The following is a 69961-nucleotide window of genomic DNA, read 5'->3' as shown; positions in this document are numbered from 1 at the left end:
TCTTTTCTATAAAGCTCTGACTTATATTATGAGTCTGTGGTCTGGGAGAGAGTCTGTAACTCTGTCTGCAAATACAGTAAATAATGACCAATGTTGGGCAGTTAATTATATAGTTACTTCTTCAAAAAAGTAACTGAGTTTTGCAAACAACAACATTTTTTGCAGCTGTTTACCTAAAAATGCAGCCAAGGCGGTTTTTAAATAAACATTTCAAACTATTTACAGAACAATCAGCTGTTCTGCATCACATCTGATGCCACACAAATTATTTGTGCCGCTCCAAAAATAATTTCTGTCCACTATGAGATGAAGGAGAACATCAGCCTGATACCTGCAGGCCTGACAGCAGCAGATGTGTCACTGCTGTAACACCTGTAACACTCAGCAGGCGCCTCATTGTTCTGACACACAACACTACTGACTACACACTGACCACACACTAACTACACACTAACTACACACTGACTACACACTAACTACACAGTAACTACACAGTAACTACACACTGACTACACACTAACTACACACTAACTACACACTAACTACACAGTAACTACACACTAACTACACACTGACTACACACTAACTACACACTGACCACACACTAACTACACACTAACTACACACTAACTACACACTGACCACACACTAACTACACACTAACTACACACTAACTACACACTGACCACACACTAACTACACACTAACTACACACTAACTACACACTGACTACACACTAACTACACACTGACCACACACTAACTACACACTGACTACACACTAACTACACACTGACTACACACTAACTACACAGTAACTACACAGTAACTACACACTGACTACACACTAACTACACACTAACTACACAGTAACTACACACTAACTACACACTGACTACACACTAACTACACACTGACCACACACTAACTACACACTAACTACACACTGACTACACACTAACTACACACTGACCACACACTAACTACACACTAACTACACACTAACTACACACTGACTACACACTAACTACACACTGACCACACACTAACTACACACTAACTACACACTAACTACACACTGACTACACACTAACTACACACTAACTACACACTAACTACACACTAACTACACACTAACTACACACTAACTACACAGTAACTACACAGTAACTACACACCAACTACACACCAACTACACACTAACTACACAGTAACTACACACTAACTACACACTAACTACACACTAACTACACACTAACTACACACCAACTACACACTAACTACACACTAACTACACACTAACTACACACTGACCACACACTAACTACACACTAACTACACACTAACTACACACTGACTACACACTAACTACACACTGACTACACACTAACTACACACTGACTACACACTAACTACACAGTAACTACACAGTAACTACACACTGACTACACACTAACTACACACTAACTACACAGTAACTACACACTAACTACACACTGACTACACACTAACTACACACTGACCACACACTAACTACACACTAACTACACACTGACTACACACTAACTACACACTGACCACACACTAACTACACACTAACTACACAGTAACTACACACTAACTACACACTGACTACACACTAACTACACACTGACCACACACTAACTACACACTAACTACACACTAACTACACACTGACTACACACTGACTACACACTAACTACACACTGACCACACACTAACTACACACTGACCACACACTAACTACACACTAACTACACACTAACTACACACTGACTACACACTAACTACACACTAACTACACACTAACTACACAGTAACTACACAGTAACTACACACCAACTACACACTAACTACACACTAACTACACACTAACTACACACTAACTACACACTAACTACACAAGATTTGCGCTAAACGTCTCAAATCTCTCACATCTCAAAACACGCCGTCACTCCTAAAACTTCCCCCGTTTCTTAACAACTAGATGCCATGTTGCCATATCATTTTTTGATTGGTCGACATTTTTCAACCAATAGGAAAGGATGGGGGGGGGGGGGGGGGGAGTTGGTGTTGCTTTTGCTCACAGGCTTTCGAGCGTTTTGCTTATAAAACGGCGTTTTTCCCGTTTCTTCCTGCAGTAAATATAAACAACGACAGTATTCAGGAAGAAAACCAAACATTGCAGATATTTTTATCATAACTCTGGTTTTACGCGGCCGATCAACACAATTTAAAAACTGGTATAAAGTCCACACTTTTCCCGTCAGTTGTTCGTCTGTGCTGCTCACATCTCCAATGGTTGTACACGATGTCATTAACGTGGCTTCACTCCACATCAGCCGCCTTGCTCGCTAAAACTCAGGTGTCAGCACATAAGGACGCTGTCATCAGCGACATTGATTAGCTGCGTTTATACAAATGTGGCATCGTTCCCATACGGGAGCAGCCAGTCACTGACTCACACTGCAGAACAGAATTGTTGAAATTTTAATTTTAATTTCAATTCAGGTTAGATTTTTTTTGTTAGCAATGCAGATTTTCTGTGTGCAGAGATGCCAGCAGTGCGCAGCTTAGAGGGAACATTGGGCGGAGGTGCCGTGTTTTCGTTGATTCTTTTATTTACAGCATGTTTTTAATGTCATTTAGATTTTCTGCTGCTGTATTTTATACGTGCAGCTTGTTAAGCTCAAACCTACTAAACCACTGACTGAAGCCGTAAAGTTACAGCAGCTAAAACTATGAACGAGGTCTTCATGTTTTACGAGGTGTCTTTTACACTGAAAACAGAAACTGGAACACAATCAAATTCATTTCACTTTGAGCTGCGACAAACTGAAGCGACGTGCACGTCTCCTTCAACACGCCCAACGTTATGAAGCCACAGGGGCTCTGATCAGTTTGTATTGTGTTTAGCTTTCAATATAAAGTTCCTCGATGTGACTGCTGTTGTGATTTGGTGCCTTACAAATAAAACTATACTGAACTGAAACGTCGTCATACTTCTTTGTTGGAGCACAGAAAGTAACCCGGGCAAGTGTGTGTAGGTGAATTCTTGTTATTATGTGAAGAGTGCACGAAATAGTGTCATTAACATCAACTAAAACATGAACGTGTGAGAAAGATCAAACTACAAAAAGACTTGTCAGGTTCACAGTTTACCACTGAGACCTTCGATGATAAATGAAACTAAATAAAATAAATAAAGGATTAGCTCGAATATTCACAGATTAGATAACTGGCCTGTGACACCTGAGGTGACCCAGTGTGTTAAAATGTGGTGACCTGTGCAAATGTCCACATGTGGTAGTTCGGCACAAGACCCGTCCCACCAAAACTGCAGTACTTGCTCTGGTGTCATCTGTCCTCAGGACCAGCAGCAATCAATAACAGATCAATCACAGATCAACAATGTAATTTAGAAACTATAACTACTAAAAACTATTGCAGCATACTGAAACAACCATACTGGTGTATGTCCTGAACAGAGACAAGAAGAAGAAATAATTCTGTAAATAGAAAGTACTTTAAGTAAAATGTAACTTCTCGGAACAAAAGCCGAGAAAACGTTCATCTTCCAGTGTAAATACTTTTAGGAGCACAGACTCAGTGTGCAGTAGATTAACGTTTCACTTTACATTCTTATAAATGGTAAAATGGCCTGTATTTATATAGCGCTTTACTAGTCCCTAAGGACCCCAAAGCGCTTTACATATCCAGTCATCCACCCATTCACACACATTCACACACTGGTGATGGCAGCTACGTTGTAGCCACAGCCACCCTGGGGCGCACTGACAGAGGCTTATCTGTCAGTGCGCCCATCCATTATCATCCATTAATCAGCCTGCTGTTCTTTGCTAAGTCGTAAAGGGGGAACAGTCCTGCTCACAGTTTTCTATGCAATGGAAGATCTTTGATTGTTGCAACATCTGTGCAATAATAAAAATGTCATAAGGTAATGTTAAACGTCTACATCATGCAGTCTCTGCACGTGTATGCAGTTCAACATGAAGTCATTTACACACTGCTAAAAATTACTTAGAGAAGGCAGGCAAGGCAAATTTATTTGTATAGCACAATTCAACAACAAGGTGATTCAAAGTGCTTTACAGAGACATTAGAAACAAAAACAAATAAAAAGCAGGATTTAAAATTGATTAAAACAAGCAAACAAACAAACTAACTAAACACACACATTTCACACCTGTTCGCGCGACCTGAACCCTTATCGTAAGGGGAGCTACCAGTCCTTCTGTGGACGAGCTACTTTCTATTTTAAATTCCCTGAATTTAAAATACTCTCTAGACCCAGTCTAGACCCAGCTGGGGAGCTACCCAGAGCTCTAACCCCACTTAACAAACAAACAAACAAACAAACAACAGTATATAAAATCAAAACAGATAAAATCAGAACAGTAGATAAAATCAGTAGTTAAATGTAAGTTTTGAAATTTAAGCTTAAAGTGTGGATTTGGTGCTTTATTCAAATGCAGCTGAGAACAGGTGAGTCTTCAACCTGGATTTAAATAAACTGAGTGTTTCAGCTGATCTGAGGCTTTCTGGGAGTTTGTTCCAGATATAAGGAGCATAAAAGCTGAATGCAGCTTCTCCGTGTCTGGTTCTGACTCTGGGAACTGATAAAAGACCGGATCCAGATGACCTGAGGGATCTGGAAGGTTCATACTGGGTCAGGAGGTCACTGATGTATTTTGGTCCTAAACCATTCAGAGCTTTATAGACCAGCATCAGAACTTTAAAGTCTATCCTCTGACGGACAGGCAGCCAGTGTAAGGACCTCAGAGCTGGACTGATGTGGTCCACTTTTTTGGTCTTAGTGAGGACTCGAGCAGCAGAGTTCTGAATGAGCTGTAGTTGTCTGACTGATTTTTTAGGTAGACCTGTAAAGATGCTGTTACAGTAATCAAGCCTACTAAAGATGAAAGCATGGACTAGTTTTTCCAGCTCCTGTTGAGACATCAGATCTTTTATCCTTGATATATTCTTGAGGTGATAGTAAGCTGACTTTGTTATTGTCTTAATGTGTTTTTCTAAGTTTAGGTCTGCATCCATCACTACACCCACATGTCTCGCCTGGTTTGTGGTTTTTAGATGTATAGATTGAAGTTCTCTGGTGACCTGTAATCGTTTTTCTTTGGCGCCAAAGACTATTACTTAGAGAAGAATAGAATAGAATACTCCTTTAATCCTTTAATTGTCCCACAAGGGGAAATTTGGTTGTATCAGCAGCAAAAAAGCACACATATACAGACAGAACAGGACAGAGAAACACAGTTTTTATGTATTTATATCATGGACAATAGTACTTAAAGAACTTGTTTTCTGCCCCCTTTCATGTAACTTATGCACTACTTAAAATGACATACACTCTACATAAAGTTATTCACTCTCTATGTATTATTACTTTAGTACTTCTTAAAATTATATCCAGTATAATTTGTGTCCCTTCTTTCATTACATGATTGGCATCAGGCTCTGATAGTGAAGGTGCTGCTCAGGTAAAGTCATCAAACAGACACATTCAAGAAGGAAGGCGGAGTTTTAGGTATCAACACTGTTTAATGAGGCGATCACAGCAGACCGAGGGTCAGGAGGGTCACCACCACTCACTCCTACACTGATACTTAACCAGAAATATTTAAGGTCACAAACTTACCTTCATGGTCAGATTTCTGTGGGAGTTAGTTTCTGCTGATGTAGATCTGAAAGGAAAGGATTACTGTGAGGATCACCTCATTCAATCATTTAAATCTAATCTGCGTTTAACGCATTTACAGCAATGTCTGCTTAAAATATCCTGAAAGTTTCACACACTCTATTTGGCAGTAATATTAAAGCACTGCTGCTACGTTACTACAGATACCTGTGTGAAGTCACCTGCAGTTGGAGCTGCTTCAGAGACACCACACGGCTGTTCTCCCTCAGTGTGTCAGAGTCTCCCAGAGTCCCTGCTTATATCTGCAGGAGGGCGGACACAACAGAGTCACGCCACTCTTTACACTGTCTAAAGTTACACGCTTCAAGTTTCCCAAAAAACACAACCAGGATGTTCTCAGGCTGAAGCACAAAGCACATCAGGTTTATTTGCATTTAATACATGTGCTGATCCACCCAGTAATTACATGAGTGTTTATCTTTCAGTGCAACGCCTCCGATACTTGCTGCTGTGATGCACATATCATGGGACAGTGCAGAGGAAAGCTCATTTACTTGACCCGCTTGAATTCAGTGAGACTTCAAAGATGAAGATGTGGGGCGCAGTGAGTGAAGCTTGAAGGTGTAAATTTAGAATTCAAAGCATTTCTGCCTAATTCTGGGGAACCTGCAGGCCATTCAGGTGGGGGCGGGGCTACCACTGAGTTGTGGTATAGTTTCGGCAGGATTGGGGCAGTGTGTCTTGCACTTTTTGTCTCTTGTTGATTGACTTGATGGCTGGTGTTCAGGGTCCAGAGCACTCCTTGTGGAGGGCATAGTTAGGAGGAAGCCAGACACACCAACTCCACATGGATGTGGAAATGTGGACCTGGCAACAACATCAGCACCCGCACTGGAAAACTTAAACAGAGGTCTAGAGTCCTAACAGCAGCATCCAAGTCAAGCAGCATACTTTTCCTTTCAGATTTATCTGATGGCAGAAGTTTGAGAACAGGTAGAAAAGTGACCCTTTATTTGGTCGATTACACCAGACGACATCATGGTGTTGATAATGTGCTAGTATATAAACTTCTGTGACTTCCGGTCGCTAGGGGGATGTAGTAGGAAGAGGAGAAGACTGCTCCGCTAACTTTTCTACCTTTTTCCACTCCTAAACCTGCCAATTCACAAAAAAACTTTTGAACTGCGTATATTTTATTTTACGGGTTCCGAAATTGGTTTTTGTTCGTTCTAACATGGCCTCAAAACACACTAAAGCGGCAGAAAAGGAGGACGACGCACCTAAGCGGAACATGGCGGCCATCTCCTCCCTTCTGGAGCAGCATAGGGAGGCATTGGCCAGCGATTTCAAAACATCTTTTGGCCTACTGGAGTCAAAGTTTGACGAAGTCCGCTCTGCGGTAGATGATCATGGTCAGCGGCTCGGATCTTTAGAGCTAGCAGCGGACGACTTAAGCCAGCGGGTTAGAGACCTTGAGAACGTTTGTTCCAACCTCAGCGAATCTAACACTAAACTTCTGGCTAAAGTTACGGACTTAGAAAGCCGAAGTAGGCGCCAAAACCTGCGTATCCTGGGACTCGAGGAAGGTGCTGAAGGTGGGCGTCCCACAGAATTTTTTGCAGATTTGCTCTGCGAGGTTTTCGGGAAGGAGAGGCTCCCGACCCACCCGGAGATCGACAGAGCTCACCGTATACCTGCCGCTAAGCTGGCCCCAGGACAGAGACCGCACCCCGTAATTATACACCTTCATCGGTACCAGGTAAAGGACCTTCTTATCCGAGAACCCCGGCGAGGAGGGAAACTAGAATACCATGGTTGGCAGATTCGCGTGGTGGAGGACTACTGCCCGGAAGTTCTGAGCAAGCGAGCGGAGTACCGTGAAGTGATGTCCGAGCTGTATAAACGAGGTCTCAAGCCTGCTCTGCTGTATCCTGCACGACTTCGCATCACGTCTCTTGACGGCGCAAGACGCTGGCTTCATTCGGCCGATGAAGCGAGATACTTGGACGACCTGCCCGCTACAGCCGAATCACCCTGAGAGCCTGCTTGTCTGGTCCCGACGTTTGTCCGCGGGACAGCCCTGTGAGTAGTCTGTTCTGACTACCTTCCTCTCCTGGGATATGCAAGGACTTTCATTCATACTCATAAGTTGCTGACACTTCTTTTTTTTCTTTTCTTCTTTTTCTTCTCCACCGCTATTTACTAGCAGGGAGGCTATTCATATCACATTGCTTCAAAGGCTTAACCACCCTGTGAAAAGAAGGAAGGTGCTCTCACACATAAAGCAGTTTAAGGCAGCTCTTGTCTTTCTACAAGAAACACACCTCCGTGATTCGGATAACTCTCGTCTTTTGTCCCGATGGGCAGGGCAGCATTTTCATTCCACCTTTCAGGCTAAGGCCAGAGGCGTTTCTATTTTAATTGACCAAAATATTCCCTTTGAAAAACATAATGTAATTTCTGATACGAGTGGCCGGTACGTTTTTGTTTCGGGTAAGCTTTACAATATGAAAGTAGTGTTGGCCAACATATATGCGCCCAATATTGATAATGTCGATTTCTTCCAGCGTGCTTTCTCATTGCTGCCTGATCTGAGCTCATACTCTCTCATACTTGGTGGTGACCTCAACTGCTGGCTGGACCCTGTGTTAGACCGATCCTCACCGAATCCCTGTGCTGTCAGTAAATCTGCTCTTTTCATTCAATCCTTTTTATCTAACTGTGGTGTCTCTGATGTTTGGCGCTGCTTACACCCCCACAGAAGAGGGTACTCTTTTTTTTTTCACAGGTACACCACACTTATTCTAGGATCGATTATTTTCTTATTCATAATCAGCTGACCCCATGGGTCCAATCCTGTGAATACCAGACCATAGTAATGTCAGACCACGCCCCTGTTGTGCTATCAATGAGTTTCCCAGACATCCCTCAACCCAGACAACACTGGCGTTTTAATTCGACTCTCCTGGCAGATGTAAACTTCCTGGAATTCATGAAAGAACAAATAACCTTGTTTCTTAAAACAAATACCACAGGAGAAACTTCTAGCTTAATAATTTGGGATACACTAAAAGCCTTTCTCAGGGGACCAGTTATTTCCTACACTGCTAATATGAAGAAAAAGGCCCGTATAGAACGACTCGATTTAGTCAACCGAATCAAAGAAGTAGACCTGCTCTATGCTAAGGTAAAAAGCCCAGATTTATACAATAAGCGTGTGGAGCTTCAGACTAAATTCAATCTCCTCTCAACACACTCAACTGAACGTCAGCTCCTGAAGAGTAAGAGTTTGTTTTATATTCATGGCGAGAAATCGGGCAGGATGCTTGCCAGCCAGTTAAGGGGCTTCCAGGCGAAACAACATATCACAAAGGTTAGAATGGCTAATGGTAATATCACTTCGGATCCTTCCAAAATTAACGATACGTTTAGGACTTTTTACTCCCAACTTTACACCTCTGAATCACCGCAGGAAAGCACCTTAATGGATAACTTTCTAAAGACTTTGAATGTACCTATGCTTTCCTCTGATAATAAAAAGAGGTTAGATGAACAACCCATCACGCCAGAGGAGCTGGGTGCAGCCATTTCTTCACTGCAGTCTGGAAAATCCCCTGGTCCTGACGGCTTTCCCGTAGAATTTTTCAAAGCATTTTCACCCTTGCTTTTACCCCAACTACATCTAACCCTCTCCGACTCATGGAAGTGTGGTAAACTTCCGGCATCCTTTTACGAGGCAAGTATTGCTCTTATCCCAAAGAAAGGTAAGGATCCTGTGGAATGCTCATCCTACAGGCCAATTTCTCTATTAAATGTCGATGCTAAAATTTTGGCCAAAGTTTTGGCACATAGACTGGAAAATATTTTGCCCTCAGTTATATCCGAAGATCAAACAGGCTTCACTAAGAATCATTACTCTTATTCCAACATCTGCCATCTATTGGATATATTATACACCCCTTCCGGTCAGAGTCCTGAGCAGTGTTGGTCAAGTTACTTGAAAAAAGTAATCAGTAAGTAATTACTGATTACTTCCCCAAAAAAGTAATCCCGTTACTTTACTGATTACTTATTTTCAAAAGTAATTAATTACTTAGTTACTTAGTAACTTTTTAAAAACACGATTTACAACCTGAAGAGGTGATAAAGTGATAGATCTTTCAGCCCAATTCTACTTTTTCTGCATAATCCATCATACAAAATGTAATCAAATGGAAAAGTCTCTTTTTAAAACTTGTTTTATTAGTTTTAATCTTTTAACTTTATGCATCAAGCAAACATTTAATTATCTGCAACATTCTCTGAGTTGAATAAATCAGTTTAACATTTAAACCTATTTTCTGCACATTCCAGCACATAAAATAAAATATTTTTGTGTGTTTACACTCAGTCTTTCAAATAGATGCAAGTAAAACACAGCAGAAAATAAATAAAGTCAAAGACTCAGCGGTCCTGTTGCTCTATTTCCACCTGTAAAGCAGGAGTGGGGCAGGCGGAGGTTTACCCTGGTGCAGGTGTGCAGCGGTCAGTGGAAGAATCCGCGAGTTTCTCTGTGAGTTTCCCATTACGTCGTAGCTACTCGGTGCTTGTTGGAAGTTTAGGGTTTTTTCGCTGTAAAAAGAAGTTTTCTTCCCACGCACAGCGGACACTAATGTTTTTGTCACTTTTTATGGAATCAAACTCAAAGTAAGGTCAGTACTTCCACGCTTTAAACGCTGCACGCTCATACTCTCTCTGCACTCGATATATGATCCACTGTTGATCTGCACACAGCTGTTGTCACTAACGGCGCACTCGCTTACGTCACTGTCATGAGACATTCTCGCAAAAAAATCACGGTTTTAGTAACGCAGTAATGCAGCGTTCCTACGGGAAGTAACGATAATCTAATTACCGGTTTTGCAATAGTAATCCCTTACTTTACTCGTTACTCGAAAAAAGTAATCAGATTACAGTAACACGTTACAAGTAACGTGTTACTGCCCATCTCTGGTCCTGAGTGCATTCTTTCCTTATATGCGGAGAACGCATTTGATCGGGTCGAAAGGAAATATTTATTCACAGTTCTAGATAAATTCAATTTTGGATCAAAATTTATTTCATGGATGAGGTTATTGTATATGTGTCCTAACGCTTCAGTTTTTACTAATTCCATACAGTCACAGCCTTTCAACCTCCAACAAGGAACCCGTTAGGGATGCCCCTTAAGTCCTCTCCTTTTCAACCTGGCTATAGAGCCACTTGCCATTGCACTTCGCAGCTGTGGGGAGATCGATGGGATATGGAGGAAGGGTGTTGAACACAAAGTATCCTTGTATGCAGATCATCTCTTAATCTTTATCTCAAATCCCAAAATATCTATACCTACGTTGCTATCCATACTTCGCCAATTTGGCCAGTTTTCAGGATACAAGCTCAACCTATACAAAAGTGAGTTGTTTCCTGTGGATGGAGATGCATCAGTGTATGACTATACTACCCTCCCCTTTAAAATGGCAGGAAATCAATTTACATATCTAGGTGTAATAATTACAAGGAAGCATAATTGTCTCTTCAAAGCGAGCCTTTTCCCTCTGTTAAATAATACAAAAAAACATCTGGCACAGTGGTCTCCTCTCTCCACCTCTGTGGTGGGAAGAATCAACTCAATCAAAATGAATATACTTCCTAAATTTTTGTATCTCTTCCAATTGCTACCAGTATTTATCCCCAAATCCTTCTTTGATTCATTGGACTCAATTATCTCCTCTTATATATGGAGAGGTAAACGACCTCGATTGAACAAGGCTCAACTCCAAAAACTCAAAAGTCGTGGAGGCTTGGCACTGCCTAACTTTCGATATTACTATTGGGCAACAAATATGCGCTACATTATTTCTTGGCTGTACTTCCAAAACAAAGGTAATTGCCCGTCCTGGGTGCTCATGGAGTTGAACTCAACTACAGGCTCTTCTGTCCTGGCCCTGATTGGTTCTTCACTCCCCCTTCCCCCAAAAAAGACAATTGATAATCCAGTTGTCTGGCACACGGTGAGGGTGTGGGCTCAGATGAGGAAGCATTTTCGATTTACAGGCTTCTCCCTTCTGAGTCCAATTTTTTCTAACCCTTTTTTTCAGCCATCATTATCTGATCCTATATTTCGAGATTGGCATGACAGGGGCATTACATGTTTCAATGATCTGTTTTCTGACAATATCTTTGCATCTTTTGCTCAGCTTTCTGAAAAGTTCAATCTCCCACGTACACATCTTTTCAGATATCTGCAGACCAGACATTTCCTCCAATCTCAGATTCCAAACTTCCCAGTTGCACCAGCTGCAAGCCCAGGGGATATGCTCCTTACCCTAGTTCCAACACGTAAAGGGTTTATCTCTCTTATCTATGACAGGCTGGCGAGCATGAATGGTTCTTCGATAGATCGGATTAAAACGGCCTGGGAACAAGATTTAAATCGCTCATTGTCTATGGATACTTGGGACTTAATACTCAACTTAACTCCACATCCCTATGTGTCCGCCACTCGAACACTCGAATGTTGACCCCACTTGTGATAAGTGTGGGAGTGCGGAGGCTTCCCTTATCCATATGTTCTGGACGTGCCCTAGCCTTGAAGGATTCTGGAGAGATGTATTTCGAACCTTGTCCCTAATTCTTGGACACCATATGGATCCTAACCCATTACTTGCACTTTTTGGCACCACTGGAGAGGCTGATGCACGGTTTACCTCATCACAGCGTTGCATGCTCTCCTTCGTCTCCCTTGTAGCTAGGCGTGCAATCCTACTAAGATGGAGGGCTGCCCCTTTGCCCACCCAGACGCAATGGCTGAGGGACCTTATGTGCTGCCTGAGGAAAGCGGGGAGGATCATCAAGGACTCCAGTCACCCCAGCCATAAACTGTTCAGACTGCTTCCATCAGGAAGGAGGTTCTGCAGCATCCGGTCCCGTACCAGCAGACTGAGAGACAGCTTCTTCCACCAGGCCATCAGACTGCTGAACACGTCATAGACACCTCAGCTTCACTACTGGAACTTTAACATTATGCACTCCATACTGTACAGTAACGCCACTGTTTTGCACATATTCAACTCTGTATATTTTATATATTTTATTTATTGTTGACTCTGTTTAATTTGTAAAATATGTGTACACACACACACACACGTAGAAAAATATTTAGTATACACATCCAGAATTTTTTTTATTTTTTTTGTTTTTGCATATACTATTATATATTGTACATATATTTATTAGTTTCAGATTTAGCCAGTCGTTTATTTTGCCTGTTTACATTCTTGTATTTTGCACAACTCTGTTGCTTGTGAAGCTCGCACACAAGAATTTCACTCACATGTGCTGTACCAGTGTACCTGCACATGTGATGTGACATTAAAAGTGATTTGATTTGATTTGATTTGACTATCTGAGCCTTGAAAAGATCCGATATGCGATTAGTAATAACAGCGGTAAGTTTTACAAGGTGTGGGGGCAATTCCTGAAATACTTTTCCAGCCTCCAGGTTGCGAACCTGACTTCCAGCATTACTCAGTAAGTCCTCCCCCCCTTCTTCTTCTTCTTTTTTTTTCTTAAATGTTGTTATTTTTATTTTATTTATTTTTTTCTAGTCATGTGTGTTTGTCTTATTTTTGTTGTTGTTGTATTTGCAATGTTTTTTTGTATTTTTTATTTTCATGTGTGTGTGGGTGTTTTTGTTTTGTCTTGCTTTGTTTATTTTTTCTTTTTGTTTTATTTATTTATTTATTTATTTATTTATTTATTTATTCCTACCTGGCCTGAGGGATAGGGGTTCTAAGTGGTATGGGTAGGGGGTAAACTGATGTAAGCAATTACAAGACATGTGAGTGTGTCATTATTTCAGTTCAAACAGTCACTGTGAAACTTACTTGTCTGTTGTTTAATGATTCTCTCTCTGTGTGTGTGTTTTTCTTTGTTGCTTTAAATCAATAAAAATATTTTTGAGAAAAAAAACAAACTTCTGTAACCACTACTCATGGACTAACGTTGCAGAGCAGGCTGGCTATTTACACACGCGCGCGCACACACACACACACACACACACACACACACACACACACACACACACACGCGCACGCACGCACGCACACACACACACACACACACACACAGTTTCAAACAAAGACTCTATCAGCTGTTTTTGAGCTGCTGTCTAATTTATTTCCTCGTACTCTTCACGACTGACTGATGGACTGTTAGTCCTTCGCTGCAGCACCTCCTCTACATCCTGTTCATCTGCAAACACGCATATTTATCTTCTTCACTGATGCGATGGAAAACTTTCAGAGTTTATTTAAACATGTTTCTTTAGCACAGGCTCCTGACTTCCACGTGGCCAGCTACCTGTAAACTTCATCACACCCAGGTCAGCGTTGTTGACATTCCATTCAATTCAATTTTATATACAGTACATATCGCTGCTGAGATACATAGTGTCAGGGGTGCAGATACAGGACCCAAACGCAGGACTCTTTGAATGAAGGCAGTGTGTTTATTTACAGTGCAGTAACTAAGAATGCAACAATTGATCCCCGTGCGTGCTCCCGATGTGTGTTTCCCAATGTCCGTGCTCTGTGTCTCCACTCGCCTTTATGTTTCTGTCCAACGTGCTTCCTGCCCTCTCATCTCCACAGTCCTCCGGGAGAAAACACATAGGCAGGCTTTAGAAAATCCACAATAGCGGCAGACTCACCCTTCAGGTGACTTGCTGGGAAACTAACGGGAAGTCTTGCAACGATCCACCGCTGACGGGTGCTCAGCCACTCTGCTAAGACTGCTCCCGAGATGAGTCTGATCAGCTGCAGGTGTGTGATTGCGTTCCAGGTGTGGCAAGTCCCATGACAGGGGGCACCACTCTCCGGGCCCAGACTTGCAGAGAGACCAGAACACACACACAAACACAAACCCAGGCCCATGACATATAGACACATAGAGATAGGTTGATCATATTAAAGATTGAAACATTGATTCATGGTAGGACTTTGAGCAGTCTTGTAGGAATGGGGTCTCAGGTGACGTTCAGGTATTCAGGACGTACAGCGTTGGGAAAATGACTGGTTGGGCCTCCCTTAGCAGCAATAAAGTATTTGTGATAACTGCCACCGAGTCTTTTATAGCTGTGGGGGAGTTTTGCTCCACTCATCTTTACAGTATTGTTGTAATTCAGCCACACTGGAGGTTTTTCCAGCATGAACCATCTTTTTAAGGTCGTGTCACAGCATCTCAATCGTATTCAGGTCAGGACTTTGACTGGGCCACTCCAAAGTCTTTATTTTGTGTTTTCTTGTATTGTCTTTGTTTAATACTTAGACATATGGGGAAGTTTTCTGTGAAGAAGTTAGATATGTGTGTTTGCAGATGAACAGGATGTAGAGGAGGTGCTGCAGCGAAGGACAAACAGTCCATCAGTCAGTCGTGAAGAGTACGAGGAAATAAATTAGACAGCAGCTCAAAAACAGCTTTGAAAGTAAATACATTGCAGCATCTCTTCCATATCCTGTTAGTCTTTAAACACGCATATTTACCTTCTTCACTGATGGGAATGAAAACTTCCAGAGTTTGTTTAAGACACGTTTCTTTAGCACAGGCTCCTGTAACCTCATAGAGCACGTGTCTGACAAGCTTCATCATGACATTCCACTTCCATATCTCTGGGGTCCAGGGTATAATTGGCCGTTTTTGACTACTTTTGATTTTACCTCTATATTTCACCTTTAAAATATGTTTTTCTTGCCTTGTTTGGTATCATTATTTTCAGCACAACCTCAAATATCTGAAATTTGAGTTATTTTTCATTTTGGTATACTATATTAGCACAGTTGATCTAAATTCAGACAAAAAATTCAAAATCGAGTAGAAAAAAGTTATATTTTTTACTGTAAAACCCACAAACATGTTCAACGAATCATTTTCATAACTTGAAATGCAAATAGAAATTGTACATTTCTAAAAATTATGCACAAGTTTTGCAAACAACAAAGTTATATGGTACTATTTACCTAAAAATGCAGCCAAGGCCTCAGGCGGTTTTTATATAACCATTTAAATCTATTTACAGAACAATCAGCTGTGCTGCATCAAATAAGAAGGCACACAAATTATTTGTGCCAGTCCAAAAAATAGTTTGTGTTCAGTATAACACAGAGGAGAACACCACAGGCCTAAACCCTGCAGGTCTGACAGCAGGAGGTGCATCAGTCCTGTTTTCCATGTGGGAACAGCGTTTACACTGGAATCTGCCTTTGACGGCTTTTTTAGAGCAAATATGAAATTCAGCAGTCTAACTGACACACAACACAAGACAATAACTACACAACACACTAACTACAGCCTCCAAACACGCTAAACGTCACTAATGCCTCACATATGAAAACTCGCGCTCTTTTTTTTGCTCGCCCGCTTTCCGTCGCGGGTGTAACTCCTGAAAACTTCACCTTCTCCCTAAAGAACCAAATGTCACATGTTGCCTTATCATTTTTTTGATTGGCTGACATGGTAAACTCTAACACCAATAGGGAAGGGGTGTTTTTTTCTTTTTCTTTTTTCACTCGCAAGCGGAGAGTGTTTGCTAGCACTGTCTGTAGAAAACGCCGTTTTTACCGTTCTTCCCGCTGTAAACGCCACTGTTTTGTTCAGAAAAAAAACATCGCATGTATTTTTTATCATAACTCTGGTTTTACGTGGCCCATCGACACAATTCAAAAACTGGTATATAGTTTTAAGTCCGCACTTTTGACCCAAGTTGGATTGGAGACTCTGACGTGCTGCATCTTGTAGCTGTGTCGTCTTAAATTGGTCATGTGATTTTGATGCGCCGGCGCGTCCGGCGACCCCAGAGGGTTAAAGACAAATCCTTCAGTGGAAGAGTTTCTCTCATGTGTGACCTTTCATGTGTCTCTTCAGATTTCCCTGTCGAGTGAATCTTTCTCCACAAACACCACAGCAAAATGGTTTCTTTCCTGTGTGAACAACAGTGTGTCTTTTGAGCGTAGTCTGCTCTCTAAACATTTTCCCACACACATCACAGCCATACGGTTTCTCTCCTGTGTGGACGTTTGTGTGTTTTTTCAATGTTTTCTCCTGTCTGAATCCTTTCCCACAGACATCACAACTAAATGGTTTCTCTCCAGTGTGAACTCTTATGTGTCTCTTCAGAACGCCCTGCTCTGCAAATCTTTCCCCACACACAGTGCAACCAAAGGGTCTCTCTCCAGTGTGCACTCTGGTGTGTCGTTTCAGAGCGCCCTGTTCTGTGAACCTTTCCCCACACACGCTACAACCGAACGGTCTCTCCCCTGTGTGAACTCTCATGTGTCGCTTCAGATGGGTTTTGCAACGAAATGTTTTCCCACAGTCATCACAGCCAAACTGTTTCTCTCCCGTGTGCACACGCATGTGTCTTTTAAAGCTGTACTGAAGCGTAAACCTTTTCCCACATGCATCACATCCGTAGGGTTTCTCCCCCGTGTGCACTCTCATGTGGGATTTAAAGAGCGTCTTGTGGCTAAACATCTTACCACAAACACCACAGCCAAATGGTTTCTGTCCTGTGTGAATTTTCATCTGTGACTCTACATTTAGCTTCAAGATGAAACAGTTTTCAGCAGCCAAACAGGTGGAGGACATTTTTTCTGTCTGACCTGTCCTCTGTGTTTGAAGAAAGTCCTCTTGTTCCAGAGTATTTACACTTAAATCAGGCGCCCTGCTGTCCTTCAAACTGCCGTCAGTGTCTTCGTTTGAAGGCCCAGAAACTGAGAAAGATTCCTCCCTGTCACCACCATCAAAGCTGTCCTCAATCTCACAGACACCTGGAGCCTCCTCAGCAGTATCTAGTTGTTTGTGGTGGTTTGGATCCAGGTTACTGGCTGGTTCTGGTTCTCCACAGTTACTTTCATCACTTTCTGTTTTTATCGGTTGAATAGAGCTGCTGTCTTCAGTTTGGCTGTGAGGACTCTCTTCTTCATCTTCCCTCTTCACCCGAACAGCGATGATTGGGAACCTCATCTCTTCCTCCTGCTCCCGCCCATCAGCTGGTGCTCCCTCCCCATTGGTCCAGAGCTCCTCGTGTTCCTCTTTTATATGGAAATGATCTGGATCCTGCTGCTCCAGACTCGGGCTCCAGGGAACCTCCTCTTTAATCACCACCACCTTCTGGATGACTGCAGGTAACACTGAAACACAAACACAACAAACACTGAGTTTATCTCATGCAGCAGCGCAGATAGAGGACATCAATGAACTTCAGCGTGTCACACAGACTCAGTTTTACTCTCGGACATGTCAGCTTTTCCCACCTGAAGCTAAAATAGAATTCCAGAATGAATCAGAACTTAAACCAGCTTCCAGTTTGGATTCAGGAGACAGACACTATCTCTACTTTCAAGATTAGGCTTCAAACTTTCCTTTTTGCTAAAGCATATAGTTAGGGCTGGACCAGGTGACCCTGAATCCTCCCTTAGTTATGCTGCAATAGACGTAGGCTGCCGGGGATTCCCATGATGCACTGGGTGTTTCTTCTTCGCTCACTATCTGTTAACAGACCTCTCTGTACATCTACTGTACAATATAAAGCGCCTTGAGGCGACTGTTGTTGTGATTTGGCGCATTATAAATAAAGCTGAACTGAATTGAATTTAACAACTTTAACATCTTTCCAAACTCTTCAACGCTTCATCCTTAACGATTCACAACGTGGCGTCCTGCTGATGTCATCGTTCTGTTGTTGCTCTGTGTAAATGTGTTTTTATCTGTGTCAGGAGGTTTTTGCATGCTGGTGTAAAACACATCCATCAGACTGAAAATCAGAATCAGAATCAGAATCAGAATACTTTATTGATCCCTGGGGAAATTATTTTTTGTTACAGTGCTCCATTTTAAACCAACATTAAGACAAGACAGACAATACACTAACTAAGAATAGTACAATATATACATATATATACATACATACATACATAAGTCACTCATAAATAAATAGTTGGAAAAGAAACATGTGTAGTTGTAGCAGCAAACAGTGTGTTAAGTGGATGCGTTGTACAGGGAGCCACAGGCAGGAATGATTTCCTGTGTCGTTCAGTGGTGCTTTTCGGTAATCTCAGTCTCTCACTGAACGAGCTCCTGTGACTGACCAACATGTCATGGAGTGGGTGGGAGGTGTTATCCAACATTGTCTTTATCTTGGACAGCATCCGCCTCTCCGACACCACCTTGAGGGAGTCCAGCTCCATCCCCACAACATTGCTGGCCTTACGGATCAGTTTATTAAGTCTGTTGGCATCTGCGACCCTCAGCCTGCTCCCCCAGCATGCAACAGCATAGAGGATCGCACTGGCCACCACAGACTCATAGAAAATCCTCAGCATTTTCTGGCAGATGTTGAAGGACCTCAGTCGCCTCAAAAAATAGAGACGACTCTGGCCCTTCCTGTAAAGTGCTGTGGTGTTTTTAGCCCAGTCCAGTTTATTGTCAATGTGTACTCCAAGGTATTTATAGTCCTCCACAATGTCAACACTGACCCCCTGGATTGAAACAGGGGTCAAGTGTTTCCTGGTCTTCCTGAAGTCCACGATCAGTTCCTTGGTCTTTGCCACGTTGAGCTGCAGATGATTCTGCTCACACCACGTGACAAAGGAGTCGACCACAGCCCAGTACTCTGTCTCATCATCCCTGCTGATGCATCCAACCACCAGTCATCAGGAAACTTCTGAAGATGGCAGGTCTCTGTGCAGTGGCTGAAGTCTGTGGTGTAGAGGGTGAAGAGGAAGGGGGAGAGGACAGTCCCCTGTGGTGCCCCTGTGTTGCTGATCACCTTGTCAGACACACACTGTGGGAGACGTACATATTGTGGTCTTCCTGTCAGGTAATCAACAATCCAGGACACCAGAGAAGCATCCACCTGCATCGCTGCTAACTTATCACCCAGGAGGGTCGGCCTGATGGTGTTGAAAGCACTGGAAAAGTCAAAAAACATGACCCTCACAGTGCTCGCCGGCTGGTCCAAATAACGAGTAAACAGGGACAGCATGTCTGTAAAAGCCCTGCACCCTCAGCCACGCTGTGGCGCTCCTGTAGTAGACTCAAAGCATGAAAATCTTACTGCTGACATGCACACACCTCATCTTTAAAGACAAATCCTGCATTGGAAGAGTTTCTCCCATGTGTGACCTTTCATGTGTCTCTTCAGATTTCCCTGTCAAGTGATTTTTTCTCCACAAACACTGCAGCAAAATGGTTTCTCTCCTGTGTGAACAACAGGTCAATGACTCTACAACCCGGGCAGCAGGAAGACGTTCTTCAGCCTCTTTAAATGACACTCGATGGCCATTGTTGTTGTCGTGATTAATTATTTAAATGACCTTTAACCTCTGAGGTTACCTTGTCCTAAAAACTGCTCGCACACAAAAATGTGATGAAAACCTTGTAAAAAGTTCGACTTTTCCAGAATAATAAACTTCATGCACCCGTGCTGGTCTGAGGAAGAGCAGGAAGTACATTTGGTGTGTGTTGGAAGCTTAACGTCCAATCAGCTTCCTGTACCTGAGGTCAGCTGTGCCAGCCACAGGCTCTGAGGAAGAGCTCACTCCTTCATCACCTCTACCTGATTTCAGGGTGGATACAAAGGTGGATGATTTCTAGGCTGTGCTCTCCTATTCCAATCAGAGGTCAGCTCAATATCCAGGATGCGCTCACAAAGCTACACTAAACTCAGCTGCTGACAAACAGACTTCACATTTTAACAGCTGAACAACATGAAGCAAGAACTCTGGTTTCCTTCATCATCATCAGCCTGCTAACCTGAGCTGCTCAGAGCCACGGCAGCATCTGACGGCCTGAGCTCTCGAAACAGGCCCACATTCATCCAGGCCATGGAGTCAGAGCAGCTCACAGGAGTGCACACTGACGGCAGTGAGGACGTGCTCTCACCTGTTCTCAGGTACATCTGGGATGTCCAGGTGGGAGTTATGTTTTTAAAGCTGACTGAAACGGCAGACTCACGTTGACAATCAAACAAAATCTTTTTCTGAGCACGAGCCCGACTCTCTGAGCTGAATCAGACGATTAACAGGTGGACTCATGTTGTTTTACTGATCTGTGTTCTAGTTATTATTTATTAATGTCGAGCAGGTCAGTGACTCTGAGCCTGAAGCCAAACACCACAGCAGAAAGTCTGACTAACGTGGATAAATGAATAAAGGCTCAGTAGGTCTTCATCTTTGGAGTTTTTATTCACTCGTGTAAATATCTTCAATTTAAACTTCGCCCTGGTTGTTTTTTTATCCGCTTCTATGGATACCGATTTCCTGCGTGGCTATACCATAAAAACACGCTCACTGCGCCGTGTGCGCGCCGTAAACTGTCCGGGTGCTACAAACACTTCCGCCTTCTTCAGCACAAAATGCTGAATTATGAGCCCGATGGAGCAGCGGGCTGCTGGTGGAGCTGATGGAGGGCTGGGGTGATTGGCTAACAGCTAGCTGCTCCTCCACTACCGCTCCGCTAGCTCCTCGGTTCTTACTGGAGCTCCGGTCTATGACGTCCTCCCGGGGCTCGCGGGCTTCGGCGCTTCGAGCGTTTGGTCCACCCGCCGAGCGCGCGCTCTTAGAGTCCCGCCGGCTCACATATTTGCCTCCGTTCACCGTGTCCTCGACGGACGCAGGAGAAAATATGAGCTGAAGATGAATAACAATAAAAAAAATACACGCTGGGGTCACACGTGAAAAAAACCCGCCGCGCGCGCGGAGTGAACCCCACCCCTGCTGCCTCACTGTGAACAAACAGCAGCACACCTGTTGATGTTGTTCTGAATGTAAATGTAAGAAAAGTAAGTGCGTCACTCACACTTATGATCATCACGTCATTACATACATCAACAGGCAGTGACCAATCAGCTCTCAGATATATATATACATATATACGTATATATACGTATATATACATATACGTATATATACAGTGGGGTAAAAAAGTATTTAGTCAGCCACCGATTGTGCAAGTTCCCCCACCTAAAATGATGACAGAGGTCAGTAATTTGCACCAGAGGTACACTTCAACTGTGAGAGACAGAATGTGAAAAAAAAATCCATGAATCCACATGGTAGGATTTGTAAAGAATTTATTGGTAAATCAGGGTGGAAAATAAGTATTTGGTCAATAACAAAAATACAACTCAATACTTTGTAACATAACCTTTGTTGGCAATAACAGAGGTCAAACGTTTACTATAGGTCTTTACCAGGTTTGCACACACAGTAGCTGGTATTTTGGCCCATTCCTCCATGCAGATCTTCTCGAGAGCAGTGATGTTTTGGGGCTGTCGCCGAGCAACACGGACTTTCAACTCCCGCCACAGATTTTCTATGGGGTTGAGGTCTGGAGACTGGCTAGGCCACTCCAGGACTTTCAAATGCTTCTTACGGAGCCACTCCTTTGTTGCCCGGGCGGTGTGTTTTGGATCATTGTCATGTTGGAAGACCCAGCCTCGTTTCATCTTCAAAGTTCTCACTGATGGAAGAAGGTTTTGGCTCAAAATCTCACGATACATGGCCCCATTCATTCTGTCCTTAACACGGATCAGTCGTCCTGTCCCCTTGGCAGAAAAACAGCCCCATAGCATGATGTTTCCACCCCCATGCTTCACAGTAGGTATGGTGTTCTTGGGATGCAACTCAGTATTCTTCTTCCTCCAAACACGACGAGTTGAGTTTATACCAAAAAGTTCTACTTTGGTTTCATCTGACCACATGACATTCTCCCAATCCTCTGCTGTATCATCCATGTGCTCTCTGGCAAACTTCAGACGGGCCTGGACATGCACTGGCTTCAGCAGCGGAACACGTCTGGCACTGCGGGATTTGATTCCCTGCCGTTGTAGTGTGTTACTGATGGTGACCTTTGTTACTTTGGTCCCAGCTCTCTGCAGGTCATTCACCAGGTCCCCCCGTGTGGTTCTGGGATCTTTGCTCACCGTTCTCATGATCATTTTGACCCCACGGGATGAGATCTTGCGTGGAGCCCCAGATCGAGGGAGATTATCAGTGGTCTTGTATGTCTTCCATTTTCTGATGATTGCTCCCACAGTTGATTTTTTCACACCAAGCTGCTTGCCTATTGTAGATTCACTCTTCCCAGTCTGGTGCAGGTCTACAATACTTTTCCTGGTGTCCTTCGAAAGCTCTTTGGTCTTGGCCATGGCGGAGTTTGGAGTCTGACTGTTTGAGGCTGTGGACAGGTGTCTTTTATACAGATGATGAGTTCAAACAGGTGCCATTCATACAGGTAACGAGTGGGGGACAGAAAAGCTTCTTACAGAAGACGTTACAGGTCTGTGAGAGCCAGAGATTTTCCTTGTTTGAGGTGACCAAATACTTATTTTCCACCCTAATTTACGAATAAATTCTTTACAAATCCTACCATGTGGATTCATGGATTTTTTTTTCACATTCTGTCTCTCACAGTTGAAGTGTACCTCTGGTGCAAATTACTGACCTCTGTCATCATTTTAGGTGGGGGAACTTGCACAATCGGTGGCTGACTAAATACTTTTTTGCCCCACTGTACATATATGTATATATAAAATATAAACTGCGTTTATTGCCTATTGTGCTTCATGATGCTGGCAGTCCTGCTCCTTCAGTTTCTGTACCACACGGTGGTGCCTGAGCCAGCCTGCACAGATGAACCCAGCCCAGTTCTGTGAGGTGAAGGTCAGGGGTGGAAGCCTGCAGGTGGAGCGTTTCCTGCCCCACGGCGGTGACGTCTCCATTTAAGGATTTAAACATGGCGGTGGGTCTGCAGGATTACAGACCGCACGGGCAACAGAATGAAATGAGTGCTTACATAAGAAGATTAACTCCAGTCCATCCACACACAGTCTCACACACACTCACACACACACACACATGTGCCAGCTCCTGTAATCTCACGAACACAACGTCACAGCGGTAAAGTCTCTGCTGCTTCCAGCTGTTTCTCCATTTTTTCAAACCTGCAGCCACTGTGACACAGACGGGGAGGTTTTCAGCTCACACAGGTGAGCTGGGGTCACTCAGCTACAGGTAAACTGTTTCTTATAAAATGCTGTTAAAGTTTCAGCAACCATACATGAAGGATGAGGGTCGTTCACATGTTCTTACAGGCTCTGGTATCCACTCACACAAGCTGAAGCTGGGCCAGATGTTCCTGCCTGGTTCAGGCGGCTTGTAATGATACCGTGATGAGCTCAGTGTAAGAGCAGTGCAGGCTGCGAGAGCTCACTTTAATCATAACAACAACAGTAAATGTCTGACTCTCTCTCTTCCTCCTTCATCGTCCCATGATGTCACTGAATGAGAGAGGGAGAGAGAGAGGGGTGGAGCGAGCTGCAGGCAGGCTGAAGCCTCTCTGAGCTCGTCTCTTTGTCTGAGCGGAGCCAACATGACGGAGCCTCCGAGTCCCAGCGTGGAGCTCCAGAGTCTGCAGCCGGGCCAAGGTCAGTGTGTGCGTCTGCTGTCGTCACATTGCGAGGACGCAGCAGGTAGAACAGTCCAGTTAACTTATACTTTTATTTCTAAACTTTATTTAAAGTGCAGAGTTCCTGCTGCACTCTGATTGGTGGGTTTGTCCGAACTTTGGCTGGTTTTAGACTCCAAAGCTTCAAACTGACTCAGTGTGCATGAATGTGAACTCGGAGAGGAGCCGGCTCTTAGCTCGGGGTTTAAAGTCTGCAGGTCAAAGGTAGTGATGGACTCACGGGAAGCAGGAAGACTGCACTGCTGTGGTCGAGGCGTTCAGGGGAACCGGAGCGAGCAGGAAAACGAGCTGCTCTGCTGCTTCTGTTGTTCTGATGAATCATTGCTGTCACATGACGGACTCCAAACACTCGACTGTAGAAGAAGAAAAGTTTGAACAGAGAGACTGGGCTTATTCACATTTTGTACTTTAAACAAGCCGAGACTGAAATTAAACGTTAATTCAAACATGGTGAGAGCAGCGGGGTCAGGAATGTCGTGACCTCTGCGTGGACATGTTACCTTTCCTGTGGCAGGCTTGATTTAATCCAACAGTCCAGATGGGATAACAGCATCTGCATTAAAGCTTGATAATCTCTGTGGTGGACAGCTGCATACTCACAGTCTGCACTCGAGCAGAAGCTTCCTGGTTTCCACCTGAAGTCAGAGCTCTTCTGACCAATCACAGCTTTGCTCAGACATCAGCTGATTACAGCAGAAGTACCAAATATTAATGATTACCCCAGTGAGGGTAAGTTTTCTAGGCTGAAGGCAAAACCTGAACTACTTCAACTCAAAGAGCACTTTATTAGGAACACTTGCACAGTCTGTTAAAAGAGCTATGAATATGCTTTTGGATGGATGGATGGATCGATGATGATGATGGATGGATGGATGGATGGATGGATGGATGGATGGATGGATGGATGGATGGATGGATGGATGGATGGATGGATGGATCGATGATGATGGATGGATGGATGGATGGATGGATGGATGGATGGATGGATGGATCGATGGATCGATCCTGTGTCACTGTTACCTTGGCTACCCGCACTGCCACGCTGTCATCATGGCTGACCTCAGGACAGTTTCACCACAGTAATCTGAAAGTGTGTACAACAACAACAAGGCATCTTTTGTTGTTTCCGTTTCTGACGCCAAGCCTCTAAGACGAGGAGTCACATGACCTCTGGTGACTTCATGTAAATGCAGGTGATTTGTGTGTCCTGCAGGCACATGAGGTCTGGCTGTTGCTTCGATTTGAATGAGGATGTAAATGTGGCCAACAGAGCAGAGTGAACCTGCAGCGTTCACAGGAAGTCCTGACAGCTCCTGTAAGAACGTCGGGAGTGCAGCTCCAGTACATAATCCATAATGGTTTCATGTGTTTCAACAGAAATAACCATAAAAATAAATGTAAGCACCAACAGCTGGTTCTATCCCTGTGCTGCACAGGTCATGGGAATAAAGGAAATCCCAGACTGTGACATCACGGACACCTGACAGTGCAGTCCCGGCACTCGGTCAGAGCTGTGATCTGTGTTTGGTGACGGGCTTCATCTGAACCTGCAGAGCGGCCTCTGTAGACTGAACTCTGGCAGCAGCTTCAGGCTGCTGGGTCTGCAGACCACTGTGGCTAATCACCTTCCCAGGAGCAATGAATAGATGCTTCACCTCCTCCATTCACTGGCAGGATGGAGGGATGAGGAGGAGGAGGGAACACTTTCTGCTCGTGCTCTCTTTTCTCAGCTGATGAACAAAAGTGAACATTTTCCGGTGTTGGGAGCAGAGAAAAGCTGCTGGTGTGGAGCTCGGAGTCCAAACTGGAGCGAGTGATTCAGTGATACGAGTTTAAAATCATCCTGGACAGGCTGAAATCAGATCACACCTCAGCGTCATCGCAATTTGGTCCTCACAGATCGATTATTTGATCATCTGCACCAGCACCAACCGCTCTGTACGTGAGTGAAGGGCAGGTGTGATACAGGCGTGATCCAGGTGTAATACAGGTGTGATACAGATGTGATCCAGGTGTGATCCAGGTGTGATACAGGTGTGATACAGGTGTGATCCAGGTGTGATCCAGGTGTGATCCAGGTGTAATACAGGTGTGATCCAGGTGTGATACAGGTGTGATACAGGTGTGATACAGGTGTGATCCAGGTGTGATCCAGGTGTGATCCAGGTGTGATACAGATGTGATACAAGTGTGATACAAATGTGATCCAGGTGTGATCCAGGTGTGATACAGGTGTGATACAAATGTGATCCAGGTGTGATCCAGGTGTGATACAGATGTGATCCAGGTGTGATCCAGGTGTGATCCAGGTGTGATACAAGTGTGATCCAGGTGTGATCCAGGTGTGATCCAGGTGTGATCCAGGTGTGATCCAGGTGTGATACAAGTGTGATACAAATGTGATACAGGTGTTTCTGTGCTCCGTTTGTAGGAAATGAAGCACATATCTGTTAGGGCTGCTCAATTAATCGAATTTTAATCACGATTACGATGTGGGCTTTCAACGATCATTAAAAATGACTGAGCCGATTATTAGCCCCTCCCTCGTGCTTTACTCTCGCGCTGCGCTGTGGCAAATAAAGTGCACCTCTCTGCATTTCCGACGCGTGTCACAACAATTAAGAGGACCCAAGGGAAGCTCGGAAAGCTAAGAAGTTATTTGGGGAGGAGAGTGACTGCCTTTGGTTGAAAAGAGAGGTAAAAAAAAAACTTCAGTGGTGCGGAAACATTATGGGTTCTACTTGACGTGGATCAAGTAGACATAGTGTGTAAACTTTACTACAGTGTCATAGCTGCGCCACAGAGCAACACTGCAAAGTTCACTAAAGGTAGATGTTTACATTTTTCATTTATTTTTTTATATCCAGTTGTTCAGTCTGACGTCACTAGCCGTGTCTGGGTCTAAACTCCGCTGCAGGTCCATATATCAAATGATCACTATGGCATTACTGAGAGTTGAAAAACTGTCTAAAGTCTTTCATCTTTAATAAAATGATCAGCGTTCTGCTCTACCAGGTGTAACAATTGAGTTTAACATCCAGGCATCCATGAAAACGGAATTTATGACATTTAACGGAGTTAGAAGTTAGCAGGGAGTTAGCTCGCTAGCTTCTATCTAAATACAATATAGCATGTCCTGACTGCGGGGTTTTGGAAACAAATTAAAACGTACAGCTCTGTTATCACTTCCAACATAAATGAAGACAGAAAACTAAACAGCAGTGACGTTTGTAGGGTTACTGAAGTTGGGCTAGCTGGTATATAATGATGTGCTACGTGACCGCTAGCGACACAGCTATGTTAGCATAATATAAACAAGCTAACTTTTTTTCCACTCGATAAAAGTTAACGTGAGTGTTCTCGGTGGTCAGGAACAAATGTAATCGCATGGCAGGATGCTGTAAAAGGACCAAACTTCAGCCAGGAGAACAACTGAGATAATCCATCCACAATACGAGGTTAGTCATTCATATACTGCTGCATGGGCTGGGCTGTAGTTACATCCTAAGGTTTTAAAAACTGAGCTTAAATAAATGATTAGCGGTAATAAAAGCCGAGGGAGGTCAACAGTGATCACTGACTGTTTTAGGAGCTTTTTGAGATCAAATAGAAGAAAATACAAAACATTAAACATGTTAACAACACAAAAGCCATATTAAACGCAGACTACTTTAGACCCGGAAGTAGGATTCGTCGCGTCATCACTGAACAACCGGATTGCAAACATTTGCACTGTTATCAGTATTTGCACACTATTTTATATTATTTTTTAAAGTCATTATTCAATACATTGTTATTGTTAACCCTTTAAATCCCTGTAGAACCGGAACAGCGTAAGCTAGCGCAATAATTTGTTTTGCATATGAAACCGGAGGAGTTGTACTTACATCTTATGCCATCAGCTTCCTTCCACATAAAGCTTTGCAAAAATTGCATAAAAAGCGCTTGCAGGAACAAAAACATAATATTCCAGAAACACGCTTTGCCAATCCAATCATTTTCATTTTCACGGAAAATGTAGTTGTTTTTTTTAACTTGTAGGCCTTAAAAGCCTATACTGGTGTTTTTATAAGTCATGTTTGACTTTTCTGAATAGTTTCTGGGATGCTTAGAACTCAAATTGCTCTGCTGGAAATAGTCTATTTTGATGCACGTGCTGTTTTCTTTGCAAATTTGCATCATAGGATTGTTTTTTGTTTTTCCTGCAGTATATAAAAATTGGTGTATCTCCAAAATAAAACTATGAAGACACTCAAAATAAATTTCCTGTTGTTGTAAACTATTTTTTGCAACTTTTTTGTATTTAAAGTTTTGAGGGATAAACCTCTTAAATTTCCCCAAGTAGAAATATATGTAAAAACAAAAACGATTTTCAATTTTTTTGTAGTTTATTGCACTTTTTTGTAATTAATGTAATTACTATGGACTTAATGCATACATATTATTAAAATATGGGCTATAACAGTTGTATTGATGTATAGCAACTTGAAATGCTCCCAAAAATGGCACTACAGCATGTAAAAAATATAATATAAGCTCTGGTGGACTTGGTTCTATGGTAGGTCTTAAAGGGTTAAATAAATATCGTCAAATAATCGAGATCTCAATTTCAGTGAAAATAATCGTGATTATCATTTTTGCCATAATCGCGCAGCCCTAATATCTGTACATGTCTGGAGCAGGTATGTCACTGCTGTCTGAGCTTTTCGCAGTTCAGGTCAACAGTGACTGTAGTGAAATACTCGGCCCATAATATGTGACTGACAGTGTTTCAGGCTAGTTCGATCTCTGCTCTCTTCCACACCGAGCGCTGCTGGACTCAGAATAAGAACCTGCCAAAGCTGTCGACCCTCAGCCATTACACCGACCTGCAGTAAAGGCAGCAATGAGCTTCCTGTGAATGAACGGCGACGCACTGAGTGTGTGCGGAGGAGAGATGTATACTCAGGAGGGGTCTGATGGAACTCGAATCTGAGCTCAGTGCACATGTTAGAGTCCAGAAGAAGCCGGCGTTCAGGTTTTACTGCTTTGAGTGAATCTGCGGCCGGCGTCCGTGAGCAGAGCGGTCAAATTAATATCACACCTGGAAGCTCCTGCAGACACTAACGTCCTCTAATCCTCACTCTAAGAACAAAAACTGATGAGTCCTGCACTTCAGAGCCACTCGATTGTCCTCACTCAGCGAGGCAGGAGTGACCTTTGACCTCGAGACTGTAGACTTCTGTTCTCTCCATGTGGCCCCTGCTGTGTTTGGACTGCCCTGATGGAGGGTTTTTATCTCTGGGGCTGCAGTCTGAGCTGTCCTCGCCTCTTCAACGGGCTCCTTGTTCAGCCTGAGCTCTCAGCGTCTCTGCTGACTGAAACCTTTTGTCCACCGAGGCTGAAAAGATGCAGAACACAAGGAGGGAGGGTAGGAAGGATGAATGCAGAGACGGAGCAGGCCGGCGTGGAATCAGCTTGAAGTGGTCCTGTGATCAGAACCTCCGGCTCGGGCAGTTTATGGACTCTGTCCTCTGATTTTTAGCCTTTTTTATTCAGCTCTTTGCTGTAGATGCACATCAGAGCTGATGGTGATGTCCTCAGAGTCACATCAAACGTGAACATCGGAGTTTCAGGTCTGAGTTCAGACTGATCGCCTCCTGGCGACCTGGAAAAGCTTTGAATGAATTCATATAAAACTCTGTAGCGTGGGCTCAGGTTGACTTCATGACCTAAAAAGCCTCACAGCTTAGAAACTGTGATTCATATAAGTGTGCTGTCTTCTCTGTGCTTGTGAATATAAAGAAAGTACCTCTGACCTCTCCTTCAAGGTCATCAGACTGATCTGAAGGTCAAGGTGTTAATGATGCTGTACAGAGAGATGAGGACATGTCAGGATACTTTCTTTGTTATTTGACAGGTTATAGCTACGTGTACAAAGCTCTCAGACCTCTGCAGCTGTGGTGCAGACAGGGTTAGGGATCGATCTGCTGATAGAAAAGCTCAGTGAGATGCAGCTGTGAGTGCTGATGTGGGTCACAGATTTCACAGGACTGCAACCTTTGATGGGTTAATCTGTCGCTGTGACTCTGTATAATCTGCTTACATCATGAGCCCCCCCTCGTGGTCTTTTTAATCTGTGACCAGCAGCTCAGCGACATACTTTAAGCTTCAGGATTCGGCCGCTCGTATCTGTGATGTCATCCTCTCAGTCGGTGCCCAGAGCAGCAGCTTCACCTCGCAGCAGCCCAGTACAACCACAGGGCAGCACTCACTGGTTTCTGGTTTCCACTCTCAGTGTTTTTCTCTCATATTGGTGTTTGGAAGTTAGCACATGCTAAACTCAGACAGCTGCCAAATAACGTCCCACAAAATCCTAAATTTCACTCAGCACATCTGGAGCTCCGCCTTACAGTGTTTATTTATCGGATAAAATAAGTTAAATGTTACTGTTATTATTGGCTGGCCGGAAACAGCGGGGGTGTCCGGAGGTTGCATCCACCAGCACAAACCGCTCTGTACGTGAGTGAAGGCCTTCGTGGTCTAAGTGGACCAGGTCCTCCGACCGGAAGTGAGCGACTGTGAAATGGGACGGTCTAGTCTTCAGAATTACGTCACGAGCTCTCGGTGGAGTGAAACTCAGCCGTCTGCTGCTTGCTTTCTAAAATATAACCGGATGCTGGCGTAAACTCTCGACCGTCTCACACTTTGTTTAATCAGTTTTCTGTTTGACGTTTTTTCAGCTGTGTGAAAACTCCGGGGGACCCCTCCCGAGGGATTAATGAAGTTAAATTTAATCTAATCGAATAACTTCAACCTCATCCAAACCGATTTACTCATGAATAAATAAAACACTGAAAAAAGCCAAACAAGAACATTTTTAAGTTATCAAAGTGACTCATATATCATGTTTAACCCGAGTAGCGAAAGACCGCGGGGTTTGAAGACGGCTCAGATATTTGAAGTTTACACAGCTTCATTCTCACCTGAAAATATGTTAAAAGTTTTTTTGCGACCCAGAAAGAGAAATAAGAGTAATATTAAAACTAAGCAGCTGCCGCCATTGTTGGAGACTGGAGTTGGCTGGGCTGCGCTATGAATTCTGCGATATGGTTTTTCAATTTTGTTGTCCGGGTGGAAAATCGGGAGAAATTCGGGAGAGTGGTGGCTCCGGGAGAGGAGGGGCACTGGAATTTGTGATTCTCCCAGAAAAATCGTGAGGGTTGGCATGTATGGACAGCAGAGGCGTTACAGCTGGAGTTTTGTTTTTTGTCTGTGTTTGTGCAGGCGCACAGTCTGCAGACAGCGACATCGGGGACGTGGACGACCTGCCGGTTCCTCAGCAGATCCGGATCACCAACATCACCTGCGATTCGTTCAAGATCAGCTGGGACATGGACAGCAGGGGCCGAGATAGGATCACACACTACTTCATCGACCTCAACAAGAAGGAGAACATGAGCTCCAACAAGTTCAAACACAAGGTGGGTCTGCAGAGCCGATCCTGGGCGCTCTGACTCTGCTTTAGACGATACAAAGCAAACGAACCGGTCGAGCCGAGTACTTTTTGTTTTCCAGGATGTGCCCACCAAGCTGGTGGCCAAAGCAGTTCCCCTGCCGATGACAGTGAGGGGCCACTGGTTCCTGAGTCCTCGCACAGAGTACACCGTGGCCGTTCAGACGGCCGCCAAACAGCCAGACGGAGAATACGCCGTTTCTCGGTGGAGCGAGATCATTGAGTTCTGCACTGCAGGTTAGACGGAAGCCTCTCAGTCCAAAAACCACACCTCTCCTCGCTACTCGTGCACACTGATCCCTTTGGATCGATTTGCAGGTTAAAGCATCACGAGGATCGTCTTTGAGCTAATTTACTATCACACTGTTTTTAGTCCCACTGATAAAATAGATCCATAATTTGAAAAATTCCTTTGCAGTCGCACTATGGACTAACATAACTCATCAGCCTAAACATAGGCTCAATGTTGAATGTCTGAGTCTGTGCATCTGCAGATTACTCCTCCATCCACCTGAACCAGCTGCTGCAGAAAGCAGAGGCGATCGCTGGCAGGATGCTGCCGTTCACCATCTTCTACAGAAACCAGCAGAGGGAGTACTTCCAACAAGACAGGTGCGCCCCGCTCAGTGACCAAAACCCCGAGAGGGTTCTCCGTACAGCTGTGCTTTAGCCCTGTGTGTCATTCCAGAGATGCTCAGTCCTGCTTCTTGCTGCCGACGGTGAAAGACAACAGCGGCAGCCACGGGTCCCCCATCAGCGGCAAACTGGAGGGGATCTTCTTCAGCTGCAACACAGAGTTCAACACAGGGAAACCTCCCCAGGACTCCCCCTACGGGCCATATCGCTTCCAGGTACCGTTTAGACCAGGGGTCGGCAACCTGCGGCTCTTTAGTCCTTATACTGCGGCTCCGCGTGGTTTGGGAAAATAAATTAGAAGTATTTAGCTGAAGTGTAATTTATTTATGTTAGTTCTTTTTTAACTTGTAGTTCTGAATTGGAAGATTATTGTGATATTGAAATATAAAAATAAAATTATATTTTATTATTTTTTCATCGCTCATAATAAGCGTCACACTCGCGCAGCTGGTGTACCCGCCTAAACGCCGTGCATTTATCGAGACTTTCAACCCCAGGTAGGCCAATTATGGACCTTCGGATCCACATTATGTCAGCAGCTGTTCTCCACCGTGAACTATGTTAAAAACAAACACGCTCACGCCTCACAGACGACAGCTTACAGTCCTGCGATGAAGATGAAAGCCCCGATTTACAGACGCTGTGCGCAGAGGTTCAGGAGCAGAAGTCCCGTTGTAAACATATCACGGCAGACCCGACGATGTTTGCATGAACAAGCTTTACAGCATCTCTTTATCGACCACTTTACACACACGGTTGCTGTGCGCACACAGCCGGCTGTAGCTTCTCAGCTCACAGCCCGACACACATCAACACAACAGCACAGATAGCACAGATGTAAAGGCAGCGAGGCGTGATTGCGGGTGCCGCTCAGGTGCGTCGCCTCCCCTGCAGCGACGCTGCAGACCACGCCCACCACACGCAGTAACCAGGGAAAATACATATTTACGCAGAATTTAACAAATATGTATTTTTCATTTTTTAGCAGCATAGTGCTTTTTTGCCAATTATTTTTTAAAAGTCAGGTCAAGGCTCCAAAAGCCCAAAGGAGATATAACAGTTTTTGTTTGCTGGATCATTGTAGTTCAGCTGGGTGTCTTTATTTTTGTTATATTTCTTTAAGAGTTCAAAATTTGTTAATTACATAAATAAAATGTAATTTTCTCTGTAGCACTTCAAGGATTTAATAAGCAACACACCTTAGTTGTTCACACAAAGCATAAAGGTAAAAACAAACAATATATACAGTGTTGTCTTTATTTTAGAAGTCAAAAAGTATTTGCGGCTCCCAGTGTTTGCTTTTGCGTGGAAACTGGGTCCAAATGGCTCTTTCGGTGTTAAAGGTTGCAGACCCCTGGTTTAGACCATCGGCCCCCAAGCCCTGGGCCATCGGCCAATACCGTTTTTTACCGGGCCGCGAGAGTTGAGGCTTGGGTGTGAAATGTATGGTTTTCAGGGTTTTTACCGTTTTTCTGATTCAGACCAACTCACGAAGCTTGGATGATGACATCTCCCCTCTTTTCCACTAAAGCGTGTTTGTTGAAGGGCGCTTCATGTCTTTGTGTTCCTCGAGCAGGAGCCGTCCTCATGGCCTGTTTCAGAAGACATGGCTCTACATCAATGTTACTGCTGTTGTAAAACAATGATATCTCAGCTGACATGTAGTAATGGGAACTAAAAGCTGGATTTAACAGCTATGAATTCCTGTAAACTGTCTGTTTGCTACTTACAAATACTTATATAAATAATAAATATGTTTACCCCCAAATCTGAGGCGTGATAGAATTTAAAGACAATAAAAGGCTGCCAGCCTGTTGTAAAACAGAATTTTTGATTAGATTAACTGTAAATTAAATTAAGATTTTAAGAAGTATTCAGTCCAAAGTTAATAGTGCTTCCTTTTTAAAACTCTGTTTTCTTGCCGTGTCTTTGCTGCTCTGGCTGTTGAACCTCACCGTGTCTGCCTTAAACCACTTTTTTAGGTTCAAAATTAAAATGTGAAAAAATTGAACGCTTTCACTTTTTACTGATATTTTATGTCACAGAAAAGTCAAAGATTACAAAAGTCTGATATTTTTATTGTTGCAAATTTGATTTAAAAAGTAGTCAAAATAAAATGAATTTAAACTGACTGTCACTGCTGTGATTAAACAGGAAATAAACATTTATTCTTCAAACTCAATAAATTTGTGGATATTTGAAAAAATATATACTTTTTAAATTATTATTATTATTATTACTATTTTCTTTAATTTTACCAAGTTGGGTAAATAAGTTTTAAAGGTGCACAAAAATATGAAACACACCATTTTTTGTTTCTGTACAGATCCGAGCAGATGTCCTCTTCAACAAGACCACCAACATGTACTTTGGGGATTTCTACTGCATGTACACGTCGTACCACTACGTGATCCTGGTCCTCGCTCCTGATGGCTCCAAAGGAGACGCTTTCTGTAAAGGGAGGCTGCCAGCCCTCGACAGGTCCGGCAACCGCTTCTTGGCCTGCACTGAGGAGGAGGACGGCTCGCTGTCTTTCCGTCACGCTCAGGATGTCAACCTGGAGGTGATGTACACGGAGCCGGTGGATCTGAGGCTGGGAGCGGTGTCACAGATCAGCGGGCACCAGCTAATGAGCCTGTCCACCGCGAATGCCAAGAAAGACCCCAGCTGTAAGGTCTGCAACATCAGCGTAGGACGTTAGCGACTCTTCAGACTGAAATAACCAGCTCGTTTGCATAGCAGCTAGCAGCTAAGCTACTAACTGAATTTACCTGCCACGCTCTGGCTCGTTACTGTGCCTCGCCTGTGCAGCGGCACACTACGAGCAACATTTGCTGTCTATTGTGACAGTGCCCTCTAGTGGCCACATCATTATGACGGAGGCAAAACAGAGGCAGGTGAAGAAGCAACAGAGCCAGAAGTTGAGATGAGCTCGGGGTGGATGGATGGGTGGAGAGGAGGAGCGAGCTGTTTGTTTTTTAGCTGCAGGTTTAGAATTGTAATCAAAATGGAAACGATATCAGAGCATTAACAAAATACTTGTTTTAACTCAAAGCTAATCGAGTTGGCGTTCCTCACTGCATGGATGACTGCACCTTTCACAGTCGGCTAAAACAGAGACTCTGATGTGGCTGAAAGCAGATGCATCCTCAGTCATGTTTCCTCTCCTTCTTCATGTCCTCGTCACCTTCACATGTTTTCTGTCCACCGTCTCTGACAGGAAGCTGCAGGCAGGAAGCTCGCAGCACTTTTATCATGTGACTGATGGCTGAAGTGGACTTTACAGATTAACTGCTTCAGAGGTTTTATACTTTGGTAATCTGATGAAGATTTTTCCTGTAATTAATTCGTTTTTTAACTGAATGCTTTACATTCCTGTTTTCCTCATTTGTAGACCCCAAACATCACCAAACTTAATCTACTAATTAAAAACATTGAAACTACAGCTCCCAGAATGCTTTGAGTGTGTTGTTCGTGTGTTATTGGGAAGGGTGAGTTAGCAGTCAGCCGGTGTCTTTGTGACATTGAAGCAAAGTCGTGTCAGCTGTAAGCGGTGTGATGCTATTTTTAGAGGAAACAAGAACATGCTGCTGATTCTGAAAGGCTCCAGAAACCAGGAATGTGACATTAAAGGGTTAACGACGCACTCACAGTCCAATATCTATGTGATCTTTATTATTTTATCTTTGGGGTGGGACTCAGTTTCTGAGAAGTTACTTATTGGTTGGCTGATTATGCCGAGGAAAGAAAACAGCTTATTTATGACAGGAGACGTGTGGACAGAGCTCCTGATGGTGCACCTGATGGTGTGGCTGTGGAGCTCAGGTAGGACTCGCTCTAAAAACACTGAATTTGAAGCCTCACATCAAAAAAAAAATCATCATTGGCCTGACTTTGGCACAAAATAGTGTTTTAACTTTTTATCTGGAGTCTTGGAATAAATGACATCACTGAGAAAAGCAGATAGCGGTTATTTAAAATGCAAAACTGCAAATATAATATAAATATAATATAATATAAAAATGACTTTGTGCTGGATAACAGTTGAGAAAATCTGAATCTGAAATCCTGGTTTCATGTACAGTTCAGTGAGCTCAAGATGCTTTTCAGTGTAAATCAGGGGTCGGCAACCTGTCTGATGATGAGTGCATCTAAACGTTCCTCAGAAGCCAGTGTGCCGTATGATGCATTAGCATTAAATGTAATAACGCTCTATATGAACAGTTACACACGTTATAGGATCATATTTGTTCACAGATGTTTGCAGCTGTCAGCGAATAGTTATCAGATAGTTTGAAACAAAAAAGACTTTTTATCCACAACAGCAAATGCAAATGCAATTTATGGTCTCCTCACAACAATGATAGGAAAAATAAACGGGGCCAATATGGCATGTTTGTTAACACAGAGACACACATGTTACTGTGATCTCTGGGCTCCCAGTGTCCAGCATTCAGAGGCTGCCTGAGGACTCATGTGGGAGAAAACCTGCTCACACAGACATGTGGAGCCAAACACTGTCAGTAAGGCCTCTGCAATGTCCTGAAGAGTTAAACTTGTCAGGTAGTGACGTCCAGCAGGTGAACATGCAGCTCCATGAACACGCACAGCTGTGGGTTCCAGCTGCCCCCCTCTCCCTGCTAAATGATTGCACGGTATCAAAATGTCTCTGGTGGTTCTCCGTCATCCAGATCATCCAGGACGCAGGCGGGCCCTGTGGCGTACAGGTGAGAATAGGAACCAGAGAAGCTGCAGAAGCAGCATGATGTTAGGAAACAGTGATGAGTGAATGTCTGCAGGATAACTGAGCGTCACCTGATGTTTGTGTTTGATGCCAGCTGTTGTTCTCCTAACATCTAATGTGACGGCTGAGTGTGTCTCTTCAGATCCAACAGTGTTTGTCATCAGACTGCTGCTCCTGCTGCTCTTCATCTCTGCCGTCTGTTTCAGCCATAAGGTACCGTGCACACGTCTGCTGATCAGAAGACGCTCTGGAACGAAGCTCTCGGCCCGTTTGAAGAGAGCGGCGACTCGCTGACTCACACCTGTGTGCTGCTGTGTCTCTGCAGGTCACCGGGAGGCAGGAGCCCCGCCCACAGGAGGACCCGGAGCTGGATGGTTAAAGCTGGCAGTGTCCAGAAAAGCAGGCAGCTCAGCAGCGCCTCCACATGGTGGAGGAAGTGTTTGCATCCTTCACCACCGTGTGAACATGAACTGCAACCACAGTAAACTGTAATTACATCATCAGCTCATATATTGTTTTGTTTTTTTTGTTTTTTACACGCTGGAAACATGAAATGCGTCCCTGCTCTGATCCTGGCGACACCTTTCCTGCATCCCAGCGTTCCCTGCGAGTAATCCACGGCCACATGCTGAAAGGCTGAGATATTACAGCCTGCGACTCAGACACAGTCGATATTATCGCACATCTGTTTGATCAGAACACAAAACTGAATGATGTCAAAGAAATTTTACCACTAAAACTTTTTTCATCACATATAAATATTTGTAAATATCCTAAATGTTCTTTTTAAACTGTTCATTAAAGGTGTCCAAGTGTTTCACACAAACTCTAACGTGACTCACAGGAGAAGTGTCCTCTCTCATGTTTCCTCTCCTTTATCTCCTCATCACCTTCGTGTGTTTCCTCTCTGACAGGAAGTTCTGAGCAGCTTTGTCATCTGACAGCTGACGTGGATCATGTTATGCGCTGAGCAGCATTAACTTAAAATCAGAGGATGAAACAGGAGAACCTGAAAGAGATTTTTCAGCCAAACTCACCTGAGTTTGTTTTAATCTGCTGCGTGAAAAACCGACCAATCAGATTACAGATGCTAGAACTTCAGATAGCCGACTGACCGCAGCTAAACTCAGCATCTGTGTGATCAGATAAATGCGTCAGATCTTTCCTGCAGCTGTCACACACTTTATGAAGGTTAACCCTTTATAATCTGCTCTGGATCTTAAACCTGTGATTTTAGGCTAAAAGAACTTTCACTGAAATATTTAAATGTGCTCTTGTGTGTGTCTGAGCCCACAACACTCACCAATATAATATTAGTAATTCATGTTTTGGTGAGATTTTCAAGAACAGGTTTAAAGGTGATTTGACAGAGAAACTCTGAACCGTAGTTCTAACACGTAAGCTGGACCCAAAAGCAAACAATACGCAGACACGCACACAAAACAAACGCTATTCTTTTAACTAAAGGTGACCAACCAAAGGGAACGCGCTGCTTTATCGCTGAACAGAAGAGACCGGGAAATAAACGACACGGGGACGCCGTGATCAGGACCGTGGGAGGCTGCAACAGAAAGGGGAGAGAGTTACTGGAGAGCAGGGAGATAACGGCATACACCAGGGCTAGGACTATTTATCTTACGATCGGGGCCGGACCGTGGAAACCGGAGGGAGGGCTGAGTGTCCGCGGGAGAGGATGATAGGCGGTTTCTCTGAAATCCAGGCGGGCAGGAGGACAGGCAGGTGAAGGCACAAACACGCCGGACAATAACCCGATCACAGTGACAGCATTAACACAGTTCATAAAATCCAGGAATTCCACATCAACCTTCGCGAGGAGCCAAGCTACCGCTGAATGGCGACTGATGGACTGGCGTGGAGCAGCCGGCCGCGAGGGGTTAAATCGTCCTCCTGATGATCGCCTGGAATGGGATGCAGGTGTGGCGACGACAGCCCCACCCGAAGGTGTGGCCATCTGGGCATTCCAAACACTCCTCAGACGCCAAGCCGCAGACCATGGCCCCTGGAGAGCTGGGGCCTGTTCTTCGTACCTCGCTAAGTAGGTTAGCCGGATTAGATTGTTGACGATTTCGCGTGATCCTGGATCAGTCGGTTCCCCGAAGCTCATCCGGGACTTGCTGTCATAGCAACAGAGCCGTAAGCGTAAACCTGCTCGGGAGCAGGTTCACTTTATGTAAACAGGATTAGATCGCGGCCACGCAGGTATGTCCGCGTCATTCATACGAAAGCAACAGCGATATTTTTCCACTGTTTCACCATAAATAAATATTATCAATGTAACTAAAGATAATGCAGCACTTGATCCTTTTATTGATGTCACACAGATACATACAGGTCATTTCCTAAAAAAGGGAAATGTACTATTAACATTCTATTACATGTATGTGATTATTACAGATGTAATTCATATTTCAGAGTAGTAATTGTAAATTACTTCGTGTAATCAAGATGAGAGACCACGGCTATAAAAGCGAAGGTGGATTTGGGAAGCCTGTCGCAGCCATGTCCTGTCCGTATACGCGACCAACCCATTGCGGAAGGTGCAAGATTGATAAGGAGAGTCCTCAGAATCCAGCGTATATTGCGGGACAGACAGGATCCTTTAGCTCAGCGCGACAGTGTGCTCATAGAGAGATATCGATATTCCCGTGAGGGTATTATTTACTTAACCAACTTGTTGACGAAGGGGTGCAGGACCACCACCTGTCTTTTTTTCCTCTGCCCTTTTCTTGGTTGCTGTTATGAACAAACTAACAGAGTATTACAGGCCAGTATTACCTTGCCAAGAGACGCAAAGCAATCTAAGAGATAAATATTACCATTCTGTAGAATACTCCTGTATTCCACTTTTACTTGTTCCCATGTTCTTGTGGGTCCTGTTGTGGCTCTAATGTGAAAGGGGATATAATATAACATATTATAATATAATATAATGCCATATGATATTGGACAATATAGTGTCATATGATAGATCTACCCTACCGCCTACTGGTGTTGGCCAGAGGGGCCGATGGCGCGATATGGCAGCCTGGCTACAACCGTAGCTGCCTCCACCAGTGTGTGAATGTGGGAGTGAATGAATAGTGGTATCGTAAAGCGCTTTGGGTGCCTTGAAAAGCGCTATATCAATCCAATCCATTATTATTATTATTATTATTATTATTATTAAATTACCTACGAGTTTGATTTGTCAGCAACTTTCTGCCAGCCCTCTCTCCTTGCTTTTGCAGCCTTTGCAGTGTTCTCTTGCGTTTTAATTAAACTCTGAAACTCCTGAAATCCCTCACTCAAGAGTTCTTGCTCTGCTGCCGGAAAATACCGAGCACGCCCCTTCGACATTTTCGCCGACCAATCAGCGGGTTGCCGATCAATGTTTCTACTATCGATGCGTAGCCCCTTTTACGACACCCAGTGATGTCACATTCCTGCGTCCAGCTGTAGTAATCGTCAACAGCAAGTGTGTTCGGGGAACCGGATTAGCGAGCTCACGGTTAGCGCGATGATTTGATCTTGGATGTGTCATTTGATCTTGGATGTAGTAAGCGACGTACGAAGAACGGGCCCCATGACAAACTCAAACAGGAAGAAAACTCAAGTTCAGACAGAAGAAAACAGAAATACACAAACACAGAAATTCATCAGCAGAGTTAATAAAAACTATTAAAACACCTGCATGTAGGTGTGCATAGACTGCAGAGTCCTGGCCTGGTGAGGTGGCTCTTCTGTGTTGTGCCGTCCTCTTAGCCAGAGGTTGTTTGGTTTCCCCGATGTATAAATCCTGCCAACTCCTGCACTTACCAGCGTACACTCTGTTACTCTGTTTGTGTCGGGGGACCCGATCCTTGGGGTGGACCAGTTTTTGGTGCAGCGTGTTTTGGGGTTTAAAAGCCACAGAGACCTGGTGTTTAGAAAAAGTGCGTCTCAGCTGCTCCAATACTCCTGACACGTACGGGATCACTACAGGTTTTCACTTGGGCAGCGGTTGTCCTTCTCTCCTGGATCGGCTGGAGCTTTCTTTAGGAGCCTTCCCAGCTTTGACAAAAGTCCAGCTGGGATAACCACACTTACTCAGGGCCTTCTTGATGTTCTTCTGCCTCCCTGTCCGCTGTGTCAGTGGGGATGGTGTTCGCTCTGTGTTGTAGCGTCCTGGTGACGCCCAGTTTGTGCTCCAGTGGATGATGAGAGTCAAACCTTAGATACTGATCCGTATGTGTAGGTTTACGGTACACGTCAGCTTTTAGATGTCCCCCATTACTGATGGAAATCTCACAGTCTAAGAAGGCTAAGCTGCCACTGTTCATATCCTTTTCATATTTAGTTTCTGCCTGTAGAACTGACCCTTGTATGTGAAGTAGGTGGAATGAAGACACAGTTCAAACACACTTGGTCGATGCTGAGAGTGGTCCTGTTGCTGAGGTTGGTGTCATCCTGTAATCTCTTACTACCTCCAACGCTTCCGTGACTGGGATGCAAGTGAAGAGAGATGTAACGTCGTACGAGACCATGGTTTCATCTGCCTCCATAATGACATCTCTCACCTTCTCATCAAAGAGTTCTGGATGTGGTGTTCAGAGCTGTCCACCAGCAGGTTGAGGATCGAAGCCAGAAACTTGGAGATGTTACAGGTGACCGAGTTGATCATGCAGACAATCGGTCTTAAAGGTGCTTCCTGGTTATGTATCTTCAGTGAACCATACAAACTTGGTGTAGACTCCCCTGGGTACAGCCTGTGGTATGAGGTCCGGTCAACAGCCTTGTCTCATTCTAACAGCTTCAGATGGTATGTCACCCTCTTCCTGTAGCCACTTCCTGGGTGTCGTTTCAGGGGCTCATAAGTATTTTCATCACTGAGTAGTGACAAAATTTTCTCACGATAGTCTTTCTGGTTTAGCAATACTGTGCACCTGCCCTTGTCTGTCAGAAGGATGATACTGTTGTTGTCATCACTAAGTGATGTGAGTGCCTTCCTCTCCTCCATGCTGATGTTGGATGCTGGGGGCTTCGCATTGCTGAGACAGGCTGAAACTTTCGTTAGCAGTGTTGTTGTTTCGAATCGCTGTTTCTGTGGCTGTGATCAGCTCCTCTAAGGGGATTTGTGTCAGCATCACTGCAAAGTTCAAACATTTCGAAAGACTGTTTCTTTCTGCTCGGGTGATTTACCTGGATGATTGAGCATGCATTAAGATCCATTAACAACAACCTTTGAAACACATTTTTAATTAAACAATTTCCCACATAGGTGAGTTTTCATACTCGGAGCTGTGAAGCAGGCTGTGTGAGACTTGGAGGAACATGTACAAGGAAATAGAAGAGTGGTTATTTAGCTTTAATGAGGACGTGCTGTGTCTCATTAAATGTCAGGTTCAGGTGTGTGAAGCAGCTTTGCGGGTGAAGCATATGTGTCGCCCCTGATGTGATTGTTAAACGAGCTCGACACAGTCTGGGTCAGAACATCAGAGCCCAAACACTTCACATCGTTACAGTTGAGACAACATCTCAGGGTCTGGTGTGATGAAATCAAGGGTCAGCTGATCTTGATTCTGTGGCTTATCAGTTGTGAGAAACTGCTCATCAGTTGGCTGATGAGCAGATAACAGATGAAGAGGAAACAGCAGTTTATTAGCAGAGAGCTGAAGAGTCGGACAGACAGAGAGGAGACGGACGTGGACCTGACATGGATCACCTGCTGCTGGTTCTGCTGCTGCTGTGGGGCTCAGGTAGGACTCTGCAACAACAGCCTGCCCTGTTTGTACTGGTTTACATTAATATTATACACAACAAGAGGCAGGCATGGATCTAAACCTCTTCAGATCCGTCTGAGTCCATTTGTTGTATTTTTACAGACATTTTAAGGAGATGTATTAGAAATGAGCCAAGGGCAAGATACTGGATCACAAGTTTCTCTCTTCATCTTTCTGAAAATGTGAATCTTAGTTAGAAAACACTAGAATGGGTGAATGAAACACATCGTATACATCTTTTGAGTGCTCGAGTAGAAAAGAGATGTACAGCTACGGCTGGAATTTTTCCAGAAAACAATTACAAATGTTTTGGTATTTTTGTCCTTTATCAACACAAAAAACAGAACAGAGTTTGGCAGCTTTCCACAAAAGACTCAAAAACTGGTCTGGACAAAATTATTGGCAACCTCAACTTAATATGTGGTTGCACGCCCTTTGGAAAAAATAACTGCAGACAATCGCTTCCTGTAACCATCTACAAGCTGGTTGCACCTTTCAACAACTTTTCTTTTACAAACTGCTCAAAGTCTCTCAGATTTGAACGGCAACTTCTCCCAACAACAATTTTGAGATCTCTTCATAAATGGTAAATGGCCTGTATTTGTATAGCGCTTTTACTAGTCCCCCCCCCACAGCGCTTTACACACCCAGTCATCCACCCATTCACACACTGGTGGAGGCAGCTACAGTTGTAGCCACAGCTGCCCTGGGGCAGACTGACAGAAGCGAGGCTGCCATATCGCGCCATCGGCCCCTCTGGCCAACACCAGCAGGCGGTAGGTGAAGTGTCTCGCCCAAGGACACAACGACCGAGACCGTCCGAGCCGGGGCTCGAATCGGCAACCTTCCGATTACAAGGCGATTCATAAGTGTTTAATCAGATTTAGATCCGGACTCATTGCTGGCAGCACTTTGTCTCCAACCTCTCCTGGGCGCTTTTAGAGGCATGTTTGGGGTCGTTGTCCTGCTGGAACACCCATGACCTCTGATACAGACACAGCTTTCTGACACTAAGCCCTGCATCGCAGACCAAAATGTTTTGGTACTCTTCAGGCTTCATGATGTCCTGCACACAGTCAAGGCTTCCAGTGCCAAAGGCAGCAAAACATCTTAGAACCTACACCTTGTTTGAGTGTAGGTATTGTGTTCTGTGCTTCATAGTAGAATGATGAGCTGGGTCTCATCTGCCACATTCTCCAGGAAGGATTTTGTCTTCCTCAAATACATCTTGGCAAAATCCAGTCTGGCTTTTTTACATTTCTGTGTCAGCGGGGTCCTCCTGGCTCTCCTGCCATAGCGTTTCACCTCGTTCAGATGTCGATGGATGGTTCGAGCTCACACTGTTGCACCCTGAGTCTGCAGAACAGCTTGAATTTGTTAGGAAGTTCATTGAGGCTGTTTAGCCACCATTCAGACTATCCTTTGCTGCAGTCTTTAATCAGTATGTTCTCTTCAAAGGTCTCCGTCCCTAATGGTGGATATCTGCCAAGGCTCTGGAAGGCTTCTGTCTCCACTGTGGTTGGCAGCAAAGGCAACAGAGGCTTTGAGTGCTTTATGTTTGGTTTTCTTTTCCATTTAAATTCAGCTGCGTTTTCCAGCTGCCTCTATCGAAACAGAAGCTCCTACTGCCTAACACATGACAGTTTAACAACATATTTAAAATGTTCCACTGATACAAATAAATATCCTGCTTATGTTTGTGTGTGTTTGCACATTTGTAGCTTAGTTAGCGCTTTGGGGTCCATAGGGACTAAGTAAAGAGTCCCTATGCAGAGCTGCAGAAGTTCAGATGTTCACCGGGAGTAAGCAGGACAGTCAGGATCAGAAAAGAGTCCATCAGACAGCTCAGAGTGGAGATACTGGACAAAGGATGGAGAAAAAGAAGAAAAGCTTAGCGAAGATTCACGGATGTAGTGATGGAGGAGATGCTGTTGGTCTGACAGAGGAGGATGCTGGGACAGGAGGAGGTGGTTGCATGTTATCTGCTAGCAGCTGAAGGAAGTAGCAGAGCTGTTATTCCTTTATTACATCTTTCTTTTCCATGATTTAAATAAATGTAATAAAGGGTTTCAGTAACATCCCCAAACTGTGCTGCCGTACTGAGTATAGTTCTGTGAGCGACTGTTCACGTTGTTCAACATGCTTTGAGACAACAGGTGTAAATTCTTTGACTTGGGTCGGTGACTCTGATAGCTCAAGTGTTGGGCTGCTATCTGAAGTTGGAAATGATTTTATCGTTAACCATGGGGGTGGAGGTATTATTTCATTTACAGTTAAGTTTAAACCGTAGAAATATCTGGAAATTTCCCTCATTTTTGATCAAATCATAAAAAAGCTGCTTTATCAGAATCAGAATCAGAAAGGGGTTTATTGCCAAATGTTGAGCAGGTTTACAACATTAGGAAATTGCTGCGGTGCTTCAGTGCAAACATAGTGTCATAGTGTTTATCGACCTCACTGTAACACTTATAAAAAAATGGTAAATGGCCTGTATTTATATAGCGCTTTACTAGTCCCTAAGGACCCCAAAGCGCTTTACATATCCAGTCATCCACCCATTCACACACTGGTGATGGCAGCTACGTTGTAGCCACAGCCACCCTGGGGCGCACTGACTGACTTATCTCTGTTACTTTATTTATGTCGTAATATGGCATGTTTCATTTCCGTGTGTGATTCCTTATAACAAAATATTATAGTTGCTGTTGTTTTTTCCAAATCACAGAACACTTTTGTCATTTAGTAACTTGTAATTGTATCTTTAATAACCACTTCAGTTGTTGTTTGATTCCTGTTAATGTATTAGTTGGTGATCAGAGGAGTGTGAGGTTTCTCAGGCAGCAGATGGGTCTGTACCGACTGTTAGAGCGAATTGTTAAATGTTGTCATTTTTGTGCTTACAATTGTTTCAAGCTGCATGATCAAAGACATTCTGAATGGTGGGGTGGGGGGTTATAGTGTTAACTGCAGGCACATTCTATATAAGGAACGTCACTTCCTGCCCTTTGTGGGCTCACCTGTGTTTGTATATGGTAAACCATTAGAGGAAGCTAAGCTAAGGGGTGAGGGGAGATGACGCCTTTGTGATCACCAGGAAGACACACACACACACGCCCGCACATGCATACACACACAGTGCTTTTGACTTTACAACACACCACATGGGGTTTACAGTGGGGCTCTGTGTCATTTCAATAAAAAGGCTGAAGCGAAGGCTGGGGTCGGAGTCATCTGAGGTCGAGGGCCGAGTGCTGCTCTGAGATTCCCACCGAGCTTCACTTGCGCGAGTTAAAACAGATCGATCGCTGTTTTGTCTTGCTTTGTTCACGGGAATAAGTCTCTGAGTCAGCGACGTCTATAAGTTTAGACCTAACACCGACCTCCCAGCCTGCTTCTCTCTTCAGAAATTTATTTGGTCTTCTCCTGTATCCCATAATCCTTTGCTGTGTTTCAGGTGTTCGCTGTGAAACAGCCAAAGTTGACCTTGTGATGTTGGTGGATGAGTCTGGGAGCATCAGCAGAAATGACTTTGATAAAATTCAAACGTTTCTTGTTGCCATCGTCAGCGGCCTCAACATTGGTCCCGATGCAGTCCAGATCGGTAATGTTTTCACTGCCAGTCATACCATTACTATGATATTTAACACGGTTAATTTCAAAAGTACTTTAACTTTGTAAAAAAAAATACCACACATACATGAACTCCCCTTAATCATTGTGCTTTTAATAATGTGTAATTTGTACCAAGTGCTAATAACTATCGTGTTTGAATGTGTGAATGTTTGAATTTGAGTGACGAGCTCTGTGTGTCCTTGTTGTTTTACACATTGCTTCTGAAGGTCTGACTTTGTTCAGCACCAAAGCAAGGACAGAGTGGCACCTGAACACCCACCAGACCAAACAAACCCTGCTGAGGGCCATAGAAGAACTCAAAAAAACTGGTGGGATCACCAAGACAGGTGAGCAAGCAGCATATTACCCAGCCTACAGGAGGTTGTCACCAGAAGGTGCTCCAGAGGTGATCATTGAACCAGGCTAAAAAGTTTCATCCCGGACAATCAGAATCTGATACGAAGATTATTTCTGAAAAAGTATCTGCTGCACAATAAACAGAGAAATCCTTCACAAGTAGACAGAAGTACCAAAACAGGCACACATGCACTTTTTTAAATCCCATTTTGAAGTGATAGTTTAAAAAGAAACACAAAAAGCATAAATTATTACAAATAACAAAGACTAGACATTCAAAAGATCCTGGCATGAAATCATACACGTTTATGTACCGTATTTCCCGGACTACAAAGCGCACCTGAATATTAGCCGCACAAGCTAAAATCAGGGGAAAATCCTGTTTTGTACATACATTAGCAGCACCTGACTAAAAGCTGCAGGTGTTTCAATGCTGACTTATCATATGTAAGAGAATATGCACAAAGCGAATTGTCAGGAAAGCGATGGCTGTTTGGAGACACACCCCTTTTATTAATATTTTGAAAAACAAGTTATGGGTACATACTTGCATAACTTTTTAGGTATATGTACAAGTAGTGGTAATTACAAGTACGAAACATGTGCTGTGCTTCATAAATGAGTAACAAATGTAGTACATAACAATAACCTACAGCACACCAGAAAAATAGATCCGGACTACCTTTTAGGCTCAGGTGCAGTGACACGGCTTTAACAAGAAGAAAAGTCAGTCATTCACCATCTTTCTCTTCTTCCTGCACTAAAACCACCAAAGTCCTCTCCTCCAGTGTCGGACACGAACAGGCTCAGGATGGCTTCGTCATCCACTCTCAGCTTCTTTCCTTCGTTGTCACTTTCAAAACCAAAGAAATCCTCGTTGTCAGAGTCGAACACCCTCTGAAGGGCCGTGGCGGTGTCCTCCTCTCCATCATGCAGCAGTCCAGCCCTTCGAAATCCGTTGGTGATCGTGGATGTTTTCACACTTTTCCACGCTGTCAGGTTCCACCGGTGGAGTTGAGCATAACTTGCTTTTCGCAAGTTTATGGCCGCTTGTCATCCACGACTCCCGCTGAACGCGTAGCGCTACTTTGAAGTTTGTTTTTCGCGCTACTTGTACAGCACTATGTTGCCTGGCGGACGGACATGTGACCAACATACCACTCTTGAACCCCGATACTGTGTGTCTGATCACATGCCCTTCCGCCAGGCAACGTAGTGCCGTACAACAGCGGAACAAACAAAACAAATCCTCTTATGATATGACAAAAATCACGGACAATCCATAGAAAAGCCGCACCTGACTAAAAGCCGCAGGGTTCAAAGCTTGTGCAAAAAGTAGCGGCTTATAGCCCGACAATTACGGTATGTAGAAGTTGATTTTAGAAATCTGAACTTACAATAAATCACTAACAGGTGCATCATGTAGCAGTGACAATGACAATAATCCATCTGTGGACGTGCTTTGAGTGAAACTGCCACAGTCTGTTTACCCTTGGATCCACATGGACAAACTAATTTATCGGTTCTCACAGAAGATTAGTAAAAACTGGGGACATCGCTACAGTGAACCTCTAGTGTTGGCTAACCTCGCTGACTCGATAGTGTAGAGTAGTTACTGTTGTTTTCCAATAATGAGCAGCACAGCAGGACATCGATCCTCGTGGCTGTGTGAGGGTGTAAGCTGTGTTAGCATACAGGGAGTGCAGAATTATTAGGCAAGTTGTATTTCTGAGGAATAATGTTATTATTGAACAACAACCATGTTCTCAATGAACCCAAAAAACTCATTAATATCAAAGCTGAATGTTTGTGGAAGTAGTTTTTAGTTTGTTTTTAGTTTTAGCTATTTTAGGGGGATATCTGTGTGTGCAGGTGACTATTACTGTGCATAATTATTAGGCAACTTAACAAAAAACAAATATATACCCATTTCAATGATTTATTTTTACCAGTGACACCAATATAACATCTCCACATTCACAAATATACATTTCTGACATTCAAAAACAAAACAAAAACAAATCAGCGACCAATATAGCCACCTTTCTTTGCAAGGACACTCAAAAGCCTGCCATCCATGGATTCTGTCAGTGTTTTGATCTGTTCACCATCAACATTGCGTGCAGCAGCAACCACAGCCTCCCAGACACTGTTCAGAGAGGTGTACTGTTTTCCCTCCTTTAAATCTCACATTTGATGATGGACCACAGGTTCTCAATGGGGTTCAGATCAGGTGAACAAGGAGGCCATGTCATTAGTTTTTCTTCTTTTATACCCTTTCTTGCAGCCACGCTGTGGAGTACTTGGACGCGTGTGATGGAGCATTGTCCTGCATGAAAATCATGTTTTTCTTGAAGGATGCAGACTTCTTCCTGTACCACTGCTTGAAGAAGGTGTCTTCCAGAAACTGGCAGTAGGACTGGGAGTTGAGCTTGACTCCATCCTCAACCCGAAAAGGCCCCACAAGCTCATCTTTGATGATACCAGCCCAAACCAGTACTCCACCTCCACCTTGCTGGTGTCTGAGTGGGACTGGAGCTCTCTGCCCTTTACCAATCCAGCCACGGGCCCATCCATCTGGCCCATCAAGACTCACTCTCATTTCATCAGTCCATAAAACCTTAGAAAAACCAGTCTTGAGATATTTCTTGGCCCAGTCTTGACGTTTCAGCTTGTGTGTCTTGTTCAGTGGTGGTCGTCTTTCAGCCTTTCTTACCTTGGCCATGTCTCTGAGTATTGCACACCTTGTGCTTTTGGGCACTCCAGTGATGTTGCAGCTCTGAAATATGGCCAAACTGGTGGCAAGTGGCATCTTGGCAGCTGCACGCTTGACTTTTCTCAGTTCGTGGGCAGTTATTTTGCGCCTTGGTTTTTCCACACGCTTCTTGCGACCCTGTTGACTATTTTGAATGAAACGCTTGATTGTTCGATGATCACGCTTCAGAAGCTTTGCAATTTTGAGACTGCTGCATCCCTCTGCAAGATATCTCACTATTTTTGACTTTTCTGAGCCTGTCAAGTCCTTCTTTTGACCCATTTTGCCAAAGGAAAGGACGTTGCCTAATAATTATGCACACCTGATATAGGGTGTTGATGTCATTAGACCACACCCCTTCACATCACCTAATATGCTTAATTGGTAGTAGGCTTTCGAGCCTATACAGCTTGGAGTAAGACAACATGCATGAAGAGGATGATGTGGACAAAATACTCATTTGCCTAATAATTCTGCACTCCCTGTATGCCCAAACGCTGAGTGAAAACAAACTGGTGACAGAGCTGAGAGGAGTCTTCATGCCTCAAACATACAGAGCTGTCTGTGCATTATAGTGCTGTCTAAAGGGTGAGCACTCAACTGCCTCAGCCCTGAGCAGCGACAGCTGTTATCGGGCAGTTGGAGCAGCGTGTAACATTATTGAGTACTAACATTAGTTTCATTTAAAGCCTTCTTGTTTAAATATGTCATTTGATTCATGGTTGACTTTCTACTTTGTGTGTGTGTGTGTGTGTGTGTGTGTGTGTGTGTGTGTGTGTGTGTGTGTGTGTGTGTGTGTGTGTGTGTGTGTGTGTGTGTGTGTGTGTGTGTTTAAAACCCATGATTGGGTTTTAGTCCATGACCTTTGAAACTCTTGACCTGCTGATGTCACTTTCTGCCATCATACAGGAAAAGCTCTGGAGCACATCCTCCATAACCAGTTTAAACCCAGGTTGGGAATGCGTCCAGACTCCAGAAGGATTGCCGTTCTGATCACAGACGGGGAATCCCAGGATAAAGTACTCCTGCCTTCAAAGAACCTGAAACACAATGACATCGAGGTCTATGCTATTGGTGATTGAATTGCTGATTTGTTGATGTATGCAGTCCAAACAGTGAGACAAAAAAAAACCTGAGTACACATTTCTAAATAATATTTTGAACTGTGTACACCACAACAGTCTCGTTCAGAGCACACCACACTACAGAATACTGCAAAAGCAATGCAAGAGTTTCCCAGGAACCCAGAGATAGCAGGGCTTACTTTCCATGTGCACTGAGAATCTCTGCAGCTGCATTCTTCTGAAACTAAGCAGAGATTACAGTCCTGTACACTCCACAATTAATCCTGCTGCTTCTATCAGCAGTTGCATCATCAATAAACACTAGTAACTCAGTTCCTAACGGCTGCCAGAGCCCAACAAAGGACCTCCAACAGGCCACTCGACTGCACATTTCTGGCTGTCAGAAAAAACGATGTCCTTGTTTTCACAGAAATTTGAAGTATCTGTATCAGATAATCACCAGTTTGTTTAATGCACAATGAGACTAAAAATAAGAAACTATCGGCTGTCAGTCAGGTTTTTGTCTAAAATTTAACAAAACAGAGTTGATAGACTTTCCCAAACATGTTCAGGTGTTTTAATAAGTTCTTATCTTTCAGGTGTGCAGGGTGCCAGAGAGAGTGAGCTAAAGGTCATCGCCTCTGATAATGACCACGTGTACTTTCTCAAGGATTTCAAGTCCCTTAACGGTATCATCAGAAATATCACCATCGACCTCTCAAAAGGCTCAAATAACTTAGGTAAGTAAAAGTCCATGATTCCATCCACCCAACATCCACCCAGTTCACCCGGATGAACTGGCCACAGAGAGGGAAGTCTGGATGTCTCCTTTTAGGCTGCTGCCCCCATGACCAAGCCTCGGTAAAGCAGCATGAAATGCATGGTTGGAAATGTCCCATAGCAATGATCCAGAAGCACCTGGATCAAACGACACAGTCGTGTGTCTTCTCCGTCCCCGCAGGAAACTTCCATGCAGCCTTGAAGATCATTGAGAAGATGAGGAGCTGGTCCAGTGATCCACAACGAGGAAGACAACTGCATTGTTCCTCATGAGTCTGAGCGTTGATTCATGAGGAACACGAATCACATGCTGGTGCAAACTCTTCATAGAGACTGAGGAGTGTGATCTGTGGGCAGCTAGCTTGACTCAAGGTGTTAATTCATCACAGTAAAGCAGGATCAATCAATATGTTGATCAATTATTAAATCATTTACTAAGAAGGAGTAAAAACAGAGACACTAAAGGTTTTAATCCACATTTAGCGGTTTTACACTCGTGCAGCTGACGATCTTACAATGTTCTTCTTTTTTGGGCTAAAATGTTTTTTGGTGGTGACAACTCTTAGTGTTTGTTTACAATAGAAATATGTTTAGAAACATTCTGCAAGAAAAACATTAAAACGACATCAAATCAAAGCGACCATCCAACTATTCCTCTTATCGTACACGGCAGTCCTGGTTTTACTCTTTATACACACACACACACTCACAGACACACGCACAGACACAGACACACACAAACACACAGACACACACACGCGCACGCACACACAGACACGCGCACACACACACAGACACACACAGACACGCGCACACACAGACGCACACACAGCTGTTACTGTTCAACACCTTTTTCTTGTTCTTCTCTTGGTTACCACAGGGCATCACCTGACCTCGTCTCAGCCTATCCGTTGCATTCCCGACCAGTCTGGTATGGAAATCTGTTGATGTCAAACATTTCATACTGGGAACATTTCCTGACAGAAACCATTAAATCCTATAAATTCCTGAGCCTGATGCAGTTTGTGCCATTGATGGGAGACTGGGCAGCCTCATAAACTAAACAACATGGAACATGATCCAAAATGACAAAATGACAATGCAGTCACAGTAACAATCCCAGAGTTTAGATTTTAGTGATAATTACTCTGATAATACAGCGCTGTGACTCTTTCAGAGGGCTCCTGTAAATCGAGTTATCTTCATATTATAGTGAAGCAGTTTTATGAGGCTGAACAGAAAAGCAGAGGGACACACCACAGAAATGACTGACTCCTCAGCAAACACAGTAACCTTAAACAGCTTGAACCAGTTTAGACCTTTAACCTTTCAGATCTGTTGAGACAGAATCCACCACAGTGCTGCGCTAAATACAAAAACATTTCAAAGATATAAGCAAGTATCCAAACACTGCTTTGGGGATCCTACTGTGGTATATTAATGGAACGCCTTCCACTTTCCTATGATACGCGCCAGGCTGTGGATGGACTCCAATAGATCGACGCTCCCGGGGGTAATGGACGTTCCAGCCGTGTATTAGAGCCCTAACCCTAACCTGAACCACCATCGTGTTAGATGTTGGGTGGCCGAAAGCGGAACATACTGAAGATCTGTCACCAAGCGTAACATGTTACACTTTGGGAGTGAGAACGTGCTGATCTGTCAGGAGTTTTCTCACAGTTCTGTTTTTTTATGAAGATGCTCCGTGTGAAGCAGCCAAAGCTGACCTCGTGATACTGGTGGATGAGTCTGGGAGCATCACTGCTCAGGACTTCAGAATCATTTGCTTGTTTCTCAGGCACTTTGTCAACAACCTCGACATCGGTCTGGACCGAGTCCAGATCGGTAATATTGTTATTTATGCTCTTATTACTAGCTGACTGTTAGTAATGATACTGTTTCATTTAAAGGACTTAAAGCTTGGGGAAATATTCAAATACATGTATACCATGTATACATGTAGCTTGTTAACAGTAATGTGTTTTTAGTGATGTTTTTAACATAAATAGTTTGTATTATGAACAGAATGCTCTGCTGGGTGTTTTCTGCAGGTCTGACTTTGTTCAGCACCACACCAAAGACTGTGTGGCACCTGAACACCCACCAGACCAAACAATCCCTGCTGACGGCCATAGAAGACCTAGAAAAAGCGCGTGGAAGCACTTACACAGGTGAGCAAGCAGCTTATGACCCAGGTTCTCACCATCTGGGAAATGGGATCCAAGACATGGGAGCCAAATGTATTTTATTTCTGTATACGGTTGAATGAAAATGACGATCAAAGTAGTTTTTGCATTCTGACTGTTTTTAAATGGAATCCAACGCAATTACATCAGGATAATCTGAAGGGACACATCACTCACACACTACCAAAGCTCCGATGGGTTCCTGTTGAAATGCATCTTGGGGTTTGTATTGATCGTGCTTTATCACTCTCCACTTCTTGTTTCCTCTTTCGCGTCACAGGAAAAGCTCTGACACACATCCTCCGTAACCAGTTCAAACCCAATGTGGGAATGCATCCAGACTCCAAAAAGATTGCTGTTCTGATCACAGACGGGGCGTCTTATGATGACATAGAACTTCCCTCAAAGAATTTGAAAGACAGCGGCATTGAAGTCTTTGTTATTGGTGAATAATTTCATTTTTCTATTAAGTCTTAACCATTAAAAAGTGTTCTAAAAACAGTTAATGAAAAAAATGGTTTAAACCCCTTTAACTAAATCTGAAAGTCTAAACTTCAGTAACATCTTGATGGGCGGCCCCCTCTACCAGCTTATTTCCCAGTCCCAAAACCAGTCCCAAACAGGGTCATGAACCCTGCCTGAAACCTTGAGCAAAGCCTATTTTAATCCTAAAAACCTTTAAAAACTTACCTGAAACTGTTCCAAACAGTAAGATTTAATTTGCTTCAGCTGTTGGAATTACAAGTTCACAGTGCCGGAGCCCAGCGTGCTACAACAGGCTGCCTCACACCAAAGACAACCCTGACACGGGCTGCACAGCTTATATACTGTGACAGTAACTGTGACTGTGGGCAGTCCTCCCCGGTTCAGTCCTTCCTTCTGACCTCGCCTTGTGTCTGCTTCTCCTGGAATCAGAAAGACAGACACAACACACACCCTGCATAGCCTTGATTATCTAATATTATCCATTATTCTTCTGCTGATTCTAAGGCCCAGTTCAGGGCCTCGTTTGGACTTCCTGACCCAGAGACTATTCTAACCAGTATCATGTGTATGTAAGCATGCTGCAAAAACCCTCCTTCACTCTATGTCTTCCTGCAATATTTCAAATCCAGACAATAGCGCTGAATGAAGCTCTCAAGCCTCAAAACACAGAGCGCCGACCTGTTTATGAGCACATTCGCATTATGTATACATTAAAATAAAACAACAATTCTATAAACCACAATTTTTCTACTCTAACAATGCAAGCATACGAACCCCTGCCCAGAGTAGAACTGAGTCCAACCTGTCTGCAGGACACGGGTTCCAAATATGACAAAGCCATGTAGCTCACATGTTAAGCAGCAGTACTGACACTTTTGTCTTTCAGGTGTTGCAAAAGTCAATGTGACTCAACTGAAGTTGATCAACTCTGATCACAATAAAATTTACATAGTCAAAGATTTTGACAGTCTCCAGGACATTGTCGTCGAACTCATTATCAACGTCTTTAAAAGTGTTAAAAGTCTAGGTAAGTAAAAAAACATTCCTCCATTACAACGGTGCATGTTCGAATGATACTGATGTTAGCATTAGTCTAAACAGGGCGAGGCAATGGGACAAGTATGTGGATCCATGCATTTGAAGGCAACATTGGCATCAGTGTGATCCAGCCAAAAAGCTCTAGGCTGAGTTTCCAGTAGCTATTTTTTTCTGTTACTAGTCATGGGCAGGTGTGACTGACTGCTAACTAACTCACAGCAGAACCAGGAACAGGAAACCATCAGCTTCTTTAAATTTGAGAAAAGAAGGAAATGTGCATAAGGTAACCGCCTGACTTTAAGGGTGTACAGCCTCCTTTTTTTCACAGTGAAACTGCACCATGGGGTCCTTTTGCATGTTCCCAAGACTGTGCTACAAAAGAAACATTTACTTTGTTTCAGTGTTTTATTGGACCGCTGTTTGATTTCTCTGATCTCTGCAGACTCTGTCAGGCTGCTGAATGGTTCCAGTCTGTGTTCAGGCGGACTGCAGGTGAAGTCTAACCAGAGATGGTCCTCAGTGTGTGAAGATGACTTTGACCTGCAGGATGCAGAGGTGGTCTGCAGGGAGCTTGGCTGTGGGCCTCCTTCGCTCCTCCAGGGGGCGCTCTATGGAGAAGCGGAGGCTCCAGTGTGGAGCAGAGAGTTCCAGTGTGGAGGCCATGAGTCTGCTCTCCTGGACTGTAGAAGCTCAGGCTCAGCTAGAAGCAGCTGCTCACCTGGCAAAGCTGCTGGACTCACCTGCTCAGGTAGAAGAGGAGCTGCAGCTTTGGTTCAAACTCACTTTGTTCTTTCACTGATGACTCTCCGCTTTCTGTCAGAGCCTGTCAGGTTGGTGGGAGGAGCCAGTCGCTGTGCAGGTACACTGGAGGTGAGACGAGGAGAGTGGAGACCAGTGGCGATGGATATCTGGAACCTGAAGGATGCAGCTGCTGTCTGTGGACAGATGAACTGTGGTTCTGCTGTTTCTGTAGGAAATACTCAGAGTTCTTCACAGAGATCGGTGTGGTGGATGGAGTCACACTGTGTTCAGGCTGGATACGCTCTGAAAGAGTGCGCATCAGCAGATCGCTCTTCCTCCACCCTGGATATCACCTGTTCAGGTAAGTCTGTCAGAGACATCATCTAGGACGGTGAAGTTTCTCGTTACCCGTCTCCTCTGTGACAGTGACTGTGGTAGAAGTTCACTGGACGTGTTCATGGTCTCCTCGTTTGGTAGCGACACTGTAATCTGACGGTCCTGAGTCCAGCATTGTTGAGCTGATTGTGTTTAGAAGGCCTTTTTGGTTTGTGTGTAAAGTATAATTCAATTGCAGTTGAAGCTGTATAATGAAACATGAAAGTTTTGAGTGTTTTTCATGGTTTCATTGCTTATTTAAGTTAATTCTTTAAATGCTGATGCTGTGGAAACAATTTTAAAACTCATAAAATGAAATAAAACTCACTGAACAAATTATTCATCTAAACAACATAAAATGTTTCCAGTTTAGCAGTTCAGTGTGAACGCCAATCACGACCTTCGGCATTCAGTGTGTTTCTGATGCTTTTGCTTAGAATCAGAATCTTTATTGTCATCGTCACAGGTGCAACGAAATTAAAAATGGTCCCCGATCACTGCATCATCCCTAACGATATCAAAATATAATTAAAATATAAATAAAACAATAAAACTCAATAAATAAAATAAATAGAATACTTAAAGTGCTAATAAGAGACATCAACAAACATTCACATACATGCTTCGGTCAGCGCATAGATTAATACAAGAGTGGCATGATTGGCATTTTTTTTGTAGCAGCATTCAGACGTGTTACTGCAGTTGGATAAAAGCTGTTTGAGTCTATTAGTCCTTACACTGATTGCTCTGTACCGTCTGCCTGAGGGCAACAGTTTAAACAGGGAGTGCCCAGGATGTGAGGAATCTTCTATGATGTTTTGGGCATTTTTAAGACAGCGGCTGTTGTGTAGATCTTCCAGTGTGGGGAGGGGGCAGCCAGTGATCTTTTGGGCGGTGTTAATGACCCCCTGGAGTGCTTTCCTCTGAACCCCTGTGCAGCTAGTGTACCAGATGCATATGCAATAGGTTAGTACACTCTCAGTGGTGGCTCTGTAGAAGAATGCGTCCTTCATTCCCCCGAATTTGAAGGATGGGTCAGGTGTGTCCTTCATGGCCCACCATATCCCAGAATTCATAGCGCGGCCCAGCCAATTTCAGTTTTCAACAATGGCGGCCGCTACTAAGTTTTAAAATTACTCTTATTACTCTTTCTGGGTCACAAAGTAAACTTTTAACATATTTTCAGGTGAGAAAGTAGCTGTGTAAACTTCAAATATCGGCTCGGTTTATCAAGACGTCGCATATTTGCAAAAGTGCACCAACTGTTTCGGAGACGCCTGTTACCCACCAGCTCGATAGCTGACCGGGGGGTTCAATGGTCACTCGAGCCGGCGAGAGCAGCGGACTCCCAGCTTCATCGTTTTCAGACCCCCGCTGTCTTTCACTACTCAGGTTAAACATGATATAAGTCACTCGAATAACTTAAAAATGTAATTGTTTGGCTTTTTTCTGTGTTTTATTTGTTCCTGAGTAAATCGGTTTGGCTGAGATCAAAGTTATTAGATTAAATAAAACCTTATTAATCCCTCGGGTGGGTTCCTCCGGGATTTTCACACAGCTGAATAAACGTCAAACGTCAAAGTGTGAGACGGTCGAGAATTCACGCCCGTGTCCTGTTATATTTTAGACAGCAAGGAGCAGACGGCGAGTTTATTAAACTCCACCGACACAGCGGTGACACAAATCTCAAGGCTAGACCGTCCCATTTCACAGCCTCGCACTTCCGGCCTTCTCAGTCTTCGAAGGACCCGGCCCACGTCGACCGCGAAGGCCGGGTCCTCCGAAGGATGCAGCCTACGTTTTGGGACACAGCTCCAGAGTGATGTTATCCCTCCTGAGAATTCTCAGGAAGTCTCTGTTGGGCCCATTTCAGCAGCTCGGAGGTGTTCGCACTCCAGGAAAGGTTCTCCTCTATGTTGACTCCCAGGAAGCGGAAGCTTGGCACCCTTCCTACACAGTCCCCGTTAATGAATAGTGGTGAGAGCTCTGCCTTTTTCCTTCTGAAGTCTATTATGAGTTCTTTGGTTTTTGAAGTGTTGAGGAGGTTATTGGCCTTACACCATGACGTCAGCTGCTCCACCTCGTCTCTGTAAGATTCGTCACCCCTGGAAATGAGCCCCACCACGGTGGTGTCGTCTGCAAATTTCACAAAGATGTTGCTGTGGTGGACATGAGTGCAGTCATGTGTAGAGCAGTGGACTGAGCACACAGCCCTGGGGTGAGCCAGTGCTGAGGCTCAGGGCTGAGGATGTGTGATGGCCAACTCTGACTCTCTGTCTATGGCCTGAGAGGAAGCTGTTGATCCACATGCAGGTGCTGTATGGAAGCCCCAGGTCTTGTTTACAACAAGAGTTTAGTTTCAGCTCTGTCGTTTCAGTCCACGACCAGACAGATTTCCAGCTGTCTCCACTCTGCTTGGAGCATGATTACTGGATGGGTTTCAGGTGTCCTGCCAGCCTCTGTGGCACTACCCCTCAAGCATGCTGCACCATCCTTCCCTCCAACGGACCCGTAGACCAAACCTCCGCCACACACCCCCGCCGTCCAACTGAGGCCAGGGAGCACCCCAGCGAGTGGGAGAGAAAATCCGCTACTACCAGCTTGGCCTATGGACCACCTTGAATTTAAAGGGGTGCAAAGAGCTCAGTGAAGCGCTGGAAAGTTGTTGTGGTTCCGAACAAGCCAAATGGAAAGATGACACATCTGCAAACCGCTGCTGCTCTACAGCAACATCTGCTCCCTTGGGCTGTGTGAGATGGTAATAACAATCACCCACATAGTCAACATCACCGACTCGCTGTGTAACCACAGAGGCTCCTTAACACTTGGCGAGTAACCTTGAGCTAGAAGAAGGGCGATCGTGGCTCAAGAGTTGGGAGTTCGCCTTGTAATCGGAAGGTTGCCGGTTCGAGCCCCGGCTTGGACAGTCTCGGTCGTTGTGTCCTTGGGTAAGACACTTCACCCGTTGCCTACTGGTGGTGGTCAGAGGGCCCGGTGGCGCCAGTGTTCGGCAGCCTCGCCTCTGTCAGTGCGCCCCAGGGTGGCTGTGGCTACAATGTAGCTGCCATCACCAGTGTGTGAATGTGTGGATGACTGGATATGTAAAGCGCTTTGGGGTCCTTAGGGACTAGTAAAGCGCTATATAAATACAGGCCATTTACCATTTTACAAGCACTTTATCTCTGGGTGAAAATTGCTTGAGTCTGGCCACTCTGTTCTACAGGCACTGCTGGCATTCCTGGACCGGGAGCAAATTTTTTTGTGATAACCTTCCCAGTTTTCTTCAGTCAGGTCCAATAAGCCCCGTGGCTTCCGGCCATTTCAAATTAGAGAAAACCCAGAGGAGGTCTGGGGCACCTCCCATGCTGCAAACAATAGAGGGTCTAACCAGAGATCCTGATTGTGTTCATCCTTGTGAATGGACTTACGAATCATGGATTTTAAAGACTTATTCAGCCGCTCCACCTGTCACTCCATCAGTCTGAGGGTGGTAGACACTGGTCTGAACAGATGAAATGCCCAGTAATTCGTACAATTCTTTAAGTGCATGAGACGATGTACCCTGGTCAGTCAGTATCTCTTTCACAATGCCGACTCAGGAGATCACCTGAAACAGTGCCTGTGCTACACGCTTTGCAGAAATGGTGTACAGCAGCACTGCTTCAGATATAGAGTTGCATAATTGACCAGAACTAATACAAAGTGATATCCGCATGCACCATCGAAATTGCCCAATAAGGTCCATCCCAATGCACTCAAATGGGACCCCCATTAATGGTAGTGACAATTAATGGGAGCCGGTGGGGCCTCACGAGAAGCCCCTGCCATCTCCTCCAACCCAGAGTCACCACTGAGTCCAGCACAGACACTACACACCGCACAAGGTGAGTGCTTCCCCCACACACTGTCCCAAAATGTTATTAAACCCCAGCCAATCTGTCCCCAGAATTAAGAGATACGACAGGCGTGAGCTAACTGCAGCCTTTACATGTGTTTTGCCCTTAAACTTTATCTGCAGCAGCACTATGACATATTTCTGAACATCCCCATGCACATATCTGACCTCCACCCATTCTACCTCCAGCAAGGTTCCTGGTTAACCCAGGGTTTGGTGGACCATGGTCTTCATGCAGCCCATGTCTGGAACATTGTTCCTCCTGGACCTGGGAGAGAGTGTTGGAGCCTCAGTGATACGGGAAGCCTAGCCCACCTCCATCAATGGACACTCCCGTCACTGGTGTCCCAGCCGCCCACATCTCCAACACTTCTGTCTCTGTGTCTGTGTGGCCCTACGTGGGTCGCATGCAGTGCCTACCGCCACCAGAACCTGGGGAGGCAGATCGGGGAGAAAGGGGCTAGTGGGCCTTAGCTGCAGCAGCTGTTCTGTCACTGAAAGATTTAGAGCATGATTACTGGATGGGTTTCAGCTGCCCTTCCAGCCTCCCTGGCACTGCTCCTCAAGCCTGCAGCACGTTTAAAGTAAAAACCTTACATTTTGTAAAATGGATCGAATTTAAAAGAAAGAAAACAGTTTGCTGTTCAGATTTTTCAGTTGTAAGTTATCAAGCTCTCAAAAATAAAACTGCATTAGGATAATATTTTTGATATTTAGACAGAACTCATTTCTACCAAATCCAGCCTTAAGGTATTTTTAATAATGATTCCTAGAAAAATGCATACACTATTGGGCTTAGAGCCACAAATCGACCACGCCCAAAAAAGTGCTATAAAAAATTTATATATTAATATTTTATTCCACTTTAAATTAGCCAATCTTTTAGACCTACTTCTCCTTGAAATATTCATGTCAAGTTTTAATTACATTTCGCGGATTTTAACCCTTTATATCCCGGTTTCGTCACATGAGCGCACTGCTTTTTTTGCCCCAAAAAATATAAAACTTGAATATTTTCCAAAAAAAACATTTGAGGTAATATTCAATTGTTATTATAATTAGGCCTTTAGATGGACTAAAGATTGGCACCAACATTCATTTCGATCGCCTTTTAGTTTTTTTTTTCAGGACCAGAAAATGGTCTCCAGACGGCAAATGCTCCTCCTCTAGGCCGAAATAAGTGCATGTTGCCGGGGTAAGTCGCGACGATTACCGGGGCACGATCACCGGGGACCCGTTTTTCCAGCACACACGCTCGATACCACGTGACAACAAATACGTCATTTCCTGTTGACTAAAAAAAAAAAAAAGCACCCTCTAACGGTCCTAGGGACCAAAAAATGGTCCCGCCCGATCAGCGGGCGAAGCCGCTGCTGCACGCCGGAAATGAGGCTTCATTTCCCGCAGGTCTGTTTAAGCAGCCCGCTGTTTTCCAGCCCGGGGTCAAATGTGGAGCAAGGGCGCCACCCGGTGGACAAATAAAAAAATTACAACTCTAAGGCCCGTCCTGCAAAATGAAAATGAAAGCTAAACATCAACGATCCCTTTGACCGTAATTAATTTGCAGTGAAAAATAGCGTTTATAATGGGTTTCAATGGGGCACAAATCGACCACTAAGCACAATAGTGTAAGTTTGTCTGTAGCTTAGCCACTGAAGCTAATTGAAGGAAGTCAGACTTGAATTTTGAAATAAAATCATATCAAACTTTTTTTTTGGAGAATTTGGCTATAGTCCATTCAACACTGTGCAAATGGCATGTAATCAAAATTTGAAAATAGCCACAAATCGACCCAAGACCCTCCATTAATGGCCTAAAATTTTTGCATATATAAAGCACGAAATATGATGTTAATCAATGACATGATATGTCATTGAGGCATGAGGGCATCTCTTGACTTAATTGTGAAATAGTTTTGAACCAATAGCACGTACAAACTCCAAAACACAACGGAAATGCTCCAGGATCCTATTGGCTACACAAGCCAGGAAGTACCAACGACCGATTTGGTGTGTGGTAGTAACAGGTAAATGAATTTTTTTTTTATTATTTGAATATATATATATGAGTGCTTGTGTATAAATACACAAATAATACACATATGCTTTCAATTGTGTAATTTAAGTGATCTAGGTAGCTCTGTGTGGAAGTTCAGTTAATGCTGGAAATGTGTTTTGGAGTTTGTACGTGTTCTGTCTCTAGGGGCCACCGTACTTTTATTTATTCACTCTACATAAAATGTAATAAATAAATTATGAAATATAAAAACCAACTATTTACATTTCAACTTTTAACTAGAGATGGCACGATACCACTTTTTTATGTCTGATACCGATATGAATCCGATATAGTGTTTTTTAATCAATAAAACTGTTTTTTAAATATCTGGCTGCATTTTGTATAAGTTCATACTCAAGTTTAAATAAACAACAACACTAAAGCTATTCTGTTATACCTGTGTGTGAAAAACACACTGCACTCAAAATATTTCATAGTTCAGCAAAACTGATCAATCTAATAAACTTAAACCTGCTCCAGCCTCCCTACTCTGGTATTTTAAAGAGTACTTAGCAGAAATATTAAGCAACCTAACTAACAGGGCTGCAAACTCCCAGCAAAAAAATAAAATAAAAAACATAGTGAACCCCCCCACCGTCCACCTCATGGTGCTTAATCGACGTAATCAACTTGATGCAGCGTGAAAAAAATGCACAGAAATAAATTATTTTTCAAGAATAATTAAATAGATTCAACATCTTTCTTCTACAGAACTGCAGACTGCACAGATGGTTCCCAAAGTAAAAAGTACTACAGCTTACTAGGGTATATTAGACTTAACAGTTACTATATACAGTAATGGACTTCTATACATTTTACATCAGATTAAAACTTTGGGTGTCAGATAATTATTTATTAAAAGCTCGACATTTTAAATGAGAATAAGAAAGAAAAGTATGTCTTTGTGCCCCCTTTTCCCTGTTCATGCCTTATCAGCCCCCCTGGCTAAACTTTGCTAGATCCGCCCCTGCACAGTTACAGCCATCAGCTGTAGAAAAAGATCCTCGAGTAGAAAGTAATATTAAATACATTCTAACAACAGCTGATCAAGCTTAAACGTGCTGCTGTTGTTCAGCCGCTGGTTTCCTCTTTCTGGTGCAAAGTGGGCCAAAAACAAACAAGAGAGACGATCAGCTGATCATTGATCAGCTGATCATTGATCAGCTGATCATTGATCAAAGTAGCAGCAGGAGAGAGAGAGAGAGAGAGAGAGAGAGAGAGAGAGAGAGAGACAGTCGCTCCATATATCGGTGTTTAAGCTTAACGCAGGAATGCTTTACAAACACTCAGAGATGGACTTGCACACTTGCTTTACTTCTCTCTGGGATCACTTCCTCGGAGATGAAATGCTGGTTTGAGGCTACAAACACACACAGCTGCTCTATCACGTGACCACACTGCTGCGACGAGCTACGGTTATGAGCAGAGTTACCCGTGTGGGACGTTTTGATATTTAATGGATCGATTACATTTTTTATTTCTCTCCGCTATCCGATCCAGTGATTTAGGTCAGTATCAGACCGATACCGATACGTAATATCGGCTCGGTCCATCTCTACTTTTAACTATTTCAATTTTCAGCTTTTTCATTTGAAACGAATTTAAAGTGAAACAACACAACACACTGCAAACAACAACACAACTAAATATAAATTAAAACTGTGGGGAAATGGCAGATCACAGACACATATTCTGGTCCTGCCCATCCATACGACCCTTTTGGTTGGAAGTTTCAAAAATAATACCAAAAGCACTGGGCTTTAATGTGAGCTGTACATTTGTATCATTGTATCTGAGATGTTTTGCAGAAGATTTAGTTACAGATGATGTCTATCTCCTGAGAATTCTTTTGGCATCTGCGAGAAAGGCTATAACAACGCACTGGCTTTGTAAAGATCCTCCCACTATAAGTCTTTTTATTTCTATAGTGGAAAACATCAGATTGATGGAATGTATGACTTTTACCCTGTGAATTCAGGGGGGCTTGGGAAGGAGACGGAGAAAATGGCTGGGCTCTACAAACTGTGGCAGCATTCTTTAATGCATAGAACTTACAATACTATAGTATTTATGTATGTATGTGCATGTATTTGTCTTCCAATGACCTCATAATATTTTGTTTGTCTGGGTTTTTTCTTTCCTTTTGTTGTATAAAAATGTTTCTAAATAAAAAGTAATCATGTTGCATTTTTCCAGAATTTCTGAGCGTAGCAAAAAGTCCATCTCATGGCCTCTCCAATGTCCATCAAGTCCCCAAGTTTTGCTTCACCAACCACTGAAGTTACCCACCTCCTAACCCCCCTAGTAACAGTCTATCTACCAGACCACATCACTTCATACCTTTACTGTCAGCAGTAAGAGAGAAGGGATGATGATACTGGAACACGTCCATCCCCAAGTTTCTAACATGGTTGCTTTGGGTTGTTTTTGGCCCTGTTCTTCTCCATGTTGCAGCTGAAATACGATTCAAAGATAGGATTTGAAGACAGAGGCCTCAACCAATATGTTCTCCCTACAATCGCATAAAGTTGGTGTTGTGTGTCAGTGTGTGGCTGGCAGTGTGGACCTAAACATGAAGATTGACTTTTCCACAGGGGCAAGATTAGGACAGAAGACACAGGGACATGACTGGAGGGACAGGCAGGGATACAAAATAAACTTAGACCAGAACTAGACAAGAAACAACATTTTAAACTATGAGTAAATAAAGAAAAAAAGAAAAACATAGCAAGTAACCAAAACATCAAAGCACTAGGCCCAAAACAGAGAGATCCTAACAGCCGGGTTTACGAGGGATTTGTGAAACGTCTGATCCAGCTCAGCAAATATTCAAGATTCAAATATGTGTGTGGATAATCTGTCAAGATGGGTGGGCTGACAGAGGCCACAATGGGAAAACTGCTATGAGTTTAAATGTGGGGCCCATAGCAGTTTGGGCCTTTTTGGCCCCGGAGGGAAATTCTTTGGGCACCCTCAAAGGAGTTTGGCCCACTGTTGATGTAGTACTTGTACCTTTATAGTTTTATTACTTTTTAAGCTTTTTCTCTTGCCTTTCCTGTCTTTGTTCCTGCAGACTCTGTCAGGCTGCTGAACGGTTCCAGTCTGTGTTCAGGCGGACTGCAGGTGAAGTCTAACCAGAGATGGTCCTCAGTGTGTGAAGATGACTTTGACCTGCAGGATGCAGAGGTGGTCTGCAGGGAGCTTGGCTGTGGGCCTCCTTCGCTCCTCCAGGGGGCGCTCTATGGAGAAGTGGAGGCTCCAGTGTGGAGCAGAGAGTTCCAGTGTGGAGGCCATGAGTCTGCTCTCCTGGACTGTAGAAGCTCAGGCTCAGCTAGAAGCAGCTGCTCACCTGGCAAAGCTGCTGGACTCACCTGCTCAGGTAGAAGAGGAGCTGCAGCTTTGGTTCAAACTCACTTTGTTCTTTCACTGATGACTCTCCGCTTTCTGTCAGAGCCTGTCAGGTTGGTGGGAGGAGCCAGTCGCTGTGCAGGTACACTGGAGGTGAAACAGAGACTGTGGAGATCTGTGGAGGCCTCAGGCTGGACCCTGACGGATGCAGCTGTAGCCTGCAGAGAGCTGGACTGTGGCTCTGCTGTTTTAACAGGAAGGAGAAATGCATCCTGGGATGGACCAACGTGGAAGATCAAACCTGACTGTGTTAAATCTGGATCTACACTGAGGGAGTGTGCCACATCATCCCAGTCATCCACCGTCCTGGAGCTCATCTGCTCAGGTAAGAGACTTGCTGTGAGCCAACGGAGTTTAACATTGAACGAGTCGAGTAAAGTTCAGCCAATCACCTCTCTGTTTACAGACCTGCTGGTTCAGCCAATCATCTCAGCGTCCTTCTCGTCCAATGACGGGCACTCCCAGGTCCAGCAGCAGGAGTCTTCTTGGGTGTTCAAAGGCTCCAGCTTCACCATCAGCTGCTCCATCCAACCTCAGTACCCAGGAGGCTCTTTCCAGCTCACCTTCACCTCCTCCAATACCACCAACAACTACACCCTGCCAGCTGTCAATCACTCTGCCCACTTCCTGTTCACTGCTGCAGAGCCCGCCCACCAAGGAACCTACAGCTGTGTTTATCACGTCTTTGTGTTTTCTCATAACTTCTCCTCCGAGAGCCGTCAGCTGTCTCTCACTGTCTCAGGTGAGCTGAAGCAGAGTGGAGCTCAGGTATGAAACAGCAGCAGGTCCCACCTGACGTAGGCTCAGATGGAGTCAGAGATGTAGGCGGGGCCTACCTGATGTTTGTGTTTGATGCCAGCTGTTGTTCTCCTAACATCTAATGTGACGGCTGAGTGTGTCTCTTCAGATCCAACAGTGTTTGTCATCAGACTGCTGCTCCTGCTGCTCTTCATCGCTGCCGTCTGTTTCAGCCATAAGGTACCGTGCACACGTCTGCTGATCAGAAGACGCTCTGGAACGAAGCTCTCGGCCCGTTTGAAGAGAGCGGCGACTCGCTGACTCACACCTGTGTGCTGCTGTGTCTCTGCAGGTCACCGGGAGGCAGGAGCCCCGCCCACAGGAGGACCCGGAGCTGGATGGTTAAAGCTGGCAGTGTCCAGAAAAGCAGGCAGCTCAGCAGCGCCTCCACATGGTGGAGGAAGTGTTTACATCCTTCACCACCGTGTGAACATGAACTGCAACCACAGTATCACTTATACTTTTGCTTATGCTGTGTCATGATGGTTGTGATTATAAGTTTTGTATTCATATTATATTGTTAAGAACAAAAAGTTTAACGTTTGATGGTATCGGGCACGTCGGGCACGTGTGAGCTGGTGTTGGGGCTGGACAGGTGAACTAAACCTTTTAAGCTGGAGCTCACCACAGGACACTGTGCTCAATAAGTTCATTCTCAGCATGACAGCAAAGACGTTCCCCTGGAGCTGTCCGATCCATCCACCAAACATGGTCCCACTTTCTGCTCGCTACTTCAGCATGCATGTTTGATTACAGTGCTTTGTCTGTAGGTTACATATTAATGTCATTTTTACTTGTCCATACAAGAGCCAGGAGTCATAAAGATAGTGTCCTCCATCAGCATCTCACAGCACGTTGTGCAAAGCTCTTGCAGCATCAGCCTCAATAAAACATTTCCAGCTGGAAGGTTTCCTGAGAGATGCTCTGCAGTAACCATCTCCTCATGAGCTCGGTGTGAGGTGACCCTTCTCCAGGTACTCCCTGGTGTTCTGGTTAAGCTCATCAGCAAAAAGCTGAATGAAGCCATCTTTGCACACGGGCCTGGTCGTACAGTTGGAGCATACACAGTTTGCTCGGTGATCATTACTAGACAACTCCTCACAGTCAGATCCAAACAGTGTGGGATCAGCCCGCCAGAACAAAAGGCAGAAACAGCCAAAGGTTGGAGAAGTATCCAAGTATAATGTTAACTCTGCTTTAACCTTGCAAATATGCAAGTGAAACGTATGAGACAGTAAGTTGATGGATGTGGGCGTTACTCTGATCAGCTGTTTGGGCCGAGTTCCAACGTTTACTTCCTGCAGGTGTGCACAAGCTGCACCCGCTGTGCTTTAAACCTACTGAAGCAGAGTAAGGATAAACCAGCACAAACTGTTTGTGCGTCATCACCATCGTGTCTGTTAGCTAATCATCCACCTGCTGTAATCTGGTTTTTAGTTTGTTTTCTCCGTAGTTCAGTTTCAGTTGGTCTCCAGGTTAGCTTTACCGTTTATTTTAGTATTCCTCCATCTAAGATGTGGGTTTAGCTCGGACATGAAACCAACACTTCACTGGGAGCTGCAGAGCTCAGAGAGGGAACTGCTGACGCAGCTGTGATGAGCTTCTCTTCTCAAACAAATGCATCTGATACAAACAGTGTATATTAAGAAAATCTTTATTAGAAGCGTCCAGTATGAAACCACAGATTAAAAACAAATTAACCTGAAGACAAAATGAGAACATTACAGCAGCTGGATTTCACAGGTTCAAACGTTTCAGTCGGTCTGTGCAAAAAAAGCTCAAACTCCCTTTTAAACGATTCTGCTCGAGCGGGAACGTCGCCTGCTTTTCCAGGAGACAGTAAACGCGTCGCTGTGGATCGGCGCCGTTTCCAGGACCGTTCATGTGCTGCATCAACATGGCAGCTCGTCCACGGGTCGCCCTGTGAGAACGCCTGAGCTCAGAGTACAGACGCTCGAGGGACCAATAAAAGACAAAACAGGAAAGCCAACAGGACGTCAAACAAAAACACAGAAATATTAACTATTGACAGAAATGACACACTGTTGTTTTTCCACAGGAAACACTGATCACTTCCAGATGGAAATGTCTGTGGCGAGTGGCGAGGGCAGGAGGCGAGTCTGAACCAGAGCTACGATGTCCTCTGCGCTGCCTCCACCCCGCTCGCGATTCTAATAGTTCGACTGTATGAGCGCGCTCAGACGTCGCCGGGCGTCCCGTGTACCCTGAAGCGGTACATGCAGGTGTACTCCTCGTGGCCCCAGTTAGATAAAACCTGGACCTCGATGATCTGAAAGGCTTCGCCGTTCTCCTCCTGACGGGACAAAACAGAGACAGGAAAAGGCAGCGACATCACATGTTTGAGAACTTCAGGCAACAAACTCGTTTTCTGCCTCGAAGGAGAAAAAACTTTAAATTTGGATCAATAACTCTGCTCATCTCAGCAGCCGCTCTGCAAAACTAACCCCCAACCTGCCTGTGATCATTTGTTTGTGGTTTTTTCCATTGATGGGGCGAGTGTCCAGATTTAGATCTGTGAGGTCATATTTTGCAGTCATGTGACAGTCTCGCCGTCTCGTTCGTGCGGTTTTAAAAACAAGAACAAATTTAAAGAGACAAAGTGAAGCAGCTGGTATCTGACAGGCTTCTGTCGCCCTCTGAGGCTGAGTGTTAACGACTGTGACAGACTGGCTCGCCAACATTAAGGAAGGCTAAAACCACAAGCCCCGCCCCACGACTCACTGAAACAGCAAATGTCTGGAGAGCGTCTCCATCCTGGTCGTAGGTGTAGGTGCCGAGCAGCTTGCCTCGCTCCCGGCTCTCGTTAGCCAGACCCTGAAAGAGCGTTCAGGTTACACAGAGACTACAGAGCAGCAGGTTTATGAACGCACGCCATCGCTCTCTTACGTAGACGGCGAAGTCTCGGGGGGCGCTGTGCAGCGTCCCGCTCGGGGCCAGGGCTTTGGGGATGTGCTCGAGGGTGAAGGCCGAGGGCAGGACCCTCATGGAGAGCCGGATCACCAGGAAGCCCGTGGAGCCTCTGAAGGCCCAGCAGTTCCCCGGGTGGACGTCGGGCTGCAGCAGAGAGCACAGATCAGGTGATTTCTGATTCATCAGTCTGAGCAAAAACATCTGGAGGAGCGCTGAGAGGAGGACAAAGTCCTATCACAGAGTCAAAGACGAGAAAGAGGAGGGGCTTCATATCGTAACCACATGACTGTACGGATGAGTTACCTGGATCACAGCTCGGGGAGACTGAGAGAAATACCAGAGCGGGACTCCGAACAGGCTGAGCAGCGCCGCCTTCGTCTCGTACGTCTCCGAGCAGCGAGTGCTCAGGATGCTGCCCCCTGCGGGACGAGCACAGAAGCCACACTGGGTAAACCATTACAGCAGGTTCATGACATCACAGACGTCGCTGTTGGATTCTGACCTCCAGACTCCAGAGCGTAGTCCGCCAGGCCGGTTCGATCCTCAGAAAACAGCCGCAGAGCGTCCTTCACCGCCGCACGGACATCCTGAGGACACGAGGGA

The 69961-nt window shown here is 44.3% G+C and overlaps 7 protein-coding genes and 1 long non-coding RNA gene across 24 annotated transcripts in view; 3 read left to right on the top strand and 5 right to left on the bottom strand.

The window, feature by feature from the left end:
* LOC113027928 (microfibril-associated glycoprotein 4-like) overlaps nt 1-5995 on the bottom strand; it is a 9775-nt gene extending 3780 nt beyond the window's left edge. Inside the window, exons 1-2 of one of the 2 annotated variants that reach the window (XM_026177771.2) lie at nt 5905-5995; nt 5698-5743 (exon numbers count right to left, since the gene is read on the bottom strand). In XM_026177771.2, the coding sequence (XP_026033556.2) occupies nt 5698-5703 (6 nt within the window). In that variant the 5' untranslated portion in view covers nt 5704-5743; nt 5905-5995. The remainder of the gene's footprint in view (nt 1-5697; nt 5744-5904) is intronic. The other variant, XM_080305794.1, reaches the window with a different exon arrangement.
* A 7251-nt stretch (nt 5996-13246) lies between these two features.
* On the bottom strand, nt 13247-20671 carry LOC113028349 (uncharacterized). Its single transcript, XM_080305731.1, has 2 exons — nt 20527-20671; nt 13247-17936 (listed from the first exon to the last, which is right to left on the bottom strand). Exons 1-2 carry the CDS (start codon nt 20669-20671, stop codon nt 16606-16608), a joined length of 1476 nt encoding a protein of 491 aa, XP_080161857.1. The 3' UTR covers nt 13247-16605.
* Nucleotides 20672-23842: 3171 nt separating this feature from the next.
* LOC113027941 (phytanoyl-CoA hydroxylase-interacting protein-like) lies at nt 23843-35816 on the top strand. The gene is made up of 6 exons (XM_026177791.2): nt 23843-24199; nt 31507-31703; nt 31798-31972; nt 32230-32347; nt 32424-32586; nt 34698-35816. The coding sequence occupies exons 1-6, from the start codon at nt 24145-24147 to the stop codon at nt 35070-35072; spliced, it is 1083 nt and encodes a 360-aa protein (XP_026033576.2). The 5' UTR covers nt 23843-24144; the 3' UTR covers nt 35073-35816.
* A 263-nt stretch (nt 35817-36079) lies between these two features.
* On the bottom strand, nt 36080-40240 carry LOC145430546 (uncharacterized). Of its 2 annotated transcripts, none has more exons than XM_080305792.1 (3): nt 38769-40240; nt 38592-38676; nt 36080-37585 (listed from the first exon to the last, which is right to left on the bottom strand). In XM_080305792.1, exons 1-3 carry the CDS (start codon nt 39238-39240, stop codon nt 37411-37413), a joined length of 732 nt encoding a protein of 243 aa, XP_080161918.1. In that variant the 5' UTR covers nt 39241-40240; the 3' UTR covers nt 36080-37410. The 2 variants fall into 2 exon arrangements, with proteins under 2 accessions (XP_080161918.1, XP_080161919.1); XM_080305793.1 differs by having other exon boundaries at nt 36084-37585; nt 38755-40240.
* Nucleotides 37628-38585, bottom strand: LOC145430547 (uncharacterized). Its single transcript, XR_013911129.1, has 2 exons — nt 37958-38585; nt 37628-37800 (listed from the first exon to the last, which is right to left on the bottom strand). It is a non-coding gene; the product is annotated as an uncharacterized LOC145430547 (long non-coding RNA).
* A 1835-nt stretch (nt 40241-42075) lies between the features above and the next one.
* On the top strand, nt 42076-52116 carry LOC145430545 (collagen alpha-1(XII) chain-like). Its single transcript, XM_080305791.1, has 6 exons — nt 42076-42850; nt 46329-46475; nt 46714-46833; nt 50508-50672; nt 51262-51402; nt 51624-52116. The coding sequence occupies exons 1-6, from the start codon at nt 42808-42810 to the stop codon at nt 51713-51715; spliced, it is 708 nt and encodes a 235-aa protein (XP_080161917.1). The 5' UTR covers nt 42076-42807; the 3' UTR covers nt 51716-52116.
* A 953-nt stretch (nt 52117-53069) lies between these two features.
* Nucleotides 53070-67597, top strand: LOC113027930 (scavenger receptor cysteine-rich type 1 protein M130-like). Its single transcript, XM_080305730.1, has 12 exons — nt 53070-53085; nt 53141-53287; nt 53494-53613; nt 53909-54073; nt 55001-55141; nt 55436-55900; nt 55973-56254; nt 65295-65600; nt 65673-65954; nt 66036-66371; nt 66537-66607; nt 66720-67597. The coding sequence occupies exons 1-12, from the start codon at nt 53070-53072 to the stop codon at nt 66771-66773; spliced, it is 2385 nt and encodes a 794-aa protein (XP_080161856.1). The 3' UTR covers nt 66774-67597.
* Nucleotides 67598-68063: 466 nt separating this feature from the next.
* The window catches only part of LOC113028350 (SUN domain-containing protein 1-like), a 15602-nt gene continuing 13704 nt past the window's right edge, over nt 68064-69961 (bottom strand). For all 15 annotated transcript variants that reach the window (XM_080305778.1, XM_080305777.1, XM_080305776.1 and 12 more), the window contains 5 exons: nt 69861-69945; nt 69662-69777; nt 69335-69502; nt 69170-69262; nt 68064-68741 (listed from right to left, as the gene is read on the bottom strand). In XM_080305778.1, the coding sequence (XP_080161904.1) occupies nt 68625-68741; nt 69170-69262; nt 69335-69502; nt 69662-69777; nt 69861-69945 (579 nt within the window). In that variant the 3' untranslated portion in view covers nt 68064-68624. The remainder of the gene's footprint in view (nt 68742-69169; nt 69263-69334; nt 69503-69661; nt 69778-69860; nt 69946-69961) is intronic.

Source organism: Astatotilapia calliptera, chromosome 8, assembly GCF_964374335.1.
Source record: "Astatotilapia calliptera chromosome 8, fAstCal68.1, whole genome shotgun sequence".
NCBI lineage: Eukaryota > Metazoa > Chordata > Actinopteri > Cichliformes > Cichlidae > Astatotilapia > Astatotilapia calliptera.
This window is presented reverse-complemented; position numbering and strand designations above follow the sequence as displayed.

Coding starts and splice junctions, on each gene's coding strand:
- LOC145430546 (XM_080305792.1), bottom strand. CDS start 39,240: ATGAGCTTCGGGGAACCGACTGATCCAGGATCACGCGAAATCGTCAAC. Junction 38,677..38,768: donor CCCTCCCTCCGGTTTCCACG/GTCCGGCCCCGA, acceptor TTTCTGTTGCAG/CCTCCCACGGTCCTGATCAC. Junction 37,586..38,591: donor AAAGCAGCGCGTTCCCTTTG/GTTGGTCACCTT, acceptor CTGTGGTTGCAG/TTCATGTTCACACGGTGGTG.
- LOC113028349 (XM_080305731.1), bottom strand. CDS start 20,671: ATGTACCTGAGAACAGGTGAGAGCACGTCCTCACTGCCGTCAGTGTGC. Junction 17,937..20,526: donor CGTGGCTCTGAGCAGCTCAG/GTTAGCAGGCTG, acceptor CTGCTGCATGAG/ATAAACTCAGTGTTTGTTGT.
- LOC113027941 (XM_026177791.2), top strand. CDS start 24,145: ATGACGGAGCCTCCGAGTCCCAGCGTGGAGCTCCAGAGTCTGCAGCCG. Junction 31,973..32,229: donor CATTGAGTTCTGCACTGCAG/GTTAGACGGAAG, acceptor GTGCATCTGCAG/ATTACTCCTCCATCCACCTG. Junction 32,348..32,423: donor GAGTACTTCCAACAAGACAG/GTGCGCCCCGCT, acceptor GTGTCATTCCAG/AGATGCTCAGTCCTGCTTCT.
- LOC113027930 (XM_080305730.1), top strand. Junction 55,901..55,972: donor TGCTGGACTCACCTGCTCAG/GTAGAAGAGGAG, acceptor GCTTTCTGTCAG/AGCCTGTCAGGTTGGTGGGA. Junction 65,955..66,035: donor CCTGGAGCTCATCTGCTCAG/GTAAGAGACTTG, acceptor CTCTGTTTACAG/ACCTGCTGGTTCAGCCAATC.
- LOC145430545 (XM_080305791.1), top strand. CDS start 42,808: ATGGATCACCTGCTGCTGGTTCTGCTGCTGCTGTGGGGCTCAG. Junction 46,476..46,713: donor TCCCGATGCAGTCCAGATCG/GTAATGTTTTCA, acceptor TTGCTTCTGAAG/GTCTGACTTTGTTCAGCACC. Junction 50,673..51,261: donor CATCGAGGTCTATGCTATTG/GTGATTGAATTG, acceptor CTTATCTTTCAG/GTGTGCAGGGTGCCAGAGAG.